Source organism: Rosa chinensis, chromosome 7, assembly GCF_002994745.2.
Source record: "Rosa chinensis cultivar Old Blush chromosome 7, RchiOBHm-V2, whole genome shotgun sequence".
Taxonomy (NCBI): Eukaryota; Viridiplantae; Streptophyta; class Magnoliopsida; order Rosales; family Rosaceae; genus Rosa; species Rosa chinensis.
In genome coordinates this window covers 5,718,760-5,788,524 of record NC_037094.1, presented here as the reverse complement: position 1 = coordinate 5,788,524, position 69,765 = coordinate 5,718,760, and the positions used below count along the sequence as shown (strand labels likewise).

Sequence of the window (69,765 nt, the reverse complement as noted above, 5' to 3'; positions counted from 1 at the left end):
TTTTTTTTTTTTTAAAACGATGTATTTTCGACTTTTTCTTTACAAATCCGAAGTATTTTGGATATAAGAGTCTCTCTATACTCCTGTATTGAAATTGGTGAGGCGGACCTCCCACGAGACACGACCACATCTCTAAAGACTCTCTCGCATTTCAAAAATAATACTACTCCGTATGCTAGTGGGTACAGTGAGGTAGGTATACATGCGGGATGTGCTGTTGTCACGACTCTAGCTAGCAATTGATCCTTTGCTTTGTGTTGGTGATCAATAAATGGTGTTTTGGTACATGCTTGTTTTGTGTGTTCTGGACCACAACTGTTACGAAAGTTACTTATATCTCAGCCTAACTAGCTATCAAAGTCTTCATTAAAGTACATGAAATTATCAAAGGGCCGGGACCGACACTCATATGGGTGGTGGTACCCATGCAGTCTAAGAGTTACGATGCTTTCTAAGGGAGCTGCGTGCTGCTTCATGAAAAAGAAAGAAGAGGAAGACGTGAGGAAGAGAAAGAGAGAGGGTTCTCTCTTTTTTTTTTATGGCAAAGATGACTGCTGGAAAAGAATGATGAAGTACATTGTAAGTTTCTATGGCTATGGCCAAACCGCCAAAGCATGAAAAAAGGTTCATCAAGATAGGGGTTGATGAAAAGCTGAAATAGATCCGGAACGGAGGCCCTGTTAAAAAGAAAACGCTGCGGCTCTTTTGTATTTTGTAGCATATATGTTACATATTACAAAATAAAAGGGAAGTTGTTCCCTTGCATGAAACTTGTTATCACTCGTTCCATCATAATTCGTAAAAAGAGAATGTGAGTCAACATAAGTCCTTTGTGTTTTTTTGTTTTTGTTTTTATTTTGTATTTTTTGTTTTTGTTTTTTGTATGAGAGGGGCACTCGTGGCATATCGAAACATATCAACCCTCTTTTTCTTGAAATTCTTTTATGCCATAATTTCACCAATAGTAAAACATGATTTTTTTTAAGAATTGCTCCAATTGACAGACCTAAAAAATCTTGACCTAATTTTAAAATGATTTTCTTTGGTTTCTAATTTTGAAAAATTGTAAAAAAAAAAAAATTGAATCGAGATTTTTCAGATCCATCAATTCTAAGATTTCTTATAAATCATGATTTGGGGGTTGGAAGGTTTTGGTGAGAAAATAAAAACATGTGATTTTGGCTAAAAAGTTGTGCAGTAGTCCACAGTTTTGGTATAGAAATCATGGTTTTTGGATTTTTTTTTTTTTTTTGTGGGGAGAAATTTTGTGGCTTGGTTCTTATGGAGTTGGGATAGCATACCAAGTCATGTGGTGTGCTTAGTCTCAGCGGACACCTTAGTCATGGTGATGGTCATAGGACATGATTTCACTAGTTAGCACTAGGTATCCTAGCTGTATTAGGAAAAGGAGTCCACCTATAGGAAAGCTTCCAGGTTAAACTTGGGAATCACGACCCTCCGTTCGTTTGCTTTTCCTACTATTAGGTGGAATTACTCCACTGCAATTAGGGAACTCCCAGTATGTGTGTGAATATATTTCATTCTTAGGCGCGCCTTAAACCAAGCACTCGATCATATTTCCTCTAATTCTCTCTTTACTAGTTAGCCTCTAGCTCCTACCTGCTACCATGGAATTTTGCGAGGTTGATCGGTTCCATTGTTGCCTGGAACCTAGCTACATTAATATTGGGTATAATGACGAGATAAAAGGACAAGAGATTCTTTCTGGGAATAAGCTGCATTAGACTCTAACCTCATAGTACCAGGCACTGATGTACGTGCACAATATAATTCAGACTGACATTTTCTTTGTCGCCCTGGCCGCCAAGTGTGACATGGTAGAGGAGGAGGAGGATCGTGAGGGTCCTCGAAGAAAAAGAAGAGGGACAAGCAGTGGAAGTGGTGGTGGTGGTTGTTGTGGTGTGTGTTTGGACTTTGGACGAGTTTATAGTCGGAGAGTATGTTACTCGAATGCCATGTTTCCATTCGTTTCATAGTCAGTGCATAACAGCGTGGCTGACACTGAATCACTACTGTCCGAATTCCAGTTTGAGATGCCGGTGACTGATGATGAGGCCGATGTTCAGTCTGTTGATGATCGATGATGATTATTGCTGAGACAGTCACTATTTTCCATTTCCACTCTTCAGAGAAATTTTACTGCGTAGTTAAAAGTGACATTGTTGTAGGAGAATAGAATTGTGTTTATTATTGATAATAGGAGCCCTTTATATAGGGAGTTTACAGAGTACTCAAAAGGTAACAGAATCGGAATACAATTAGTATACCTAGGGTACTTTCCTATTACAACTCTAACCCTAGTTTGTAGAGGCACACATTATGTCGATATATATCCTTCAACACTCCCCCTTGTGCCGCTCAAACTTGGTGATGACGCTTTGATTGTTGCCTCGTTAAAAACCTTGCCAGGTAACAAAAAACCCTGTGGGACAAAAATAACCCTGGTCGAAAGACAAAAAGAGCACAACACGTCCTTCACTCTTCGAGATCGAACATGTAGACATCATGCCTCCCCCTGATGTCAATATCTCCCCCTGATTGCTACAATCATGGGAGTTCGGATAACTTTCTCAATCCGATGCTCTTCACATGTTTCTCGAAGGTGGATTTTGGTAACGACTTAGTAAATAAGTCCACTACATTATCCTCTGATCGGATTTGGTTCACTTCAATATTTAGAAGTGCCTGTTGTTGCTGATTGTAAAAGAACTTTGGCGATATATGCTTGGTGTTGTCACCCTTGATGAAACCTAACTTCATTTGCTCAATGCAAGCTGCATTATCTTCATAAATGCATGTAGGTTTATCTATGGTAGACTTCAAACCACAAGTTCCTCGAATGTGTCTAACTACAGACCTTAGCCATATGCATTCTCGCACGGCTTCATGTAGAGCAATAATCTCTGCATGGTTTGAGGAAGTGGCAACAAGGGTCTGCTTTGTAGACCTCCAAGATATCGCAGTGCTTCCCATGGTAAAGACATAACCCGTTTGGGAGCGACCTTTGTGAGGGTCAGAGAGATACCCTGCATCAGCAAAACCCATCAAAACATCGTTGTCATTTTGATGGAGGGGAGGAGGAGCACGGAAGGTGGCATTTTGCCTTGTGGAGTCCGATCCAACACTTCCGTTGTTTCTCTTCTCTCTGTAGGGATAAAACAAGCCCATATCAATCGTACTTCTCAGGTATCGAAAGATTGTCTTTATGCCAATCCAATGGCGGCGTGTTGGCGCAGAACTATGTCGAGCTAACAAGTTCACTGCGAATGAGATATCTGGTCTTGTGCATTAGGCTAAGTACAATAATGCGCCTATTGCACTTAGATAGGGCACTTCAGCCTCTAATAGGTCTTCATCCTCATCCTTTGGACGAAACGGATCCTTTTCTGGCTCAAGACTACGACTGATCATGGGAGTACTCACAGGCTTTGCTTTATCTTCATTAAAGCGCGTTAATAACTTTTGAGTATATGCTGACTGATGGATCATAATCCCATCACTACGGTGCTCGAGTTCTAATCCGAGGCAAAACCGTGTTTTCCCAAGATCTTTCATCTCAAATTCGGATTTCAAATACTTAGCAGTTTCCTTTAACTCATCTAGAGTTCCAATTAGGTTCATGTCATCGACATAAACTGCTACAATTGCAAATCCGGAACTTGTCCTTTTTATGAACACGCACGAGCATATTTCATCATTGACATATCCCTTCCCAATCAAGTAGTCACTTAGACGGTTATACCACATCCGTCCGGATTGTTTCAATCCATATAGTGAGCGTCTCAATCTTATTGAAAACGCGCTCCGTGGTTTAGAGCCACTTGACTTGGGTAATTGAAGTCCATCTGGAACCTTTATATATATCTCTGAATCTAGATCCCCATAAAGATATGCTGTAACCACATCCATAAGCTGCATGTCAAGTTTTTCGGAAACTACCAAACTGACAAGGTAGCGGAACGTTATAACGTCCATTACGGGAGAGTATGTCTCCTCGTAGTCGATTCCAGGGCGTTGTGAGAAACCTTGCGCCACAAGGCGGGCTTTGTACCTAACAACCTCATTTTTCTCATTACGCTTTCTAACAAAGACCCATTTATGGCCAACAGGCTTTATACTTGGGGGTGTCAGCGTTATAGGCCCAAATACCTGTCTCTTTGTTAGTGAATCCAATTCAACGTGGATCGCATTTTTCCATTTAGGCCAGTCTGCTCTACGTTGACATTCTTCAACGGAGCGAGGTTCGATATCATCATGTTCTATAATTCCTTGAGCGATAGAATATGCAAACACATCATCAAGGATAATAGAGTCTCGACTCAACGTCTCATGTACACTAGTGTAATTCATGGAGATCTCTCTATTCTCTAGAATTGGTTCTGACATTGGAGCGTCCCCCAATGATGTCTCTTGGACATAACCGTAATCCGGAATATCTTCATGAGACGGGTTATTTATGTCGATGATTAATGGATCTTTTTGTGCCAAACTCGCTTTCTTTCTCGGGCGAGAATCCATCGAACCTTTGGGCCTCCCACGTTTCCTTGCTGGGAGCCCAGCCTGAGCCACATTGCCATCACCATTAGTGATGGTGACGCCATGCTCAATACCTCTAGAGGTGGCGCCATGTCCACTATTTTTAGGGACATCAATCCTTGCAGGCACGTTTGCAGCAGGTATATGTGATCTTGTCACTTTAGCGATATCAGAAAACGCGTCAGGCATAGATTCTGCTACGTTCTGAAGATCGAGAATTCTCCGCACTTCAATTTCGGACTGTGCGGTTCGGGGATCAAGATGAGACAAAGTGGGGACAGACCACGACAATTCCTGTCGTTCCTGTTGAACATTATTGTTCTTATCTCCCCCTAACGACGGGAAGACGGTCTCATCAAAGTGACAATCCGCAAATCTTGCGGTAAATTGATCGCCTGTCAAGGGTTCCAGATAGCGGATAATGGTTGGAGAGTCATATCCAACATAAATGCCCAATCGTCTTTGAGGACCCATTTTGGTGCGCTGTGGCGGCGCAATTGGCACATAAACTGCACACCCAAATATGTGTAAGTGTGAGACATTAGGCTCATACCCAGTAACCATCTAGGATGCAGAGAAGGGTTGAGTGGCAGTAGGCCTCAGACGAATAAGCACAGCTGCATGCAATATTGCATAGCCCCAAGCAGAAACAGGGAGATTGGTGCGCATAACCAATGCTCGAGCAACCATTTGAAGTCTTTTAATGGTGGCTTCTGCGAGACCATTTTGGGTGTGAATGTGAGGAATAGGGTGTTCAACCTCAATCCCAATGGACATGCAATAGTCATCAAAAATTTTTGACGTAAACTCTCCAGCATTGTCAAGACGAATTGACTTAATGGGATGATCAGGGTGGTGAGCCCTTAACTTAATGATTTGTGCTAGGAGTTTAGCAAATGCAGCATTTCTGGTGGACAAAAGCATGACATGTGACCAACGTGTCGATGCATCAACCAACACCATAAAATATCTAAATGGTCCGCAAGTTGGTTGGATAGGTCCACAAATATCACCTTGGATTCGTTGCAAGAATGGAATATTTTGTTTAGTGTCCTTTGCATAGGATGGTCTCGATCCTAATTTTGCTAAAGAGCAGGCTTTGCAAAACGAAAGATGGGCTTTAGAAGCAACCATGGAAGAATCCGGTTGAGCCACGAAGTCACAATTGACTTTAGAAGTAGAGAAAGGAACCAAGGAGGCATTATTGGTGTCAATACCACTATTGGGCCGCAGGGGGTAGGCGGCTCTGGCCCTACCTTGGACCGAAATTTCGTTCTGACTTCTTTTCATTTTGAAAAATGGATGTCCGTGTGAAGTCTTTAGTATACGGATCATCATATCACGACCTGGGTGTCCCAGAAGATCGTGTCAAAGCCTATATGTGTCAGAATCCCATAAGTCATCTCTCATGATATGGTTGGATTCAATGACTCGAATAGTGGTTGCATACAACCCACTAGAGCGACACATAAGTTTCTCTAATACTCGTTTATGCCCGTAGTCATTAGAGGTGATGCAAAGGAACTCTTGTCCATTCTCACAATGTGTTTCCACATGAAAACCATTGGCTCTTATATCTTTAAAACTCAATAGGGTCCTTCCAGCCCTAGGAGCATATAGAGCTTCGGTGACATTAATATTTGTGCCATTTGGCAACATAAATTGAGCTGGTCCTCGACCATGAATCAATTGTGATGGTCCAGCCATCGTAGTCACAGAAGATCGACTAGGCGTCATGCATAGAAATAGTTGCCTATGTCGCAATATAGTATGTGTGGTGCCACTATCAACAAGGCATTCCAACTCTCCAGGAAACATACTGAGAAAAAATAAAGTTCGAAATTAAAAACATGTCCATGACATTGAATAATACGATACTTTATTAATAAATATAGCCAATGATTACATCAATTGGTCCAAAAAGGTCTAATCCAAAGTAAAGAAAATCAAACTGAGACACATTGTAGTCACTCTATTCGTTTGGCAACTCCAATCGAATATGACCAGGAAAGTAGAGAGAGAGGTTGGTGGAGCGAGGCTCGCTTAAGTACCAATTATCTCAATGACCTTCCTAGACATCATATTTTATTGGGTATGCCACATAAGAAAGAGTTAATACAATTGTCATTTATTGACTATTACATGATTCTTGAAAAATAAAGAGGACTATTTCTAATCAAAGTCTGCAGCATCCTTGTGCACTTCATCTTCAGGTTTGAAGTCCTCCATGGTGAGATTCACATCTCCACCATTTTCTTCTTCTTCTGTAAGGTACACTTCTTGCTCCCTCAGGTCCCTGTATGCCCTGTATCTTGAAGCTAGTTGCTCGCTTGCCTTGCATCGCTTGAACCAATGCTCACTAGATCCATATCGATGACACATATCATTGTGGTTGCCTCCCTTCAATTGAGGTGCACGTTGTGCACGTTGTGGGCGTTCCCTAGGAGGATTTGCGCCTCCACCACGACCCATGGTGCCACCACCACGAGCCATGGCTCCATTACCACAGATAGTGTTGCCACGACCTCCTCTCCCACGTGTGGCATTGCCACTACGTGTATCCGCTCCAAACTTGCGGTTTCCTTCCTGATTAGGGCGGTTATATGGACCCATACGTCCCTCATGTCCCTTATTCCTAGGGTTCTGCTCCTTGCGCCCTCTTTTGGGTGCATTATAATTCGCCTCATGAACGCTCTTAGTTCCAATGGGCCTTGAATTATAATTCCTCACGAGAATGTTATCATGTTTCTCAGCTACAGATATGATATTGATAAGCTGATGAAACCTCGTGATCCGTCCAGCATTGACTACTGGAGGAGAGGCCGGACGGGCTTGGTTGCTGGAGGCTGAGGCTGGTGGTGGACGGCCGGTATGGAGTTATTTTTTTTTGTTTTTGCTTTGGGTTGGCGGTAGAGAAGAAAAAAGATTTTTCTTCTAGGGTTTTTTTTTCTGAAGCTAGGGTTAGAACTCGTGCTGATAACGTGTTGTAGGAGAATAGAATTGTGTTTATTATTGATAATAGGAGCCCTTTATATAGGGAGTTTACAGAGTACTCAAAAGGTAACAGAATCGGAATACAATTAGTATACCTAGGGTACTTTCCTATTACAACTCTAACCCTAGTTTGTAGAGGCACACATTATGTCGATATCCTTCAACAGACATGTAAATGTTAATAATAGTTCATTTGTTGTTCCTCAAGTGCGCCTAGATTGTTTATTTGTGCTTTTTAGTTGTTGATGCAGAACTTTGAACTTTCTCGACATGAATAAATTCATTCATTACTATTGTCATTTATAACATCTGGAGATGCCAGTGGCCGATGGATGATGATGATATTGACAGATGTTCAGCCCAATGATGTTAAGTCTGATGGGGTTAAGCAGCTAGCCTAGAACCTAAGTCGTCCATTGATCACCTGATCAGTAAATGATAAGATATTGTAGAAACTGATTTTTCAATGTATTGATGTTTACAAAGATACACATATAGCAGTAAATTGCTATCGTTATAATACAAGCATTAAACTATATTTACAGCTGATTATAACCATATCAAAACAGCCTATGACTAATTTAATACTGAAGAATTATGGCTTAATTTCAGGAGGAGATTTAGGTTCTCTAACACCCCCCCCCCTCTCAAACTTGAGGGTCCTGGACGAACAAGTTTGCTACAAAAGAGATGATGACGAGACCTGTGTAACGGCTTAGTGAGCAAATCAGCAGGCTGATCCATGGAAGGAAGGAAACAGACATGGTGACTGCCAAGAGCAACCTTTTCACACACATAATGGTAGTCAAGTTCAATAGGCTTGGTGCGAGAATGAAACACGGGATTAGATGCCATATAGGTAGCAGTAAGATTATCACAGTGTAAGAAAATAGGAAACTAGATGCATGCACCTAATTCATATAACAGGTAGGCCAACCAAGTAGTTTCAGCGTAAGCATAAGTAAGATAGCGATATTCCGATTCAGCACTGGAACGAGCAATTGTCGGTTGCTTCTTGGAGCACCAAGAGATCAAATTGGAACCAAGATAAACAAGATAACCTGATGTGGAACGACGGGAGGCAAGACAGCTGGCCCAATCTGTGTCAGAATAAGCAAAGAAATGAACTGGCGGCCGTTGAGGTGCAAAAAATAAACCATGACCAAGAGTGCCTTTGACATATCGAAGAATGCGCTTCACAACAACCATATGAGGGACACGAGGCTGACTCATAAACTGAGAAACCGAATTCACCGAAAAGGCAATATCCGGACAAGTAATCATGAGGTACTGTAATGATCCCACGAGTGTCCGAAATTCTGTGGGATTGTCAAGAAAGGCACCATCAGGAGCAGTGAGATCATGTTTAGAGGACATAGGTGTACTCACTGGCTTGCTGAGTAGCATATCATGCTTAGTAAGAAGATCATGAGCATATTTCACCTGATTGATATGCAGCCCATGAGATTTTGTGTGTACCTGCAGACCGAGAAAATAGTGGAGATGGCGCAAATCTTTGATATCAAACCCACGGCCAAGAGCATCAATGAAACTTTGGAGAAGTTGATCATTGCTTCCAGTGACCACGATATCATCAACATATAGCAAGAAGTGGATAGTGTGCTGGCCATGATGAAAGATAAACAAGGATGAATCTGCCAAACTTTGTAGAAACCAAACAGACAACAAAAAGGAAGTCATTCTTTGGAACCAAGCTCTAGGAGCCTGTTTAAGACCATAAATGGCCTTATTAAGCTTGCAGATATGTGATGGCTGAGATGGATCTATAAAACCAGGAGGTTGGGTCATGTACACATCCTCCGTAAGAAAACCATGGAGAAACGCATTTTTAACATCTAATTGGCGAAAAGACCAACCACGAGACACAACAAGACTAAGAACAGTACGAATGGTAGCAGGTTTAATCACAGGACTGAACGTTTCATGAAAATCAATACCGTGCTGCTGATGGAAACCCTTGGCAGACGTGCTTTGAAACGTTCGACTGAGCCATCTAGATTGCACTTCACACGAAAGACCTATTTACAGCCAACTGTATGCATGTTCGGAGAGAATGGAACCAGGGACCATGTGTTGTTCTTCAAGAGGGCATTAATCTCTCTTGAAGAGGAACCTAAACTGCTGATACCATGTAGAAACTGATTTTTTAATGTATTGCTGTTTACAAAGATACACGTATATAGCAAGGAATTGTTGCTGATACAATACAAACATTAAACTATATTTACCATATCAAAACAGCCTACGAGCAATTCAATAGAGAAGAATCATGGCTTGATTTCAGGAGAAGATTTAGGTTCTCTAACATATATTATATGTTCAATTCCATTGTTCTGGTTAGTTAGGATTGATCATGCTAATGTTGGTCGAACTTGAAGAGGTAAAATGTAGTTGCTAGTTGCCTAGTTCATTTGTTCTTACTTCTCAGATCAGTTCGATTCTTTTTCTATCCTTCAGTACTTGGTATAACTTTGTAGTTTCTTGACATGAATAAAGTATAAAGTTACTAGTCTCTCAAATCTCAAAACACCATACCAAACACTTTTAATTACTGAAAATAAATCATACCAGTAATCTCAGAAAACCAGTTTCTCATAATGGTCGGAAGCAGACCAAACTTTAGAATGCACACTGCTAGCATCACAATCACCATTTCTTAGCGTGAGTCATGACTTAACATTAGGAATGTAATATATATTGTAATTATATCATAGTTAGTACTTACCTATTCTATGTGTGGTAGAGAATAGAGACGTAAGTCAATTGTATTCATGTAATCCTCTTTATATACCTCCACTGTGGGATGAATAATATATTAGAAAAAATTATTCTCTCAACCATGTTCTTTTTAACTTGGTATCAGAGTAAAGGTCCGAGAGGACTTTGTCTCTTATCTTCTATATTTTGTTTTTCCTAGTTCGAGGAATTAATTCAAAAACCCCATTGTTAGGGTTTTGTTATCTTAACAGCGTTATTGTTCTCCCGTCGTTATCTTCCTCGCATCAACGTCCGTCCAAGAACGACCAGATCATATTCTTCCTGGACTTCGCCGTTATCAGGTCAGCTGCCTCCAATAGACGCCAGCCTTCATCTTTGCAGATCAACTTCGTCGTCTGTCCCTCTTTCAAGATCAACTTCATCTCGGCTTCATCTTTCCAGATCGCTGCCACCTTGATTCTCACTCTCCAGCGTCGTTGCCCGGATCAGTTTCTCCACTCCGGCGACGTTGCCCAGTTCCTTGGCGTCTATGCAAGGCACCCAAACCTCCAGCTCTGATTTAGACTCCGTCTTCTCAGGTCGCACACCACCATCGTCGCAGTTTCTTCATTTCTGCGACGTTGCCCAGTCCTCGCTGTCGATGCCCAGTTTCCCGGCATCGTTGCAAAGCACTTAGACCACCAGCTTCCTCTGATTCAAACCGCTGGCTTCCTCTGATTCAACCCGTGCAATAGGAAAAAAAAAGTAAAAGAAAAAAAAATTACTGCACGTTCTGTTACTATTATTGTTTGGAGTCTTCTATTCTTTTTATTTCGCTGCATATTTTGTGAATTTTCTACTATATCGTTGCGATGGGTGGTGATGAAAGTGAAGGTCAGAGTTCCAAGATTAATGAGGTTCAAAAAGTTGAGGTTTCTGTCCGAAGTTCAGACGGTGGTTCATTTGGGGGTACAAAACTCAATGGTACCAATTTTCGCACGTGGAAGAAGATTATGTCTATCCATCTTCGTGGCATACACAAGATGGGGCATGTGACTGGAACAACCAAAGCTCCTAGTGAGGAGGATGTGGATGCCTATACTAAGTGGGAGGATGATGATGGATCTGTGATGGCAATCTTATTCAAAGCCATGACTGAAGATGTCACGCCCCTGATTTTTAACAACAATAAAAATAGATATATATAATCCCATAATTATACATGCGTGAATGTTCAGTCATCAATACAAATACCTGAAACATCTTTCCCTTAAAACAAGTACTTACTGAGGAACTGATCCATCCAAATTAATATACACTCGCTCCACAGAGTTATATATTACACAAATTTACAAATTTAATTGTCATCACAAAATAAAACGTAAATGCTCCTCAGAGCTTACTACATAGCGGAAGTCATATACTGGCAAAGCCAATAAAATTTGCTTCCTACCCGTCCTGCTGCCAACAAGCTACCTCAGCTTCAGCCACAATTTTCCTGACCTGCAGGATTAGCCCCTACATCGTTTGAATGGTGCACCGGGGTTTCCAAACAACAAACCCGGTAAGCTTTTGCAAGCCCGTATGAGTAACTCATGAACATCAATCAACAACTCACATCAATCTACTTAAGGAAACATGCAGCCATGATTCCTTCTAACATTCCATATCCTTTCCACAGAAAGGACAACATGAGTCACCGCTGTGACAATGTTCTATTTGCTAACTTAACCATCAAGTAGCAATTCAAGTCTCATCTAGACAATTAAAGAAGAATACCATCAGAACTCTCCTTTAAACTACATACCTATGAGTCTCCAGCAACCTCGACCATTACTCCAATAATCTATAATGGCAGACAGACTACTGCTATATTGAAATCGTAACCACTCGTCCGACTACGGACGTGATTACCTATTTCCTGCCTTGGTCACCATCTGCGACCTGTCACCATCTGTGACATGTGGTTTCAGACCCCGTCTGGTCTCAAAATCAACATTAAGGTCACCATCTGTGACACCTGAAGGTCACCATTTGTGCCTTGTCACCATCTGTGACACATGATCTTCAGACCCCATCTGGTCATGAAATCAAACATCAAGGTCACCGTCTGCAACCTGTCACTATCTGTGATCTATCACCATCTGTGACATAAGATCTTCTTAGACCCTATCCGGTCTTAAGGTCAACGTTAAGTAAGTCGCATCCGACCTAAGAACGTTACAAATATCTAGTTTCGGCTTCCCTAATCCCTGCTCACCATCTGTGACCCATGGTACAAAGAACAATACATCTAAAATGAGTCACGCTTGACTCAAAATGTAACATCAAGTTCAATACTTTTCAAACAATAGAAAACATCTTTTTCCACAACATTGTTTCCTGAAAAGTCACATTCAACAATAATATGAACATCATCATGCATATTATTAGTCATCACAATTATCCACAAGGATATATATATTTCATCTAAATATATATATACGTAGTCATTCGCTCAGGAATGCCTACTAATACCAACTATAGTTTGCAGTTAATTAATTAACGCCAAAACGATAATGGTACTTCTGTTCATAAAGATCCTTGTGAGATTTACTCACCTCGAAACTCCTGCTGCGTCATCAATGCAGAATAAGTAGTCAAACTACAGAATAACCGTCCAAATACTTCGTCAAGTACCTAATCACAAACGGTTTCCACTTAGTAATGATTCACATTTAATTTAAGTCTGAAACCCCTGTTTTGAACTAAAATCCCCAAAGTGGCGCCAATCGAGGCAAAACCACATTCGAGACCTCCCAAAGTCTCCGGAATACGTCCACGATCGATGTGACCAAACCACAAGTCGATCGGACGCTCGAATCCTCACGGATCAAATCAATCTATCTGTATGAAACTGCAAAAATCATAACAAATCCATTCGAACTCCAAAATTTTCATATTATATATCGAAACGTTCGTATCGACGAGTAGAAAACATATAATACCAGAAACAGTCCCATACATGGCCGGAACACCGCCGGAACGCCGCCACAGGCAGTGGCGCACCGCCGCCGGCCAAAACTTAATATTTCACAAAACTCCCAACATTAAAAAGCTTCATCTAAGCATGCTTGTGAACTTTCATAACTGGATTGAAGTCAGAAAACAAGCCTAAGGGATCGAAAACTACCTCACAAACTGTGAATAGTAATCCCAACTGAGTTGAACCGAGTTCCACGTAAATCGATCGAAACAAACACCATAGATCGACTCAGACGACCGCCACGAAGCCAAAGAAGGAAACTTGAAGCCTTGACGTCGCCGGAACTGCGTTTTCCGGTCGGGTCTGAAAACGCCAAGCTGCACCTCCTTGCTGCGCCGTGCACGGTGGTTATCGCCACAAGAGGATGCCACAGAGACGACCAGAAGGAGGAGACGAGTAGTTCTGTGCATGTTTCACGGCTAGAGGTCGTCGGAGATCGCCCGAAAATCTGGGTCGGGTCAGTCTGAAAATTTCATTTCTGAAGGAGTCGACCGAGAGAGAAGAGAGAAAGAAGAAAGAGTTTCCGGAAAAGGAAAGGGAAAAATGAAAATAATTTCATATTTTCCCTATTTATACTAAAATGGAAACTTCTTAAAATAGCCATAACTTCCTCATACGAACTCCGATTTACGAGTTCCGCATGTCCACGAAGTCATATCGACTCGCTCTACAACTTTCGTGAAGGAAGTTTTCCGAGAATCTCAACGTATAAAAATTCAAACTTCACACGACCCCCTTAAACTGTGAAATTCAAATATTTATACGTACGAAAACCATTCCACTCCACATACAACCTACGAATAAAGCATACTAACAATTATTCGTACAACTGGTCCATTATTAATTACCAAAATTACATAACGAAAATCCAGGTCATCACAGAAGATGTGCTACAATTGGTGGAAGAGTGTGAGACTGCTAAAACAATATAGCAGACATTAGGGGATCTGTATACAAATGAGTCTGATTTTATACAGGTTCATGAATTGATGTGCAAAGCTGGCAGTATGCAACATAATGGGCAACTAGTAGTTGTGTATTTCACCAAGTTGAAGAATGTATGGGCTGTAATTGATCAGAAGCGTCCTTGCAAGATCAAGAATCAGGAAGATCTTGTGTGGTACCAGAAGGAGAAGGAACTTGAAAGGGTTCACGTATTCTTGAGAGGGCTTGATGAGAACATATCAATGCTAAGGGAGAATTACTTAGAATGATAGAACCTCCTAATCTAAACACAGCTTTTACATATATCCACAAGGATGAGTCTCAGCAGGAAAGTATCAAACATGCATAGGTTGAAATGTCTAGCCTAGCCATTCAGGCCAAGTCACCGGCACCTTTCCTTCAGCAGCAGAGTTTAGTCCCACTTCATCAGCAAGGTTTCCCACCAGGTTTCACCAACCGCCCTCGTCCTCAATGCTCTTATTGCAACGACCTTGGACATGTTCGAGAGACTTGTTGGAAATTAAATGGGTATCCTAAAAAGAAGGGTTATCGTCCTAAGGCGAAGGCAGCTACAGTTCAGTTGGTCCAAGAACCAGACTTCTATGGTGTGGCTGGACAAGATCATCATACAGTAGGTGGGGCTACTCCTACAGCCTCTATAGCTGGTCGTGGTAAGATTGGTATGGCTTTAAAGGTTTTTAACTTTGTTGGTTCTGACACATGGATTATTGATTTTGGTGCCTCCGATCATATGACTTATGATAAATCGTATTTTACTGAATTGTTTTCTCCACCAGTGTCCTATGTCACCAATGCCAATGGTGAGGCCTTTAAGGCATCCATCTTTTAGTCTTATGAGAAAAACCATGCCTACTCTGTTTATTGGTCTAGATGAGTCTGTTTTACATTGTGAAACATGTGTTTTGGCCAAGAGTCATCGTGCTGCTTATTCTCCTAGCTTTTCTAATAAAAGTGTTATTCCTTTTGAGTTGATTCATTTTGATGTTTAGGGACCTTCTAGAGAGCCTACTGTTTAAGTTGGATGCTCGGGCGCTTAAGTGTGTGTTTGTTGGCTACGGAGGCTATCAGAAAGGATACAAGTGCTATCATCCACCTACCAGGCTACCAGAAAGTATTATGTCACTATAGATGTTACTTTCTTTGAGGACTTGAGCTATTTTTCCTCTTCGGATATAACTCTTCAGGGGGAGAACTCATATTTTGAAGAGCTGTATCATGGAGAGGGGGAGGAATCAGAAGGAAGAGAAGAAGTCATGCAGGTAGGAGGAATTTTGACGGATCCAGTTGAGACCATCAACTCGTCACCTCTAGAAGCAGAAGCTTCAGACATCCAGGAGCCAGTTTCAATCACTAGAAATGAAATTGAAGACACAATTGCCCCTCCTATCATTGCTCCTACCCCTGACCCACAGCTCCCTGGTACTGAAGATCACTCATTTGAGGTATGTTGTAATAACCCGAAAATTAGTATCAACTATAGAACACTATATTATTAACTATATTTGAAAAATCTTACTTTGTTATTGAAGCTCAAGACTCTCATCTATATTATTTGTATGATGCATGTCATTTTAGTAATAGTTATTGCCAACACATATTTGAACCTTAAGAAAGCATATTAATCTTCGTATTAGTTTGAGTAGATGTGTATCTATATGTATATGTATACACAATTCAAATTCCAATACATCTAGAAGAGCTAATCTTATTTTTTTTCCAACCATAGCTAGCTTTATAGGAAATTTCCAAGCCCTTGTAAGTGCTTTGTGAACTTCCAACTCACTTTTGACTTACAAGTGTTAATTGATTTTTTTAATGCATTTTTCTAGCCTATATAAACATATGATCTGATCATATTTCCTACAAGCCTTAAGATCAAGTGCAAAACTGATTTGGAAGCCTTAGTTGTAGAGAAAACTCACCTCACTAATCCTTCATCATTTTTCTCTTAAGAAGCTCCCTTTGTTTTTCTCAAAGAAGTCCAAGCTTGAATCCAAGACCAAAACATTCACTCCATCTCTGAGTTTCTTAAGTAAGTACATGAATACATTCCTATATTCTTTTGCCTTTAAGATTTATCAAAGTGCATAACCAATGATAAAATGGAAAAGAATCTGTTTTGCTGCAATCATATATTTTCGTGTTTGATAAAAGTTAATCTTGTCAAAACTAATTATATTTTCAGTTTCTTCATGAAAAATCCTTCAGTTTAGGCTTTTGAATCACAAAAAAAGGTTAAGAAATGAAGAAGTTATGGCTAATCAAAGTTTTCAACTTTCAAACTCGCTGGAAATCTCATACAGCTATCACAACTTCAAAAATTCATATCTCTCTCATTTCTTAACCATTTTCTACAAACTTTATATCAATTTGAAGCTTAGGACCTCTACTTCTGATCTGGAGAGTTTGAGAAGTAATGGTAAAATACAAAGTACGTAATTACTTAGACATCAAAGGACAGTATCAAAAATATTGGTTTCTGCACTGTTATGGTTCTTCACCATTTATGGACTTTATCACTCTGATCTGGACTACATGACTTATTCCATTGAATTCCTTATGAAAAATCCTATGACTTGGTGTCCTCACTTGACTATTTCGGACATGAATTGAACAAGTTATAAAAACAGAAAGTTGACGGTACTTGGTATATTATTTTGATTGACGAATGGACACTTTGGACTAAGATTTCCAATACTATGGAAAAATGACTACTGACTCTTTGACTACTAACTAATATTCTCTTACTACTTTTAATTTGCAGTACCTTTATTTTATCGCACATTTACTTTCAAGTTTAATTTGCAGTACCTTTATTTTATTGCAAAATTACTTTCAAGTTTTGAGTATATATATATATATATATATATTAATTTGTCCACACAATTTCAGTTATATTTATGTAAGCTTGTTTATATGCTTTGTTATTATTTATGTAGCTGTTTTATTTACTACTTAAAGCTTACTATGCTTTATTGACGTAATTATATCTGGAGATGTGAAATTGGGTGATTAGTACTACCCCGTGCTTAAGTGAATTACTGGTAAAAGTGTGTTGTGTTATGAGAAGTTAGCCTTGGGCCCTAGTCCCTACAGATAGTGCACTATTATACTCTTAGGAAGGTTGCTTACTTTGAGTATACATACTTTGGTAGTGTCCTTGGTATGCTGATGGCTGTCCCATGCTTTGGTATAGTACGTTGGACCCTAGCATGTGGATTTATGATTTGTTACCAGTCAACCTGGTTTTCCCGTGTTTTGGGTATAGTACGTTGGACCCTAACACGTGGATTTATGATTTGTTACCAGTTAATCCGAAAATTCACTAAAAAGAGAAGTGTACTTATATTTATTTTGATCAAATATATGTTTGCAACATGTTATTAATATGTTATGGTGTTAAGTGAGAAGAAAATCGAGCATGCATTGTTTTGAGGTTATTTGCACCTATTATTGCTGCAGTATTTGTTGATTCGATAAAGAGATGTGACTATGTGATTTAATACCAGTTTTATAATCGTTTATATATATGTGTCTGTTGTGTGTATACAAATACATATTTAAGATTTGGTGTGAACATCTAAATGGTTCTCGGTACATTTTTACTTGGTTGTTCAGTTTTGATTTCTTATAAGACACACTAGTATAAGAATGTAAGCTGTACTTACTGGGTCTGTGTTACTCATGATGCTACACATTCATGTTTTCAGGTAACGAGTAGATGCATGGGGAAACATGGGATGAACCTACTAAATAAAAGAAAGTTTTTCCTACTGCTATTTCAAGAGTTTGAGTACTGTAATATGTTTTGCTAAACTTTGGTATTGTATAAATAATGATTTCTTTTCCTTATAAAAGTACTATTCAGATATATCTCTACATAGTCTTTTACTTTCTTTCAATTTATTCAAAAGGAAGTAGTTTTATTTATTCCGACTCGCGTCACAAATTCATGAGCCATATTTCAATACAATATTGGCCTTAAATTTGGGGGCGTGACATATGTCCACCCACTGGTACTAGTAGTAGTGAGTCTAATGTTGGGCAATATGTATTACCAAATAGGACTACTCGAGGTCAACCAGCCAAAAGATATGAACCTATTCTTGCTGCCAAATCAAATACCCAGTAGCCAATTGTATGTCCACTAGGAGGTTGTCTAAGTCATATGAATCATTTGTGAATCAAATATCTACTGTATCAGTACCTAACAAAGTGCAGGATGCATTGGGGGATCCAAAGTGGAGGAAGGCAATGGAGGAAGAGATGGAGGCATTGCAGAAGAACAATACTTGGTAACTTGTGCCTCCACCACAAGGCAAGAAGGTTATAGGTTGTCGTTGGGTGTTTACCATGAAGCATAACGCATATGGATCAGTGAATCAGTACAAAGCACGCCTTATAGCAAAGGGGTTTACTCAGACGTATGGTGTAGACTACGATGAAACGTTTGCTCCTGTTGCCAAGATGAACACTATTCGGGTTCTGCTCTCGTTTGTTGCTAGTTTAAACTGGCCACTCCGACAGTTTGATGTCAAGAATGTGTTTCCTCATGGAGAGTTAGCCGAGGAGGTGTACATGAGTCTTCCACCTAGGTGTGTAGTTGCTTATCCTGCTGATTTTGTATGCAAATTGAGAAAATCTCTGTACGGTCTGAAACAGTCACCTCGGGCGTGTTTGGAAGATTTTCACAGTTCATGCGGAAGATTGGGTACAGACAGAGCAACTCAGATCATACCTCGTTTCTCAAGCATCAACAAGGGAAGGTAACAGTTCTAATTATTTATGTGGATGATATGGTAATCACTGGCAATGATACTGTTGAGATGGATAGACTGCAGAGACAGCTAGCTTCTGAGTTTGAGATGAAGGACTTGGGTGAACTTAAGTACTTCTTAGGGATTGAGGTAGCTAGGGGAAGAGAAGGGATCTACTTGTGCCAGAGGAAGTACGTTCTTGACTTATTAACAGAGACAGGTTTGTTGGATTGCAGACCTATTGATACTCATATTGACCAAAACCAGTGTTTAGTTGAGTATCCGGACCAGGTACCTACTGATCGAGCTCGCTATCATAGGTTAGTTGGGCACTTGATTTATTTGGCTCATACTAGACTAGATGTTACATATACAGTGAGTATAGTGAGTCAGTTTATGCATAACCCGAGTGAGAGTCACATGGATGCTATTATGCGAATTTTGAAATACTTGAAGTCAACTCCAGGAAGAGGAGTGATGTTTTCTAAGCACAACAACATTCTTGAGGTTTGTGGCTTCACAGATGCAGATTGGGCTGGAAATATTACAGACAGGAGGTCGACGTCAGGTTACTTTACATTTGTGGGAGGTAATTTGGTTACATGAAAGAGTAAGAAACAGAAAAATGTGGCACAATCTAGTATTGAGGTCGAGGATTAGAGGTATGGCTCATGGTGTGTGTGAATTGTTGTGGCTGAGAAATCTGTTATGTGACCTGGGTTTCAAACTCAAAAGTACCATGCAGTTGTATTATGACAACAAGGCAGCCATTGATATATCACAGAATCCAGTACAGCATGATCGTACTAAACATGTGGAGGTTGATCGTTACTTTATAAAGGAGAAGCTAGATACCAAAATTATTAGCTTTCCTTTTGTTCATACTGAAGAGCAACTTGCATATATACTCACTAAAAGAATTTCCAGAAAGGCGTTTTATGACTCACTAAGCAAGTTGGGTATGGTTGATGTGTATGCACCAACTTGAGGGGGAGTGTTAGCGTGAGTCTTGACTTAACAGTAGGAATGTGATATATATTGTAATTATATCGTAGTTAGTACTTACCTATTCTATGTGTGGTAGAGAATAGAGATGTAAGTCAATTGTATTTCTGTAATCCTCTTTATATACCTCCACTGTGAGATGAATAATATATTAAAAAAAATAATTCTCTCAACCTTGTTCTTTTTAACTCCATTTTCACATAACACTGAGAACAACACAATGTCAATAATGGCATCTCATTCCCCTTATCCCCTGGTTCTTATCAACTACCATACATAAATGCTGATTCCACCATTCCGGCATAAAAGATGTTCCACTTCATACAAAATCAAGGAGAGATCATTCCTTTTCAACAATAATCAGTGTTATATATTCATAGCAAACTGATGATGTTCAACGCTAAAATAGTTCTACAACTCCAGACAACACAAATTTCATTCTGGGGCAAAAAGCAAGAGCAGCAATGGTACGGTTCGACACGAACAGAACTTCAATCTCTTTCATTTTTTTTTTAAGCTTCAAATTGCAGAGACTGCCATAGCTCCAACATCAGTGATTCCTCCAACAAGGTCGGCGAGAGTCAGATGCTTGACCCCCCATCAACACTGATTTCACACTACACATCTTAAGAACCAATTTCGTGAGGCCCAATCCCCGCATCGATAATGTAGAAACAGCTTCTGAGCTTGATCTTGCCGTAGTAAATGTGCCCAACCATAGCTTCTTTTGGGCTTCAAATTGTCTGGGCTTCTTCACATTAGCTGAGTTCAACTTTGTGTATGGGCTTCATCCCATGCTCAAGCGTGATGCTGGAATCCCAATGAAAAGTTGTCACAACCCCATGGAAATTGACCACAGAATTTTCTCCCGAAAAAAAAAAAAAAAACTTCTCCAAGACTACAATTTCTGTAATCATTCATTATAGTACACGTTTTTTCAGTCATATCTCACCAAAAAATTTTCACCCTACTACATCAATTTAAAAAAAATTCTCAGGAACTCAAAAATCTCAATCGTTTTTTAATAAACACAAACACACTATGAGCGCGCGCTTTGGGGCTTAAGCACTAAACATTCTACAAAAAACTTTATACCAACAATTTAGAGGTTTAGGTGGGAAAACTAATTTTTGAGATGAACTTGTCCACTAGAAGCAGATATTTGTAGCTCCAACAGAACATACTTGAAAGGCCCTCCTCCAATCACAATAAATCCAGTAATGCAAGAACGCTTCTTCACTCATTGAAGCCATTCTAGTTTTAACTGAATGGCTACAGATTGGTACATATGCAATCAAATGTACAGCCAACTAGCAAACATTTCATTCTTTACAGACACTTCTACATATGAAGGGCCAAGTCTGATTATAAATCCAATATTGCACTGGTGTGTGTATATGAACAATTGCATCAATTAATGTTTAACCATCTGAATATCATGTGTATCATTAATTCATTATCGAAGATCGATGACGTCAAATTTAAGATTTGGGCTCATATAAACATCTGTACAGGTGTTGTAAATTGGCCCACCATCTGGTGGCTGATCATGTGAATGAAAACCACGCTGCGGGCACTTTCTAATGACTGACATGCCACCCGGGGTTGTCAATCGGAAAATGCCATGGGTTCTGTAAACATGAAAACACAGAAGATGATCTACCAAAAATAAATATGTGGTAAGCAAAAAGACTCTTCTATTCTACTACAAAGGCAGTCACTGGCGACAATATCATAAATTGATGGAAATGTTATCTATACCTTGCACTATCTCTTGGTGCCATGACAATTGCAACAGCTTCGGGCAACATAATCTGAGTAAGGCATGAGCATTGTGTCACTAGGTAGAAATAATGTTTTGAATTGAGTGAAGACAAATTGGAATAATGTTTTGAATTGAGTGAAGACAATTTGGGTGCAGGTCCTACATTGCAGAACTACTGCCAATAGACTTGAATGAATTTCAATCATACAGTGAATGAACGAAAGATGTTCTTTTACCGACCCTCATTTCTTACTTAACATTTGTAATAAAAGAAAAAGGCAAAACTTCATTGGAACACAGGATCAATTGTAGAATGAATTATCTCTGAACAAACATTTTTGATACCAATAAAAGGCACAGACCTGATAAGAATAATGCGTGTGAACATCAATCGACGACATGAAACAAGACTGTGTAGGATGAGTCTGAAAGTTGCACGACACATGGAACGATCAGCATAATGAATTTAACTAAAAGAATGTGTCAGTAATAAGCATAATATAAACTAGGCACTAAAACAGATGCAATTACATCATGCTATAAATCTTAAAGGAAACAAGTAGAGAAAGACGTGTTACTCTTGTAGCTATTGCACAAACATTTCTAGTAGGAACACATGAAGATATAGCTCATCCATCAAGTATATATTATAACCACTGCGTTACCAAAAGGCATGACCATTTTATGTTGGTTTGCTACTAAATCTTGGTTCATGTGGACATGTTCTTAAGTACACCATCTTTTGAAGCACTTACCCAAATCTCCTTGAACATTTCCTTTGTGACAACAAATATTCTGCCTAAAAGCAAAGCCTGAACTTCACACAAGGGTCTTGGAGATTGTATTACGCAGCAATAAAAACATATATAGCCTCTGGCTTGGAGATTGTATTATGCAGCAATAAAAGCATATATAGCCTCTAGTAAGGTTCTTTTCTTGGGGCAGTCAGAGCTAGAAGCTTTAGAAAAGTTAATGAGCAGCATATTACCAAATTGCTATCATAATATCTCAGTCATGTTCTATCAATACGCTTCCTATCTTATTAACGAAAGAAGTGCACCCTTAGAATAGATCCCACCCCCCCCCCCCCAAAAAAAAATGATACTAGTTGTACATTTATAGTGAATGCAACAAATAAGAATTGCTCACTGATTGAAACCCAAGATACTCACATGTATCCAGCCAAGAGGGAAGAGAGATCGTTTGTCCTGAACTTCAAATATCTCCTCTTCATGCGTGGCCTGGCACTGACAAGAAAATGTACATTCAATATGAGTCACATGTAGAAGCAAAATATAATGTAATATATATATATATATATATATAGCCGTTCCAAAGAGGATGTCCACACTGTTGTTAAAGTGCGGACGTCGACGCTGCAGCTCGGCTCGGGGAGCGACGGGGCTTGCCAGACAGACGCCAAGGATCGGACGGAGTGGTCTGCAGTTGGTGGAGTCGCCGGCGACGGGGTTGCTGCCCACAACCTGCAACCCCAACCTCGAACCGTCCGAGATGCCTCCGGCCTCCCTCCTGCAAGACGCCGTTGCCGCCTGGAACGCCTCAGCTGCGTCGACATCCGCACTTTAGCAAAGTGCAGCTAAAGTGCGGACGTCCGCTTCAGAACAGGCTCGTATATATATATATATATATATCCTATCCAGAGCGAGACCTCACTCTGAAATTAAAGTGCGAGGTTGGAGTTTATGGTCACTTTTCGGTCGCATATCCACATCTCGACCGTTCAGTTTTTAGGTACTAATATATAGATCATCTCTGCAAAATTTCAGCCAAATTGATAGTCGTTAAGATATCTAACTCGCTTAAACCAATGGACGAACTGAATCTATCAAACCTAAACCGTATTAGCTTTAAGGCAGTTATCAATGCCTTAACGGCTATCAATTTAGCTGAAATTTTGCAGAGATGATTTATACATTAATACCTAAAAACTGAACGGTCAAGATGTGGATATGCGACCGAAAAGTGACCATAAACTCCAACCTCGCATTTTAATTTCAAAGCGAGGCATCGCTCTGGATAGGATCTTTATATATATATATATATATATATATATATATCATTCAGGAAAGAAATAACTAAATAAAACTGACATACAGAATTTGCCGTTGACTCTTGCTTTGGTATGATGAGAGCTGTAACATAAAACTTTCTGTTTTTCTGGAGAATAAAAGAATTAAACCATTAGATATTTAGATACCTCAGGAGTTAAATACAAAAAATAGTGACCAAGTTCTGCAGACTTACAAGTGAACCAGCTAGAATGCCACAAGTTTCTAAGTCCTTTTTAGTATTTGACTTTGCTAACTTCAAGAAATGATCCATCATCGTTGTTGACTGCAAAGAGCAACAAATGATTCAGCAAGGAGTATTATAGACCCCACCATCAGAGAAATCTTACATATTCCAATACACCATTTCTAACAAACAAAGCTAAATACCCAAAAAGAAGAATCTCACAATGTGCAATTGCAGGGGAGATTCAGCGCGAAGAAATTCATCTGATGACAGAGTCTCCAATTCACTTTCTACCGCAGAGACTTGGGGTGAAATTGCTGGGATCAAATCTTGCACTTCAGCAAGTACAGGTGGAGGAGAAGGCTGTCTGATAAGTTGTGCATGTTCAGGAGGTTCTATTGATTCGAAGGAAATAAGGGAAGGTTCCTCAGTACGAGGTATCTGACCATCGTTACTACTCTGGGTAGGAATCGGTTCTAAACTTGGTCTTTCATGTTCCGAATTGCTTAAAGTCGCATTTTTGCCTTCTATGGACTGTTCCAGACTGTTTGCCCAGAAAAACAACCAGATGCATAAATATAGCTATAACTCTTCACAAACAAAGATAAAATTTATATATCATGGACTGTAAATAGCCTGGAATGTTTTACTTTGGAAAACCCATTTCAATACTAACAATCACATAAGAATGAATCTCCCATTACTCAGACCCAAACTAACCAAGGTACTGAACTATGGGGAAAAAGCTTTACTAAGTGAAGCAGGAGACAGACCTTGGGATTTCAAGAGGAGTCAAGTCTACAATGCTTGGATATTGAACCTACAATTTAAGAGAAAAGTTAACATATTTTTCTTCCTCGAACCAAAACAAATATAGCCAGAAACCAACATACCCCTATATCAATTTTAGGTGGCTGCCACTGCCCATAAAGCCCATTTGGGCCCAAAATTGAATGTTTGGAAAGAGTATCCACCTTTGGAGGCCGAAGATTTATGGATCTGTAAGAGGCCAACAAGCCAGGATGGTCAAACCTGGTCCATGCGAGGTAAATATGGAACGAGATGGCAAATACAAAACAGCAAAATTTAAGATTCAAATGCATGACATATTAGATCACATGCAGCATATCTTTACTTCAGATAAGTTGGCTCGCAAACTATATTTGAGTTCACACAAATTGCCCAGGTGGATATCCATTTAAAATCCATTCTGTATACATAAACTCAGGAAAGCAGTATTATATGCACAAAGTAGACCGATCAGAGTTCAGATATTGAGGGAGATTCTTTGGCATATACTGATGACTTATCTAACAGTACATCTCAGACTTATATACAACACAATAAAAGTTCTAACCACATACCAAGCACATAAATGAAAACGTTTTTGCAGCATGGAAAACAAAAATATTACGTTATCATATCAATAAGTTTATCAACTTAACCTTCCAAGAAATTAAACTGAAATTGTGAGTCAAGCATATACGATTCTTGGTTTTGGTGGAACAAATATAATGAATACTCGTTTCTACCTACGTAAATACTCACAGTTTGCGAAATTGCTCCTCCATGGGCCTGGCATATGAAAACTGAGTCCCTGGATTTTGATAGAACTGTGCTTTTGAAGCTGGATTTGCTGCCTATCAGATTTAGACCAGCAGTAATTGTGTCAGTGAGAAACATATTGCAGCAGCGGGAAACAGAAATAAGGAGGAAATAACACTGGCTCGCAACAGAGTGGCACAATTTGACTAAAATTTTGAGGTTGCAGTTCCAAAAAGCAATCAATAAAGCACATAAACATTGGTATAAGTAGATTTAATATGATGAAGTACCAACAGTACCTTGTTTATGTCATAACTAATCAAATTTTGCTTCTTCGGAGGAGCTTGAATTTGATGATTATGGCCCCACCCGTTGTTTTGATATGCATTTCTCCTGTTAAACTCATCATTCTTCTGTTTCACTGCTGGCTTTAATTTCTCCAGTTCACAGAGAGCATTCAACAATTTCTAGAGCATGAAACAAAAATCATACTGTGAACAGTAACCATAAAAAATAAAAACTAATATATATTGAATAAGAGATGACAACATTACCATTTTCAAAATATCCTTTTCACTTTGAACAGATGTTCTATAGTCTCGATGACACGGTATCGTCTCGGAGGCCAAACTGAAGCAGAAAAACACAAAATAATTTCAGTGTTATATTTAGTTAAATTTTACATGTCCAAACACGTAGACACACATTTGCTATATTCTTTCCCTAATTAGTAGAACCTCACAGCCTTGTATAATTAATTGGTTGGCTCTTGTTCCTTACCTCGAAAATCTTAGGAGCATGACATAAAGGTCTATAATATTCCTCTCTTGTCGAAATATATCAGCCTACAATGCAACATCATTTTCAGGAGTTCAGCAAAACAAACTAAAAGCGGAGGATAAGAAAATATAACACAGCAAGAATGTTAAGAAACAACAAAACCTCAATATCTCAATCAAAGAACAAAGCACAAGCTGTAACATTCAGAGACCAAAAAAAAGCATTTCTGGTCTACATTTTAGCTTCACCACGGGATGGCAAGCATTTCCACTGTAAACCACGCAGTAGATAATCGACTAGGAACTATCGTTCTGAAGTTTCTGACCAGCAATTTAGCTATAATTCAGTAAACAACTGATACAGGTCCTCATTATTGTAGTGTGTAAAATATGGAAAATTCCGAGAACATTGAATATCACTCTCCTTTCTGACCTTATTTCCTAGTGTCAAGTTTTAGCTCTACAAAGCTAGAAACTACTCGGCTCTAGTTCGGAAGCAAGATCCCCTAGAACTGATCAAATGTGCTCTGTGTTCATATCTCACATTTTTCAGTTACTTCCCTCAATCAAATTCCAAAACAAGATGATCAAGCAATCCACAACAAATCAAATTCCGCTAAACTTACTTAACAAGATTGCAACAAGCTGATCAACAAAGCTTTAGAACAATCAAAATTCCGCGAAATTACTCAAAACAAAATTGCCTAAGAAACTAGAGAGAGTGAAGCGAAACCTGTTTGAGAAGAGTGTTAGCGATCCGAAAGTAGATACGCAGCGAAATCCGATGGTCGACATCGAGCCTCTGAGCGTTGGCGGCAATGTCTATTCTATCCGAGCAAGACGACGACGACGACCTCATCTTTGTCGTTTCTAGACGAACACCATTCTTCTCCGGGATCGAGAGAAATTCAGGTACGCTCGGCCGGAGAACTAGCTTAGGTGAGGTCGGTCCTCAACGGCGGCTTGTGATCAGAGAAAAAGAGGGGGGTGGGGGATGGTGCGGTGAGAACAAGGAGGTAGTTCTGGATATCTGACGTGGGCAAAAATGGAAGAAAAGAAAATTTTGAAGGGTCGTGACATATTTATATATATATATATTCATTATTATGTCTTGGACTTGGATGGCAGAAGAGAACAGGCTCATGGGCTCCTGAGCTCATGGGAGAAGAATTGGGCCTCTGTTCACATTGAACCAAGTTGAACTAGAAATGTGGACCGAAATAAATCTGTGGGCTGTGGCTGGGCTTACCCATTGTTTTTTTTTTTTTTTTTTAAATAGCGGCTTTACCCATCGCTTAATACTTAATAGAAAACAAGACGTCAATTTATTGGTGGCTTGAATATCGAGAAATAGGTCATAAGTTTGAAGGATGAGATTTTAAGAGAAATAGGTCAATTGACTATATAGATCCAACGGTACATCACTTTACTATCAACGATCAAAATATTATATTATTCTTTGTATAATATTACAACTGTAAATAATCCGATGAATCTCATATGGTATGTTGTGGGCACCCATTTTCGTCTACAATTATATTATAAAGCCAACATACTTTTTATCAAACTCAATAAAATCGCATGCTATACGTTGTCTCCCACTTAATTTGTTCAATATGACAACAAACTACTACTAAATAGGGTCCTTGCCTAAAAATACTAAAATGAACCAAACTTTTCTCACTTACCCCAGCAACGGATTTTTATTCTCACTAACCCAATTCATAGTACAATGACAAATATACCCTCAGTCTAATTAAACAACTTCATTTTATGTCATTCTCGCATATCTCTCTCTCTAGTACAGCACCATATTCTCTCTCTCTCCCTCTCTCTCTCTCTCTCTCTCTTCCTTTTCCCGTTGTCCAGCGAGTTTTCGATCAAATCCGATATCAGAACTCAATCAAATCCAGAAATCACAGTCCGTCAGAAAGTGAGCTTGGAGAGTTATGGTTTGCCGTCGCTGTCGACCTTGAAGAAGACCTCCGCGAGTTCTCTATCAAATCAGATATCAGAACTCGATAAAATCCAAAAATCACAGTCCGCCAGAATGTGAGCTCGGAGAGTTATGGTTTGCCATCACTGTCGACCTCGAAGAAGACCTCCGAAGCACCGCCGCCACGCAAAGAAGACCTCCAAAGCTTCGCCGCCACATGAGGAAGATCTCTGATTCCAGGCTCCGTCGCCAAGCGACATGCACTCCGATTCCAAGCAGTGGCGACCCGACCTTGCTATCAAGTTGCCCCAGCAAAGGAAGCCATATGATTTGAATTCAAAAATGGGTTTGGTTAGGTAGCAGATGACGGTGGGTTTGCTCTGATTTGGTGCCCATGGGTGCCCAAGTCAGATTTTTTTTTTTTTTTTTTTTTTTATTTTGTAAGTAACGGGACAGAAGGAAAGGAGAAAAAGTTTTGAATGTCTATTGGGGGGTAATAGATGTCTATTGGAGGGCAATAGATGTTTTTAAATTGATATAATCTCTTCGTTTTTTTTTTAATCAAAGTTTTATTTGTCTAATTTTAGAGAGATTAGTTCCCATTCCAGCTACCGAAAGTTCTATTGGAGAGTAATAGACGTTTATTGAGGGGCAATACATGGCCAATAGTCGTCTGGGGGCAATAGACGTCTATTAGAGGGTAATACATGGCTGATAGTCGTCTATTAGGGGCAATAGACGTGTATTGCCCCTCTATTAGGGGGTAATAGATGTCTATTGGGGACAAACAAATATTTCCAGTGAGATTTTCAGCAAATTCCTGTTGGCGGCAGCTAGTGACCGGAATCCGGCTACTTGTGAAGGGAATTCCGGGACCGTTGACCGGAATACTGCGAAAGTTGACCGGATTCCTGTGAAAGTTGACCTGATTCCAGCAACAGGTGACTGGACTCCGGCGGCTAGTTACCAGGCTCCGGCGAAGCCTCCCATGGTTTCTCTCTCTTCCATTTTCTCTCTCTCTCTCTCTCTCCCATTTTCTCTCTCTCTCTCTCTCTCTCTCTCTCTCTAAGTAACAAAGGGGTGAGGGTAAAATGGTATTAAAAAAATTAAAAAAAAAAAAAAATCTTAAAGGAGTATTAGGGAAGACCTCATTAGAGTGTTTTGAGTAAGAGAGAATTAAAAAAACTTAATGGAGTAAGTGGGAAAAAAAAATATTTAAAAATGGTGTAAATGGACAAAAACCCTACTAAATATGAGGAAAGAATTTAGAGCACCGACATCCATTTGTATCAATAGAAATAAACCATTAAAAAACATCAAGTGTACTTTTTGGTTGTTACAAAAAAAAAATTAATTAATTACAAATATCAATGACTGAAAATCACTTGATAGGTGCTAAATAACTTGCATTATCTGTACATTAAAAAAAATTAATTAATTACAAATATCAAGGACTGAAAATCACTTGACAGGTGCTAAATAACTTGCATTATCTGTACATTAAAAAAAATTCCTTTTTAGTTTGCATCAAGATATTCGAATTATTGACTGGTAGCCCTAAGTCGTGATCATACTAATAAATCCAAATCCAGCACTACACTTTGAAATTTGAATTATTGACCATAGCCCTAAGTCGTGATCATACTAATAAAAACACTACACATTAATCACTTGTCAAAATAACATAAAATAAAATAAACGATTAATGTGAATCAAGGTAGAATGTGAAGAAAAATTCATGAAGCAAAACAAAGAACGGAAGATAATGTAGAAAAGTAACGAAGCAGCAATTAATAAGAAGGAGGCGATTAGACAGAAGTTGACCATCTCAAACCAAAAAACGAGTTGAATTCCTAATCCCAAATAAAATACGTATCTGACTTGGGTTATCAAAATGACCCGCCAATAAAAAATAATAATAAATGCAGCCAACAAATATGAAGGAAGTTCCATCACGAACAATACAAAGACCACATGGAAAAGACAGACGAGTCAAGCAGTACTTATTTAGTTGTGAGGAAAAAGTCACCACCGAAATCCATCTCCTCCTCTCCCCACAACGGCGTCGTCTTGTGACGAGAGTACAATCCAGTGAGGCAGCTCTCATGGATTGTTGCTCTGGTTTGTGTGCCTGCTTTGCCCGAAAAGGCGCGCAGAGCCAAGACGACGACGCTGCTTCGGAATCGTCTGACCTGTTTTTTGAGTTACAAGCTCTGCAAATCGCCACCGGTTTCTTCTCCGAGGTCAACAAACTCGGACACGGTGGCTTCGGCCCGGTTTACAAGGTACGTAATTTCCCAACCAGGGTCAATCTCGAACTCGAAATTATTATTATGTGAGGTAAAGTTGTGAGCTTTTGTGGTTAAATATTCAGGGTCTGTTGCCAAATGGGGTAGAAGTAGCTATAAAGAAACTCTCTTTAGATTCGAGGCAAGGAGTGAGGGAATTTACCAATGAGGTAAAACTGTTACTTAGAGTTCAGCACAAGAATTTGGTAATGTTAATGGGGTGTTGTGTACAAGGACCTGAGAAGATGTTGGTTTATGAGTACCTCCCAAACAAGAGCCTTGATTACTTTATTTTTGGTATGTAAAAAAAAAATAATAATAATGTTGTGGAATTTTTGTTTGGTGGTTCAAAACTGGGGTTATGAGGAAGGACTAATTAGTGGTGAATTGTTGTTGTTGTTGTTCAGATCAAATCAAATCTGCATCTCTGGATTGGATGACGAGGTTTCGGATTATAACAGGAGTGGCTAGAGGTCTTCTTTACCTTCATGAAGAGGCGCCGGTGAGGATCATTCATAGGGATATTAAAGCAAGTAATATATTGTTGGATGAGAAGCTTGACCCGAAAATCGCGGATTTTGGATTGGCAAGGCTGTTTCCTGGGGAAGACACTCATGTAAATACATTTAGGATTTCTGGTACTCAGTGAGTAGTTTCTATTCGTCAGTCGTCTTTTGCCTTGATGCTATGCAAAGTTTTCAACATTTAGTCACATTGTTCCATGTATTGTTTGGCAACTTGTTTTGGAGTGAAACTTGACTCAATTATTTTGTTGAATGTAGTGGTTATATGGCCCCTGAATATGCAATGCATGGATATTTGTCAGTGAAGACGGATGTTTTCAGTTATGGAGTATTGGTGTTAGAGATTGTCAGTGGGAGAAAGAACCATGATCGACAGCTTGATAGAGAAAAGGCAGACCTCTTGAGCTATGTAAGTTGCATTAATTTTGTGTACAGATTGTACTGTTGATGCAACTTTTGCAGAAATTAACTTAAAGTGTGAGCCCTCGATAGTCTAAATGGATGATCATCTATTATATGATAGATTAAAGCCTTCATTATCATCTTTGATGAGTCTAATTTTTAAGAATTTAATCTTGAATTTTGATCAATTGTCGAAAGGCCAACTTGTTTCACAAGACTAGGCTGTCTGAACCTGCATTTCATGCAACACAACTTGAAATGCAGTTCATTTCTGTAGTTTTATAATATGAGTACTTGATGAAGTACTACCTAATTCAGCAGTCTTGGTGTTTAAGTAAAATTAGTTTGCAATGTTGGTTAGCAATTTAGCATACAAGGAGTGTTTTTATGTTGCTTCTGTTGGACGAATAGATGAGCTTTGTTCTTTGCTTTCTTCTGCAGACATGGAAGTTGTATGAAGCAGGAAAGGCATTGGAATTAGTTGACCCAGCCCTAGCCAGGTGCAATCGTGATGAGGCAGCAATGTGCATTCAGCTAGGGCTTTTATGTTGTCAGGCAAATCTTGCAGATAGGCCTGACATGAACTCTGTTCATCTCATGTTCTCAAGCGATTCATTTACTCTTCCCAGACCAGGTAAACCTGGACTTCAAGGCCGTGGAGTACGGTGGACTACTACCTCTACTTCGGCCTTTACCAACAATACTAATGCTAGTAGTGGATTCACTGGTGGTACTAAGGTTTCTGGGGGCAGTAGTTTTGTTGAGGAGTATTCTAGAAATTCAATTTCTTATTCTTCTATTGATGAAGGTAGGTAGATCACTCATTTGTAATTTAGAAGTGTTGTGATAGCTCCATTTATGTGATGTAAAGTAATTCTCTCAGCTATGACTCTTATGCTAACATAATATAATTGATTTTATTCTTTTAATGTGATCATTTCCTGCACTAGGAAATAGGGATGACATAGTTGCTCTTTTTAGTCAAATTATTAGAAACAAAATACTATCATGAGGTCCAGCCTCAAATTAAGGCCATCCACGTAAAACAAAAACTCAAAATGTATCGCAGGTAACAAACAGAAATCATGAATGAGAAACAATTAAGAATCTGAAATCAACCGATCCCAGAAGCCAAATATTTGTTCAGATTCAGAACCAGAGAGGGTGGGTTGGAGGTTGGAGAACCTCCTGCCCTAAACGTAATAGACCGGCCACCACCCTCTTTTTGGTTTTTCGTGCTACAGCTTCTGCTAATAGCTTCAATTCAACTGCTGAAATCCAACTTGCAGGTGTCAAATCTCATTCATCTCATAAAATTTCAATGGTTCAATTTCCAGTTTCTTCCTCATAAGCTTTCTGTAACCATTTGATCACATTACCTAGGAGAAACTTGCTGGCTTAGCAAAAAATAAACCAGAAAGGACAAAAATTCTATATATTACAATAAATGTGATAAATAATTAAGTAAAGAACGAATTGCACACATTGTTCTTGCACCACAAAATGTCAAACTATAAAACTGCAGTTCCTTTTTCACTGTTCTGAACTGAAATGAATGGAATAGAATCGCTGCAATGCTTTCAACTTTAATTAACAAAAGAAAAAAAACCGTTCTTGCAGTACTGGCTTTTAAAAGAGCAGAGAAGATATGGACATTTTGGACTTGAGGATAAATTGGGAACTCAGAAGATGCTGCAACCATGATCAAGTGATATTTCTGATCACTACTGCTATCTCCATTGTCATTATACTTGTGGTAATCTCTTTCTCTCTATCGATTATGGAGACTGCTTTATGAAAAGCACTACGGAACTGTGGTCAAATTTTAGCACAGTAGTTTCCTGGAAAATGGGCATAGCCAATTACACCTGTTCTTGTTTTACTTTTTAAGTAAATATGCAAGACACTAGTGTTTTATCAACATTGTTCTAAACTAGAGTCTAGTCCCTTGGTGCAGAAGCATCATAGGTCATACACTGCTTTGAAGAATTTCATTAACTTTGAATAGAGAATACTTAAATCTGATGTGCGAGTCATGTAAATGAAATCAATCTTCACTTTCTTGTAGCTGTGGAGGACAGTAGTGATGACACCATTTAAGCTTATAACTGTGTTTCTCCACGAGGTGAGCCATGCTTTGGCTTGTTGGTTTACATGTGGGAAGGTAAGAAATTCTTTCATACTTTTTATGTAAAACTTTCATAGCTCTCTCCCTTGATGAAATGCAACAGAATGGTTGGCTTGCTCTAGCCTATATATTTTGCTGAACTTAAGACAGGCAGTGATACATATTAGTTTGCAGGTGGAAGGGATTAAAGTTCATGCAGATGAAGGTGGAGTCACACAAACCCGTGGCGGTGTATACTGGTTAATTTTGCCAGCAGGATGTACTTCATTTTATCCCTGTCCCTGTTTTAATTACTTTTCAGTTACTTGCATCTGTAGCTCTTCTCCACTTAGGGAATACAATGTGACCAGAAATGCTTTTAGCATTCTACTCGTTGATTTCTTCTCTCAAATCGATCTGAACAACTACTGGTATATATAATTGTAAGCTTTCTCATGTATCCATTTTGTGTCACACCAGATCTTGGTTCATCCTTTTGGGGGATGGTATTGATTCTTGCATCTACGAAAGGAATTACTGCACAAATAGCTGCCGGGTGTTTTACTGTTGCTCTAGTTGTTGTGCTCTTTTTAGCTAAAAATGTAAGTACTAAACTTTATTTATCAGTTACATTTTGAGGCTAGGATGGACTCTTGAAAGTATTTCGGACATAGAACACCTTTTAGCATTGGAAGCTCTCGCATTCTTGACAAACCTAAACTGATTCTTTATCCTTTTGTGTTTGTGCTGCTTGATAATTTACAGTGGACACTTCGAGGCCTTTGTCTAGGTATGCATTCCACAATTCCAACCCTGACATATGACTACTACAGAATGCAATATGTAATTTGAATGCTTTTGACGCTTACATATTGTGCCACCAGGTTTCCTCTTTTTCTTTGGTCTAATTTGGTATCTCCAAGTATACACACCTGTTCGTATGCTACGTGAAGTGATTCTATTTACTGGTAATTGCAACTCAGCTGTTATTGATTACCAAAGTAGCTTATGATGTATTATTGGTTACAGCAATCTTTTGTCTTTATCAATTACAGGTGTAATGAACAGCTTGTTTTCAGTTTATGGTATGGGTTCAAACACTATCTGATCCTCAATTTTACTGCCTGCTTTGGTGCTCTATCATACTAGTATTGTAATGTATACGATGCAGATATCTACGACGATCTCATATCCCGTAGAATCAATTCCAGTGATGCTGAGAAATTTGCAGAAGAGTGTCCTTGCTGTACTGGTTGTGGTTGGGGTGTCATTTGGTGAGCTTCTTATCACATGCAAGAAGAAATGATCTGATTAGTGTTCTACATCTAATGTGTGTTTCCTTTTTGTAGGGGTTTCTTTTCTTTTGTGTATCTTTGTGTAGCTCTGTACCTTGCTCTTGTGATTTTGGCTAATAAGCGTTGAGCTACACGTTATGCTTATTGTCAATGTGCATCCAGCTTCAACATTTTTGTGTCGTGTCAAACAAGCGTCGCATTGCAGATATCCCGACATGAATTCTGTTCATCACATACACCATGTAAACCTCGACATCAAGGCCGTGGAGGGTGTTGGCTTTCACCAATACTATTGCTGGTAGGGGATACATTGGTCTCACTTAGGCTTCTGGGAGAAGTAGTTTTATTGAGGACTGTATAAATACCAATGTCTTATTCTTCTATACTTCTATTCATGAAAGTAGTGTTGTGTAGTAAAACAATTTTTTCGTAATTATAAGCCAACTGAAAGAAAATATAATTTGTTGTTCTTTTCAGAGTAGTAGATTAAAGAACTACAGTTATCCTAGTTAAAAACATGAATCTGATAATAAGTCTGATTATCCTAATGTGACAAACAAATAAACAGATTCACTACTTGATACTTCCGAGCATTCCAATCCTTAAATCCAAGAGCTTTTTCTGAAAGCAATCCCAGTTACATTCACTGTAATTAAACTTCAGGACAAAAGAAAAACGATTGAAAATTAACCGACCCTGTTCAACTGGAACACTCAATTTTAAAATGACCGGATCTAAAAGTACTATGGGAAACCGTGTATCCCGCATAGACAGAAGTCTTTGAAGTCAATAGGGTATGGAGCAATGTCCTGATTGGTTCAACAAAGTTCCGGAATTTAATTATTTATGTGGTAGATACAAAAGTTAAAGGTTCTTTCTTTTGGTGCTAATAAAAAAAGGTTTCTTTCTTTTGGTTCTGACCTCCCAAGTTCAAATCTTTTCTGGACGGACTCTCAAAGTTTTAAATTCAAACTCATTAAAACTACCCAAAATTTCCTTTCTGAATACTTTGTTCTGTGTAAAGTGGGTCTCTGATGGAGCCGAATTGGGGACTGAAGAATTGCTGTAACCATGACCAAGTGGTGTTTCTCATTACTGTTTCTGTCTGCACTGTTGTTATACTTGCGGTAAATGCTTATCAATCTCTCTGTTATCTCTATAAGATAGGAATGGTGTTTCTGTTAGATTGGTTTTGGGTAGAGATATAGTTGAGTGTTTTGCTTTTCCTTTGATGTGTTTGAGAAGTTGGGTTGTTGGCTTGTTCTGGGTTCATCTTTGTTTTTCAAGAGCTTTCCAAAGTTTCAAAATTTATGAGCAAGAGCACTTTGAAATTATGGAGGCTAATTTCTTGTTGTTGGTGAATTTTGGGACTTGGGATCTTTGGCATTGCTTCTCATTTACTCATAAGTTTGAAAGCATAAATAGTTAGACGGATACTTTGTGCTGTTTAGTAATGGAGTTGGTTGTTTTGTTGATTCTTGTAGCTTTGGAGGACAATACTGCTGAGACCGTTTAAGCTTGTCACTGTCTTTCTTCATGAGGCTAGCCATGCTATCGCTTGTAAACTAACATGTGGTCATGTAAGAAACTCTGTTCTTTCACATTTTGATTTACAGGTTTTATAGTATTCATATTGAAATTTCGCAACTGAATTCATGTAAATGCTTAAGGAGCCCTAGACCCAGAAATTGTATCACTGTAATGAAGGGAGAGTCATCTTGACTCAAACAATCTTGGTGAGGTGGAATTCTAAGCTATTAGTAGCTTCCTAATTGGTTAAAGTTAGAATAACTTACATTTATTGAAGGCAGGTAATGATATAGTTTAGTTTGCAGGTGGAAGGAATGCAAGTTCATGCAGATGAAGGTGGAGCTACACAAACCCGTGGTGGTGTATACTGGTTAATTCTGCCAGCTGGATGTAATTTCACTTTCTCCTTTCCGATATTTGTTTCTTAGTTAATGGCATCTATAGTACTTCTATTTTGGATTTGGCAAGCATAATGCCTGACTTTTGTTTATGGTTTAGAAATTTTGGGTTAAATTTGATCCGTCTCTCAGTCTGGATCAATAAGTCTCATCAACTGTAATCTTTCTCATCTCTTTGTTCATGTGGCATACCAGATCTAGGTTCATCCTTTTGGGGGATGCTCTTGATTCTTGCATCTACAAATCTTCTTACAGCACGGATAGCCGCTGGATGTTTTCTGGCTGCTCTATTTATTACTCTCTTTATAGCTAAAAATGTAAGTACACTGATTACTGAACGTCTTTTACTTGATTTTGATTGTTGCATGTTCAATCTAAATTGCGCCTATGAAGCATTTGGGACTATCAATACTTTTACACTGGATTCGTGCAAAATGAATGCATAAGTATGTCATGTAAACTGATTGATGACAGCATGGAATCTCTGCATTCGTGAAATTCCTGAGCTGATAACTTTATTTGCCTTTAAATGTAAAGCTTGCTTCTATTGCTATTTAAACTCCTTCTCCTTTTGTGTTTGTGTTCCCCACTTGATGATTTACAGTGGACACTTCGAGGACTTTGTATAGGTATGCATACCACATTGCAATAAAACATTTTCATTATGACATTTAGCACTGAATGCAATATGACATTTATATTGTTTATGTGTACATATTTACCACCAGGATTCATTCTTTTCCTTGGTGTAATTTGGGCTCTGCAAGAAACAACAAAAGTTCGTATACTTCGGTATATTATTCTGTTTATAGGTAACTGCAACACTTCTTGTATACCCTACTTGCCTATAATTACTATTCTTTCTTTTGAAATATATTGATCACTTGTCCTTTATTTTCTCTGATTGCAGGTGTGATGAACAGCTTATTTTCAGTATATGGTATGAATCCACAAAAAAAATGAATTAGATGATCCTCAAGTTGACTGTATGCTTTTGTATTCACATATGCCTTATAATTTTCATGTAATGTTACAGATATCTATGATGATCTAATATCCCGTAGAGTTCATTCTAGTGATGCTGAGAAGTTTTCAGAAGAGTGTCCTTGCTGTACTGGTTGTGGATGGGGTGTCATATGGTGAGCTTCTTATTGTTAATGAGATTGCTGCGTGAGGAATTCCTATCTTCTTCTGTAATTACTTTTAGTTGCACTAACAAGTGGCATTACATCTGTTGTGATATTCTAACTTTGAAAGCTTGCTCATAGGGGCTTAATATCTTTCTTGCTTCTCTGTGGAGCCATGTACCTTGGTCTTGTGATTTTGGCATGAGGTATGTTTTGCTTCATAGTTCTTCCCTACTTTCCTTCTGTGGTGAGAATATTTTGATTGTCATTCTAAACGGCTAATGTACACTTCTCTTATGTGACCGTCACGGGAACACATAAATACTCTGTGTAGTTCCAAATGGGAATTTGTAATCTCATAAATTTTCGAATTTTCCATTCATCTGGTAGTTGCCAGTTGGTTGTGTGTGATTAGCTTAGTAATCAACCACTTAATATTGATCCCTTATCTGTGTTTATAGCTTTTGAATCTTAATGTGATTATGATATTATGCCTATATTTTCATGAAAATTCCTACAGCGGATTAGTCAATAATGACTGCTGTATCTGTGCAGTGTACAAAATGTGGTGAAAAAGATTCAATTGCTGGAATGCCCTGATACCAATTTGTATGTGGCTTTGACAGACAATATTTGGAGTACCTTCTCATTTTTATCAAGGAGATTTTCTGATCATGCCAACTCCTGTAAAATCATTCTTTTCAACATTGTGGAGCTCGCATATCTCATTTATGACAACAAATTTTGTTTATTGGACGTGCTCGAGTATCCCATAATCTTTTGTGTAGTAACCAAGTCCAAATGAAATTCTTCTAATTTCTTTCGTTTCTGTTTTTTTTTTCAAATTTGAACTTCAACAAGCATGAGTCTATTACTATTAGAAATATACCAATTCAAGGGTGTACTCCATCCTGATTGGAGTAGGCTGCAATGAACCAACGCATTTGTAGACCAACAGATGCCGTCAGGTTTTCTGTTAGATTGACCCCGTCAACTCGCATAGGACAGGAAAGATGAAACAGTTATTCCTGTTGTTACCAGAGGGGCTTTTAAGGAAGAAGGATTAAGGCATGTGCATTGAGGAAGAGAGCGGGTTTTCATCGGACTTGGCTACTATAGCCGAGCGCTTCGCTTCTTCCTCTACCTATCCAACAATAATTCAATTCAATTCAAATGCAAATGGGTTGTACCTTGTTGGGTGCTAATCACTCTCTCAATCCAAAACCCAGTCAAGTCTGCCTCTCTCTCGATCAAAACTTTCTCTTCTTTTTAGTCTGGGTTGTTACAAAATCCGACAACATTAGAATTACGTATACGTGGTGCCTGAGTTCTGCGACGACGATAATCAAATAACTGTCTGGTTCTTTTCTCAAACAATCCCTACCCACTTTTTTTCATCCTGCAAACTGCAACACTCTGCACAAGGTATATATCTCTCTCTCTCCCTCTCCTATGATCACCTGTTTTTGTAATATTTTGTTTGTGAAAGCCCCTTGCTTCAGTTCCATTGAATTCTAATTTCGCTGGGCAATGTATATAAAACTCATGATCACTCAAGTACCCAATTTCAATTTACTTGTATTTCATCCACTTGCTCATAGTTTTATTGAGAATTGAGGTTTGGATTGCTGTGGGTTGTAGTTAGTTATTCCGGTAGTAGATTGATAAGAGCTTGTGCTTTTATACTATGGTGTGCAATTCTGCTCTCAACTATTCTTGATTATGATGAAATTTCCATTCTAGAGAAACTTTCAGGTTTGCTCATATGCTTGATTTTGCAAAGAGGATATCTTGGTTTCATATTATTTATATTGGGATACTGGTAATGATTTTTGATACTTCTGCTCACATTCGAATTTTAGTGTTCTAAGCTGAAGTGTTAGGATTATATTTGTTTTGTTGAGAGGTCATGATTTGGACTCCAAATCAGTTCAAACTTGAAAAAAATGATGGATGGTACTGAATGTTTTTCATTTGTTGGCAGGATGGTAGTTTTAGGTTAATCTAGAACTTTGATTGCATGGACTTCTTGGACTTCTTATAATAAGTTTCAAGTTATTCAGTAGCAAGCAGCTTTGGAGGACAGTAAAAATAAGGTCAACTTACGTTTTACAGGCTTGGATTGGAGCATTAGAATTTGAGATTGTAAGATATAGTTGAAAGCTCCTTTTAGTTGTATCTTGTATCTTCATATATCGGGGGTGGTTAATTTTCTGAAACTGGTTTAGGGGAAGTTTTTTCCCAATTTTTTTAGTCAGGTTGTTAGATTCTCTGGTTATGCATGTTAAGTTTTCAGGTCGATTGGCAAAGTTTTCAGGTTGCTACTTCACCTCAGATACCTGCAATTCCTCAAAACAACCTGCAAAAAAACAAAAAGGGGGGTTTTAATTTCCTCATTGTTGTTAAACAGAAGATGTGTCCCTATACACTCGTGTATTTTCTTATTATAGATTAAAAAATAGAGTAACTTACGCAGCGATGGTATCAAATTACCTTATTCTTCTTCTTCTTTTTTTTTTTTCAACTTACTACTGAGATGCCATTTTGGTCATACACTTATTTATTTTTTGGTTTTGAATGGAAAAACCTGAAATCATGAGTCCTGCTTTTTAGTTACTCAATTGTACTTTCATTTTGTTCATAGTTTAACATTTACTAACTATTACTATATGGGTTGTTTCTCAGAATTTGTTAGGGTTGTGTTGTCACTAACAGTGTAATCTGATTTCAGGTTGATAAAGCTTTTCTGAAGCAGCTCAAACTGTTCCAGAGTTAATTTTTTCAACTTAGCTTTCATTTTGTTATTAAGATTTGGTTGTATTCAATTTAATTGTGATTTGTATTCTTATGGATTTTGTGGCAATTTTGGTTGAAAGAACAGGGAATGGTAAGAGACTTGGAAAGGGAGGATTTCATACATGAAAGCTTTGGAAATGTTATCCCCTCAAGGTATGAAATCCTGGATCCATCATTTTTTGTTTTGTTTTCCCATATAGGTAGGAACATAGGCGATAATGAAAGCAAAGAAGTCTACAATAGTTTCTTACTGAAAAACTGTCCTAGTTATATAACAGTAGATAGGCACAGATTGTGGTAGCTGTCAGAAAGTCATATATTTTCTCAGTGGAACCAAATTGTTTATATCAGTGATATCGAACAAAATTAGACTGACATGAGATAGAAAATTTGGTAAGATTTATGTGTCCTACAGAGGTTGTGCTAATGGTTTCTTGGTTTGCCTTTTTCTCTGTTTAGCTATTATGTTCTTCAGTATGGAATATATTGTATATCAATAACTTTGTTTGGATATACTCTATTTGACCTCATTTTAATGAATGCTTGACATTTCCAGCTACATGTTTTGATTCTTAAACGGTCTGCATTGATATTTGAGTGCGGTATATGCTCTGGTCAACCTTTCGCCTAATCTTTTGCTCGTGGTTTTATGACCTTATGCCCTCAGAATAGATGCTGAAGCCTGCAGCATAAGGGAGGAACTTGATAAACTGATGACACTGCAGCAGCCTTTAAGTGGAAGTTGTAACAATTCATCGGAGACCGCAAAAGATGCAACTGTAGAGGTATACTTGATTTTCCTGCATAGGCAAATGAGCTTAAAATCCATATAAACAGATCCGTACTGCACAAATGTTGTTTAAGATAATTTTATACATGATCCAACTGAATTTCCATTTTAGTAAGGCACCCGATTTCTGTGTGCATGCTTGTTCTAATTTGTCTTCCGATTTTTCTATGCCTCTGTAATAACCATTTAATATTAGGTGCTCCCATTTATCACATCAAAAGGCACAACATATATTTTTGCTTGCTGTATTTTATCTCTTTATTCACAACTAAGCACTTCTGTTGGTCCTTATTTTTTGAATAGTGGACCATGTTCAATCAGTTTTCTCAAACATGGTCTCAATTAATTTTTCAAGGAAGGAAAAAAATGTGAATGGAGTCTTTGGGTTCAGTATGTTTCAGTTGTGCTAAACTACCTGTACGGTTCAGGCAGTTGAACTTGACCATTAGTGATACTTGTACCTGATACAGTTGTGTTGATATAAATTTATTTCTTTATTTAACTAAAGAAGTTGTGACTCATCAAAACTGAAAGCTCTAATTTCCTTGCAGCATTTAAAAGCAGCACTCGTAGAAATTCAACTATGTTCCAGGTTGGAGTCTCTGTTACTAAAGAAGAAATCCTTGAACAATGGGGACTCACCTGAGCTGCACACTGAAAAGGTCCCAGTTTGATGTCATTTCAGCTATCCAGTAAAAGGGCGTTAGAACAAGCATTTCTTGGTTGCAATGGATAAAAATAGTCCCGAATAGGCAAATATTATGATACAAAATTGAAATTATACTATAAAAGTTCATCTAAATTCCGTACTTTATTCATTTATCTGAAAAACTGAGTGATTCCTTTGAGTACTGCATGTGCTTAGTTAATAATGAACAATCTTCTTTTTCCATATTACTATTGAACTCTCCTCTTTTAAATTGCAGGTCGAAAAATTGAAAGTATTATCAGAATCTCTTGCTAATTCCACCTCACAAGCAGAAAAGCGCATTTTGGACCACAGTTTTGAACTTCGCTTTCATTTTGTTATTAAGATTTGGTTGCATTCAATTTAATTGTGATTTGTAGTCTTATGGATTTTGTGGCAATTTTGGTTGAAAGAACAGGGAATGGTAAGAGACTTGGAAAGGGAGGATTTCATACATGAAAGCTTTGGAAATGTTATCCCCTCAAGGTATGAAATCCTGGATCCATCATTTTTTTTTTCCCATATAGGTAGGAACATAGGCGATAATGAAAGCAAAGAAGTCTACAATAGTTTCTTACTGAAAAACTGTCCGAGTTGTATAACAGTAGATAGGCACAGATTGTGGTAGCTGTCAGAAAGTCATATATTTTCTCAGTGGAACCAAATTGTTTATATCAGTGATATCGAACAAAATTAGACTGACAGGAGATAGAAAATTTGGTAAGATTTATGTGTCCTACAGAGGTTGTGCTAATGGTATCATCTATTCAAGATGTGTACAAGTGTAAGCTACACTATATTTGGCTTCATTTTATTGACTGTTTCTATACTTCCTTGTGGGTGCTTCTTTGTTTAATCCTTCTTACAATTTGTTCTAATTTTTCTTTTCAATTAGTGTAATTGTAAATTTTCCCATCTTTCTCTTGAGTGGGTGAGTAAATCCCCTATTCAATATTTGCATTCAGCATCATCTCATCAAGCTCTGCATGTAGCCTTGTGGGTTCTTTACTTTCTGTTTTACCAATTTGGAGTTAGCTCTATACTGCTGCTGCTAATAAAATGAAATTGAAAAACGAAACTTTTGCACCGGAGCTCTTAAAAGTTTACATTTTGACTCGTTAGATAATATTAGAGTATGTAGCGCGTACACAGTACACACATATTGTAGCTACTGCTCTCTCATTCTATTGCTTAATCTACTTAATGAGGTCATGGAAAGGGATTCTCTTAGGATTGCAATATTTCCTAAAAATTTGTGGTACCATTTGTCTGTTTTCAGTTTTTTGCTTTATGTTCAGCGCACTTCTATGTTGGTTTTGATAAGACCACCTTTTAAATAGATTAAGAGATTAGTGCAGAAAAAAATACGCTAGAAAAGACCACCTCTTGTTCGAGCCACTTAGAAAAGTGATGATCATCTCCATTTAGATATGCAGCTAGAAACATCGATGCATATTTTCTCTTCATTACAGAATTTCATTGTAGGTTAATTGTTAGCTAGGTGGATGGGAATACTCATAAAATAACACAAGAAAAGTACTAAGAATAGGTATTCCACCTAAGAAGCTAGTCAATACATGCAATTTTTTTCTAGGTTAAATGCATACTGGACGCTGCTTGCTCAAAGTTCATTTCATGGAGCAATGGTAGGGTTCACATGCTTTTTAGTTAGGTTTGTAGTTATCCTTTCTCTTACAAGTTTGTTTATTGTCACACTTGAATGGTGGAAGCTTCTACTTTAACTTCATCGTCTTAGTATGTATCTCATTCAAAAAGTTGCTCTTAGAGTTTGAAGTTAAGACTCACATATTGATCTTTTTTTACTTTGATATACATCATATTACTGAGAGCCAGAACCAGGTTGTGATTACCGATAGGATCTGGGCCACAACTCCTTTCTTCAACCAACCAACCGAGCTTCTTAAACCCCAAAGATGTTGATGAAGTCCAAAAAGAGGAAGAGCCTCCAACTCAACTGCTAGACAGGGAAAATTGTAAAGCTAGCAAGTACTGAAGACATTCCTGGCATGATATGAAAACACAAGACTGTTTTATTCGAAACCTTCTGTTAGAATCGATCACTAGTATTCAGATCTTTGGTTGATGCCCTACTGATCCAGAATGTTGATGGCAATTCACATTTTTGACTGCTAGTATCATCTGTGGAGCATAATTGTTTGTTGTTGTATCAGATGAATTCAATTCACCATGCCCTACCGAAGAGATTTCCGCTTAAAATGTTCATTTGATATACGCAATACTAGCATATCTGGAATGGGATTAGCAGTCTAATTAAGCTCCATCCTGTACGAGTTTGTAATTACTTAGGTCATTGCATATTTTTGACAAGTGCTGCTACTGGCCATTTGTTCTGTTGGATAGTTTTGGGTGCTTAGCAGTAGATAGTAGTTTGGATGTTTAACAGGAGCTGCTATATATGCCATCTGTTCTATTTCATTTTTATGCTTTCGTCTTAAAATTGAGTCAAGTATATTCATCCTTTACACGTTTCCTGCAATGCGGTAACGCAATTATTTCATTGAATCTGCACGCCATACCAAACAGTCATAGTGACATGGTCATTCATTGTTTTGCGATATATCATGTGTAGGGCTTGTTTTTGAGTTTCTAACCGTATTTGTTCATTTCAAGGTCTCTAATATATCCATGTACCTTGCGGACTAACTACTTCGTATGTATTATGAGTTAGATGTCATGAATGATTCATTCTACTGTGCGCTAGTTTTTCAATCTTCATACTGCTTGCACTGATAGATTTTTCTTGGTTGAAAAGAAATTTGAAATCATTATTCTAGTTTTGCAATTGAAATTTAATGCTCACGTCCAAATAGTAGGTATGGGCAGAACCAAGTTTCATCAACTTGTCAGTCATATAGCTCATGTGGGGCAATAATATGGAGCTCAAGGAGGTGATGAGATTGAGCAGTGTAATTGAATGGTTGGCTGAAGCTGAATTTCAAATGAATAAAGACTGATATACTTAGAAAATTTCCATAGCATTCAAAATTGGTAAAAATCATAAAATCCCACAAACAAAGTCTACTGGTAGCATCTTGATCAGAGCCGAGTCTTCTAGCCGTCTCGGTCAGGCATAATTTTAGGTACAGATCATAAAATCCCAAGAACAAAGTAGACTGGTAGAATCTTGTTGGTTAATCAAAGGTACACTAAACAAAGCACACTAATATCAGATTATCAGTAAACAAAAAAAATGACATAGTTGAAAGTTTCTTGTTCTACATGTCCTCTTCAATAGTGTCCATGTGCTCGTTCAAAAGCTCCTCTTCAATAATAGGCTCCAAGTGCTGCTTGCTCAAAAGCTGGCTGATAAAAGACAACAAATTAAACACACAACTCCTAAAAATTGGGTGAACGAATAGTACTTTATTGGAGATAGAAAATCAAGACGAAGTGATTACCTGGGATGGCTAGAAGACTCAGCTCTGATCACCATCCAATAGGATAAGGAGGCCAAAGCCTTATTTGACAAATTTATGCAAGTTCAGGCCGTCTTTAAATACGTCATATATCAATCTCTTGCCTATCAACATCTCAAATAGCAGGATTTCATAGCTATAGATGTCACCACTTGTTGACACCTCCATTCCTATGCTGTACTCTGAACTTCATTTCCAAATGTACAAACGAATACGACTTGGCCAAATCTAGGACCTATGAACTATCATGTTTGTGTGCATCCCCACCTAAGGTCCTCGACTCTTAATGATTAGACTGGGCCAAATCTAGGACCTAGATGCATTCTTTGACAACTCAAAGATCACATTGTAGATCAGTAGATCACCTTGTAGCATATTTATGTATACAACATGAAAAAGATAAAAAAGAACAGCAAGCTTTGACAACAGAACAATATAGTTGGATGTCAAATAGGGACATTCATAAACACATTGGGCTTCTCCCAACCTACTATAAAATCCCTCTATAATTTCTTATACTCTTCAAATAGCTTCTGTAATAATCAGACCCTCAAAATCCATAATCACAACTGAAATAAACCATTTCAGGTTATTAGAAGAAAAAGAAGCTCAAACCTTACTCTTTGATACTTTCAGCTACACTCTTGCCAAGTGCAATGACTACTTTCTTTAAGATAACTTCAGTTTTCCACGGCCTTAGATCACAAAAAGAAAAAAGAAATAAAATATAAATTAGTAAAAAGAACTATATATTTAAAAACCACCCACCTAGATTGAACAAGACCAATTATACAAAACAGCAAAAAAAAAAAAAAAAAACAAATTCAATTCGAGTTCAACAAAAACTGATAATCAAATTGAAAACCGAAAATCCTTGAACTTTTACCGGTATCGAATCAAGCACGAGAAGAGGATGTTTGTGGTGCATGCAGGAATCGAGGGCCATTGCGCATAAGCAAATAAGAGAAAGAAGAATATGCAAAGACCAGCAGTAGCACATCAGATAGAATAAAATAACCCACTTAAAGTCCAGATTTTTAGGTCATGTTAATTCTTCCAGCATATAATGTGATCCACTTACACATTCTGCTTGATTATGTGCGCAAGTGTAGGTGGACAGGTGTGATTATATATATTTGTCTTTTTATATTAACAACACTTTTCTCAGTAATCATTTGTCATTGACAAATTTAAAGCTTACTTACAGAATAGTTGACATCAAGCTTAGGATCGCTATTGCAAACCAAACAAGTCTGAGCAATGCAGTACCAATGCGAGTGCGCTGTGATGTTTTGGACCTCCTATAAATATCTCAAATATAGACATACAAGAAAACAGTGATATGAGAATTCATTGATCGCTTGATAAAAGTGATAGCATTGAAATATTAAAAATCAAATGCAAAATGTTCAAGAAATCATTATAACCATTCATCTCTTTCTATAACCAAACTTGTACCAAATTATACAAAAAAATCTATATTTCCAATTGAATAACAAACCTGCTTCTGGGGAGCGAAGTTGGGAATCCACTTGCACAAATTCTTCAAACTGGTATTCCTCTCCTGTCAATTCCTAAACTCATCAGCACGGCAGTCTGAAAGTCCTATAGCACTACCAACTCAATAATCAAACTAATAATCTTCAAGCAACATAAGAAATAACAGTAAAGCCAATAGACTTGCATAATAAACTGAAACTAACAATCAAAAAGGGTTCACTGCATTTTCTTCTCTCTTCTTGTCCTGCTTCAATTTCCCAGCAACCAAACATGAGATTTCAAGAAGAGCATCAAAACCTAATAATAATCAAACATAACCAAACCCCGAATCCCATAAATACCCAACATAATTCACCAAAACTAATACTTGTTGAAGAAAACAACCCATAAAAAGCAACAGGCAAAAGCTAACCAAAACGACGCCAATTTCCAAATCAATCGAAATTCATATTGATGCGACAGTAATATGCAAAGGCAGCTCTGACAATTTATAACAAAATGTAGATTTTCATTAAGCAAAAGCCTGAGATGAAAAATACATACCGCGTAGTAATGGACATTGAAGGATCGGGTCTAAATTGGTCTGAGATCAAGGGCTTCTTCTGATTCACCGGCTTCCGCTACAATTGCAACAAAACAGCCTTGATCGATGATCAAGATTTAGAAGGTGGAGATGTTCGACGGGGACGGTGGATTTAAGGAATTGGAGTTGCAGATTGGAGGTAGATGAGAATTAAGCCCGAAACGGTGAAGTGAGAAAAGGAAAGGTATCCTTGTATTTTATTGCTAAAATTTGTTTATAATCAGAGTACCAATTGCCCAAAATTTTTCGCGCAAAATTTGGCGAAATATTAAAATTTGAGCTTACCGCCCAAATAAAATTTGAAAGGTAAATCTTGGTATTTACAGCCTCATGTATATAATTTCTATGGACGGTTCAGACGCAGAGCAGACGGTCCAGATCACATCTTTTGAAAATTATTTTTTAATAAATAATTTATTGTTCAAGGAAAACCTAATTTGTGTTTAGCCCAAACTCTAGGTTACTTGACCTAGTGGTAATATGATTTAATTAGAAGGATCTAGAATTCTAATCAATGTAGAATTACTTTCCTTGTATGATTGAGATTCTATGCATTGTAATCCTCTGTATAAAGAGGCCCCTATTATCAATGAGAATACACAGCAAATTCCTCTCAAATTCAGTTTCTCTACAACACGTTATCAGTACGAGCCCTAACCCTGAAACAAATTGCCAAACCCTGATTCAAGAAGCTAAAAACCTTGAATCCGAATACAAATCGTTGAAGCCTTTTCTGCCTCCACCTCACACCTTAAAGGAATCGATCTCAGGAGTCCAGAATCGGCGGCCCCACCCCAAGAACTTGCCGGAAACTTACCGAACCGGCCACCGGAAGCTCCATACAACTCGCAGCAAATATTCCACCGGTTCACCATCTTCCAGACCTTCAAATTTCACCAAATTTTGATACCAGAAGCCCATTGATATGAAGTTTCAGGAACCGGAAGAAAATTTGCAAAAACCGGCCTCAAAAGGAGTGAACCGGCCACTTGAGCTGCTGCATCTTGAACCGGCAGAAAAGAAAAGAAAAGAAAAAAAAAAAAAGCAAAAGAAGCCCAAGCCCAAGCCCACTGACGCAGACCCCACGGCCACGTCAGCATTGGTCAACGGTCGACGGTCAACGGTCAACCCTTTTCCGGCCACTTTCCGGTGACTTTTTCCTGGCAGCTACAGTAACTTTCCGGGCGACATTTTCCCGGCCATCTTTTAAGGTAAACTTTTCTAAAAGTTCCCGTTTTTTTTATTTCTTCTTCTTTTCTCGGGGACTTCCAACATCCCTTCTTCTACCCCCCCCTTTCTCTACATAGGGGAGACCAAAAGCCGAACTGTGGGGGTTCACGCTCATTCCAAGCTTGGAGCTTGTAGAGTCCTCCAAACTTAGAGTTTGTTGAGAAGAAAACGATCGACCACATACATCGTTGTTTCGATCTAATCCAAAACCTCTCTTGGAATTAGATTTTCTTGGAAGCGACTACGCTCAGAAAATTCCTAATTTCTTGGAAGCGACTATGCTCAGAAATTTAATAGTTTTTCGTGGTTGCATTTTCGCTCTGAAACTAACCCTAATCTTGTGTTGTTTTTCAGGATGAGTTACCTGAACAAGTTGAACTTTGTTCCACTCGAGACAACTGGCGCAGGATACCATAGGTGGGTCCGAGATGTGCGCCAACATCTTAAGGCTGATGGAATTCTGGAAACCATCCAAGAGCCTAGTCAGAACGTGCTCTCCATTGAGCAAGCTACTGCTTTTGAAGCAAAACAAGCTAAAGCCATAATTCTCATGACAAGGCACATGAATGACGCGCTCCAAAATGAATACCTCAATGAGGAAGACCCAAGAAAACTATGGGTAGAACTTGAGCAACGATTTGGCAACGTTCGTGACTCCCTGCTTCCTGATTTAGAAGTGCGATGGCATAGCCTCCGCTTTTGTGATTTCAAGTATGTGCTTGATTATAACTCGGAAGCTCTTCGTATCAAGTCTCTGATGGAGTATTGTGGCCAAGCCATAACTGATACGATGTTGATCGAGAAGACTCTCTCTACCTTCCCCGTCTCTGCACTGATGATTTCAAAGAATTATCGGATTGATGTAAATGCAGGATGTATCACAAGGTTTCATGAGCTCATTGGCGCCATGAACGTAGCTGAAAAGCACGATAATATCCTTGTGAAGAACTATAATGCTAGACCAGTGGGAACTAAGCCTATTCCGGAGTCTAACTATAGTCGCGCCCCAATGGAGGACGCAAGGAGCGAAACCCTAAGGATAGGGACAATTCTGGACGTTCTGGTCCATATGTTCGCCCTAAAGAGGAAGGAAATCGCCAAGAGAGACGTGCACGGAACCGTGGAGGTCAATGTGTGAAGAGAGAGAGAGGCGGAGCCTCCGACCATGGTGGTAACGCCACCAAGAGGATAGGTCGCCCAAATCGCGCCCAATGGCGCCTCTATCAAGGGAGCCTGACCATAATGATGTTTGTTTTCGATGTGGATCAACTGAACATTGGGCCAAAACATGTACCGCACCCCACAATGTTGCAAACGCATACAAGACGTATCGTGAAGCAAGGGAAGCAAATTACATGGCACAAGAAGATCAAGATGGTGATCTAGATCTAAGGGTGGAAGACTACAAGGATCAAGACCCAGAAATTGGCGATTTTGATTAAGTCTTTTTATTTTCCAAGAGATGTAGGCGATTGCCATATTACTTTTTATTGGATTAGATTTTCTTTGATCATAGAAATAATGATGTATTCCGTTGGCTTATGAATAAAATTTCGAGTTCTTTTCATTATGACTCCATTTTGATTCTGAGCATATGACTTTGTGACTACGATGGCTAGACCATCGGTATTAATTCAAGGACATGGAATAGCCCAAGTTCCACTTGCCAAATGGCACCTTGATTACAGTTATCACAGAAACTCTCTACGCTCTTAGGGCAAATAGTACGCTATGAATAGCCAACAAATTCCATGCGAAAATGCATGTAGAGAACGAAAATGAGTTCCTTTGCATTACCTCTAATGATTGCGAACAAAGACGCATCTTAGAGACGTTTATGTGTCTCTCTAGTGGACTTTATGTCACTATTCGAGCTATTAAATCCAATAAAGTTTTGAGAGAAGATCTATTGGATTTAGACACATATTGGCTCTATCACGACAGGATAGGTCATCCTAGTCATGATATGATGATCCGTCTACAAAAAGACTTTACACGTACATCTTTTCTCTCGAGCGAAACGAAGCATGAATCAAAAGTTGATTCTTAGACTAAGTGTGACCGACGTTGCTGCCTAGGGAACCGCCTCCGTCCACCACCAGCCTAGGGCTGACGTAGTCCCTATCCATGACTCCATGGATGGCGTCCATCATGGTGATGGCGCCCTAGGTGATGCTGCAATCACCAACTTGCTTCAAAATAGTGTTTCAGACGCTCAGGCCTAACCAAAATTCTCATTGGTTGCTTCTAAAGCCTCTCGCTCGTTTTACTAAGCCTATTCCTTAGGGAAATTAGGACTGAGACCGTCCTATGCAAAGGATATGACATTACTCATTCTGTTCTTACAAAGAATCCATAGGGATTTTGTGGATTGATTCAACCAACTTGCGGACGCTTAAATATTTTATGATGTTGGTTGACACGCAAACACGCTGGTCACGTGTTGTGCCATTATCCACATGTAAATTCTACTTACGCTACACTCCTAGCACATATCATATGACAATGGGCTCACTCCCCAAATTATCATATTCAGTCAATTGGATTTGACTATGCTAGTGAGCTTACATCGAAGACTTTCGATGGTTATTGCATTTGGGACTGATGTTGGACATCATATTCCCATGAGCACACCCAATTGGTCTCCCGGAAATGACTACGATGGTAGTCCGAACATTGGTAATGCGCACCAATCTTCTTACATCCGCTTGGGGTGATGCAATATCGCATGCAGCTATGCTAATTCGTCTACGACCTACCGCCACTCAATGTACCTCTGCGTTACAGCTAGTGACTGGGTACATGTCTTTTGTACTTACGCACATTTGAGTGAGCCATTTATGTGCCAATTGGGCAGCCACAGCGCTCTATGATGGGTCCTTACAAGACGAATGAGCAAATACGTTGGATTTGAGCTTCCAACAATCGTCCGCCACTTAAATGCCCTTACTAGGCGATCTCCTTACCTCTAGATTTGCAGATGTCACTTTGATGAGACAGTCTTCCCATCGTTAGGGGGAGATAAGAACACAAATGTTCAACAGGAACGACAGGAATTGTCATGGTCTGTCCCCACTATGTCTCATCTTGATCCCTATTAAAGTGACGAGATCACACAAATATGCTGCAAACATGCCTGCAAGGAAGGACGTCCCTACGAGAGGACGTAAGCGCCACCCTACACGGAGGTAGGCATGGCGCCAATGCCAAAGAGAGTGGTACTCTGGCGTTACAGGCCATGGCCCCAGCTAGGATGCGTGGGAGGCCCGTGGGTTCGAAGGATACTTTGGCACATTCCAATCCTTTAATCATCAAGACTCAAAATCCGTCTCATGAGTATCTTCCGGGTTATGGTTATCGTTGGGGGACGCCTCAGCGTCAAAACTTATTCTTGAGAATATAGAGCTCTATGAAACTTACACTAGTGTACATGAGACATGGGATAGAAACTCCATCATAATTGATGATGTAGTTACGCATTTTGTTGCGCATGAGTTTGCTGAGTCCAATGATATCGAACCACGCTCCGTTGATGAATGAATGCCAACGTAGAGAGTTTTTGGCCTAAATGGAAAGATGCGATCCAGGTTAAGATGGATTCTCTAACGAAGAGGAAGGTTTTCGAGCTAGAGATGCCAACACCTCCTAACATAAAACCTGTTGACTAATGGGTCTTCGTTAGAAAGTGTAGTGAGAAAAAGAGATGGTAATCTCGCCTTATGGCGCAAGGCTTCTCACAAAACGCCTTGGAATTTACTACAATGAGACATATTCTCTCGTAATGGATGTCATTGCACTCCACTACCCTGTCAGTTTGGTAGTTTCCGAATAACTGAACATGCAGCTTACAAATGTGGTCACTACGTATCTCTATAGGGATCTAGATACGGAATATACATGAAGGTTCATGGTGAACTTCATTTACCCAAGTCAAGTGGCTCTAGACCATGGAGCGCGTTTACAAAGAGGTTGAAATGCTCACTAAAATGACTACTTGATTGGGAAGGGATATGCCCACGCGTTTCTATGACAAGTTTCAGATTCTATCGCGGTTCATGTTGGACATGATCTTCATTAGAAGCCCTTAAAGAGTTAAGGGAAACCGCTGAACACTTGAAATCTGAGTTTGAGATGAATGATTTTAGGAGAACACGATTATGTCTCGGTTTGGAACTTGAGCATCATGTCGATAGATGCTTAGGCATTTTGACAAGGTCAAGCCTTCAAGCACCCCCATGATCGTCCGTAGTCTTGATCCTGAAAATGATCCTCTTCGTCGAAAGGATGATGACGAAGATGTGCTAGAGGCAAAAGTGCCTTACTTAGTACAATAGGCGCATTATTGTACTTATCTCAATGCACAAGACCGGACATCTCATATGTTGCGAACTTGTTAGCTAGATATAGCTCTGCGCCAACGCGACGCCATTGGATTGGTGTAAAAGATATCTTTCGATATTTGAGATGTACGATTGATATGGGCTTGTTCTATCCCTACGAAGAGATGATGGATTCGGACCCATCACACACCAGAAACACCGTCAACGCTGGCCTGCGTTCTCTATCCCCATTCCAAAACGACATGTGTTTTGGAAGGTTTTGCTGATGTTGGGTATCTGTCTGACCCACACAATGGTCATTCCCAATCTGGTTAAGTGTTCACCATGGGAAAAAACCGTGACATCTTGGAGGTCTACATAATAGATCCTAGTCGCTATATCTTCGAACAATGCAGAGATCATTGCTCTTCACGAAGTGGTTCGTGAATGTATATGGATTGGATCCATAATTACGCATGTTCGAACAATTGTGGTTTGAAGTCTACCACAGTTGAGCCTACGAGCGTTTAAGATAATGCTACTTGTTTTGGACAAATGAAGCAAGGCTACATCAAAAGTGACAACACCAAGTATAATCAGCAACAACAGACACTCCTCGAGATCAAAGTGAACTAGATTCAATCTGAGGACAGTGAGGCAGACTTGTTTACTAAGTCATTGCCCAATTCCACGTTCGAGAAACATGTGGCAAGAATTGGCTTGCGGAAATTATCTGAACTCCCATGATCGTAGTTGATTATACGCATTTATATGCGTGTAATTATATCTAAAACACTATAAATAAGCAAATCCCCATGTCAATTAATATGTAATTAATCCATTTTTATTTACTTTGTAGAAAATAAGCGGAATTGCGAAAACGAGAGAAAATTGTGTGAAATTGGAGCAAATTGGAGTTTCCGACAAAATGACTAAATAGTCAATGCGGGTCAACCGTGGTCAACACCATTAAAGGAGCGGAATCCAATTATCTCTGTTAATATATGTGGAAGTGTATTGAGAAGAGAGAAGAAAGAAATAATGGGGAAACCGGAAAAGAAATAAAGAAGAAAGGTGAAGAAAAGAAGAAAGAAAAATAATAATAATAAATAAATAAATAAAAATTATGTTGTGCTGACGTCATAATGACATCAGTGTTGGCATCATATCTCCATCTCTTTTCTTCTCCCCCACGTGCTACCTCTTCTTCTTTCTTTGTTTTTTCTTTTTCTTTTCTTTTTCCTCCCTCCTATCCCATGCTGCCACATGTCCCTCTCTCTTCTTCCTTCCTCTCACACCAGCCACACACTCAATTAAACCTAATCATCCACTCACCCATATATACGAGCAGCTTCCCCCCACAATTGGGGGATACCCTTTTTTTTCTACAGCGCCGCTGAGCCAAACGGGGAGGGCTGCTGCCCTCTCCCATCAATCACATTCCCATCATATTTTCTTTATTATTTTCTTAGTAATTTTTTGGGAATTTAGAAGGTCTCACTCAAAGCTTCAAAGGAATCATCACCAAAAGCACCACACCTCCATTTTGGGTAGTTGGGTGAAGAAATTACTTGGTTCATACTAGCCCATAGCTAGAAGTGAGCCAAGCTAACTCTCCCCTCTCTTCCTTTTTATCTATTCCATAATTTTATTTGCTATTGATGATGTATTTGACTATGGATAGTGAGTAGTTCAATTTTGAGAGTTAGGGTTGTGAAGCCCTAACTCATCTTGTATAAATATTGATGCTTTAATTTTAATAAATGCAATTTCCATTGTGTATGCTTTAAATCCGAATTTATTGGTCCTTAGAAGCATGTTTCTAGGCTTTGTCACCCTTTGAAATTATGTTGTGTCACCCTTTGAAATTATGTTGTGGGCAATTGTGATGAATAGATTGATAAATTGACAACTTATTAGTCTTGTGGCATCTAGGATTTAAGTGTGGTGACCATTAGCTAGCTTAATTGTAGCTAAGCTTGCTTGGGTCTCTATTATCTTGCTCTCTAGGCCTCTAATTTTAGATATTGCGGCCTTAACCGGCGTAATGCCCAAATTAGAGAGTTGATTGTGGCCTTAACCGGCATAATCGATACACTGAAAGGATAATTGGTTTAGTAGCCTTAACCGGTACTAAATACGGGACTCGACACATATAGGAAATGCATGCATTTGTGAAATTGGCATCGATATTTGCAAGATAGTTAGTGTGAATCATCCAACACTCTCATGTTCCCATTAATTTGAAAACCCAAATTTAATTTTCTAGTTCATTAATTAGTTGTTTAGTTTACTTTTCGGTTGCGTTTAATTTAGTTAATTCACAATTCAAATCTTCCTACAATTTTCGACTCATTTGTGCATATTCACCACTAGGTTCTTAGTTTTGATTAGGCTTTGGTGAAAACCAAAGCCGAGCATTACTAAGGCTTGGTGCCTTAGATTAGCCTTTTTATTCACTTTATTTTTATTTTGTTTACTTAGTGACTTTAGTTCCGACCACCCAAGGATTGTGGGTTAGCCACTAATCCCCGTGGTACGATAATCTTTGGGCTCAATATTTCCCTTACTTGACAACGATTCGTACGCTTGCGAAAGTTTATGAGTCAAGTCAGTAGTCATCAGGGGGAGGTGCAGACATCAGGGGGAGATGTCTACATGTTCGTCTCGAATCGTGAATGGTGTGTTGTGCTCTTTTTCCCATTCAACCGAGGTTATTTTTGTCCCACTAGGTTTTGTTACTCGGCAAGGTTTTTAACGAGGCAACGTGAGAAGCACCGCGTTTGGGCAACACAAGGGGGAGTGTTCAAGGAAAACCTAATTTGTGTTTAGCCCAAACTCTAGGTTACTTGACCTAGTGGTAATAGGATTTAATTAGAAGGATCTAGAATCCTAATCAATGTAGAATTACTTTCCTTGTATGATTGAGATTCTATGCATTGTAATCCTCTATATAAAGAGGCCCCTATTATCAATGAGAATACACAGCAAATTCCTCTCAAATTCAGTGTCTCTACAACATTTATATATTTTTTTGAGAATATTATACATAAATAATTTTTAAAATTCTGAAACTTCGAAAAATCGTAATAAATAGCTCGGGTGTCGGCAAAATCCTCATATATGCCTAGTAATGTAATATAACTTGTTTATTAGGTGTATTACAAAATTATACCTTCCATGAGCAACTTGATGAAGGACATATAATTTATCAAAATTGGCCGTTGGATGTTATCATGCGAAAATGTTCACCTGGTCAGTTATTGACCAAGAAAATAATGTTCAACCACCCTTGGATGTAAATCCAATGGCAGAGAGAATTATTATTAAGTTGAAGTGTTTTATTTTCCACCATTGGATGTAAATCTAAGGGTTATTGAGCATAAATTCTTTGGTCAGCAACTGACCAGGTGAACACTACTGTGTTATCATGATAAGAAAATATGGTTATGGTCAAAATTTCAGCTATTTCCATCACCATTTGGGTCTACTAGGTCAACTCTAAATCCTAAAGACCACATAAAACTATTATACCCATAACCTGTCCTTCGCAATTTATTTTTTCAATATGTCAGCTCTCTCACTCTCGTGGGTATGGGCTATATAAACTAATGTAAAACTTTATAAAAGTTTATCTCCTCCTGCTATAGCTCCCCTTAGGGAAGTATAAGTATATAAAGAGTTGACCGCTTTGTTTGATGTCGAAATTACGGCGGATCTGGTTAATTTTTTTATATAGTACCTATTAATACGCTATAAATAGATGGGTAATCTCAAATTTACCGATTTTCAATTACGAATTTTTAGATTGCACAAAATCCTTATACGCCTAGTAATATGGTCTAATCCTTATACGCCTAGTAATATGGTCTAACTAGTTTATTTGGTGTATTACAAAATTATACCTTCCAAGAGCAACTTGGTGGAGGAAACATAATTTATCAAAATTGGCCATTGGATGTTTTCATGATAAGAAGATAAGTTTATGGTCAAAATTTAAGCTATTTTCATCGTCGTTTGGGTCTCGATCTACTAGATCAACTCTAAACCATAAATACCACATAAAACTAATATGCTCATAACCTGTCATTCACAATTTATTTTTTCGATATGTCAGCTCTTACACTCTCGTGGGTATGGGCTATATAAACTAATGTAAAAATTTCTAGAAGTTTATCTCCTACTGGTATAGCTCCCCTTAGGGAAGTATAAGTATATAAAGTGTTGCCTGCTTTGTCTGATGTTGAAATGATGGCGAATCTGGTTAATTTTTTAACATAGTACATATTCATACGCTATAAATAGATGGTTAATCTCAAATTTACCGATTTTCAATTACCAATTTTTGGATCGCACAAAATCCTTATATACCTAGTAATGGGGTCTAACTTGTTTATTAATTAGGTGTATTACAAAATTATACCTTCCAACAGCAACATGGTGGAGAAAATATAATTTATCAAAATTGGTCATTGGATGTTATCATGATAAGAAGATATGGATATGGTCAAAATTTCAGCTATTTTCATTGTCGTTTGAGTCTCGATCTACTGAGTCAACTCTACACTCTAAATACCACATAAAACAAATATGCTCATAACCGGTCATTCGCAATTTATTTTTTCGATCTGTCAACTCTCACACTCTTGTTGATATGGGATATATAAACTAATGTAAAAATTTCTAGAAGCTTATCTCATCCTGGTATAGCTCCCCTTAGGGAAGTGTAAGTATATAAAGAGCTGGTCGCTTTGATTGATGTCGAACTGACGGCGGATCAGGTTAATTTTTTTACATAGTACCTATTAATATGTTATAAATAGATGGGTAATCTCGAATTTACCGATTTCCAGTTACAAATTTTTAGATCGCACAAAATCCTTATATGCATAGTAATGTGGTCCAACTTGTTTATTAGATGTATTACAAAATTATACCTTCCAACAGCAACACGGTGGAGTAAATATAATTTACCAAAATTGACCATTGGATGTTATCATGATAAGAAGATATGGTTATGGTCAAAATTTCAGCTATTTTCGTCGTCGTTTGAGTCTTGATCTAGTGGGTCAACTCTAAACCCTAAATACCACATAAAACTAATATGCTCATAACCAGACCTTCGCAATTTATTTTTTCGATCTGTCAGCTCTCACACTCTCGTCAGTATAGGATATATAAACTAATGTAAAAATTCTAGAAGCTTATCTCGCCATCATATAGCTCCCCTTAGAGAAGTGTAAGTGTATAAAGAGTTGACCGCTTTGTTTGATGTCGAATTAATTGACGGCGGATCGGGTTAATTTTTTTACACAGTACCAATTGACATGCTCTAAATAGATGGGTAATCTCAAATTTACCGATTTCCAGTTACAGATTTTTAGATCGCACAAAATCCTTATATGTCTAGTAATGTGGTCTAACTTGTTTATTAGGTGTATTACAAAATTATACCTTCCAAGAGCAACATGGTGAAGGTAATATAATTTATCAAAATTGGCCGTTGATACAGTTATGGTCAAAATTTAAGCTATTTTCGTCATCGTTTGGGTCTCGATCTACGTGGTCAACCTTAAACCTTAAATACATATAAAACTAATATGCGCGTAACCCCTCATACACAACTTATTTTTTCAATTTGTCAGCTTTCACACACTCGTGGGTATGAGCTACATAAAATAATGTAAAAATTTCAGGAAATTTATGTCCTCGTGATTCAGCTGTCCTTAGGGATGTATAGGCATATAGAGGGTTGACCGCTTTATTCAATGCCGAAATGAAGGCGGATCGGGTTAACTTTTTTACACAGTATCTATTAATACGCTTTAAGTACATGAGAAGTCTCAAATTTATCGATTTCTAAGTTTGATTATATGGATCGCACAAAATCTTCATATGCCTACTAATATGGTCTTTAACTTATATTAGTTATATGGAAAAGTATATCTTCCATAACCAACAAGGTGGAGGAATTAGAATTTATCAAATTCGACCGTTGGATGTTATCATGACAAGAAGAAGTAGTTATGATCAAAATTTCAACTATTTTCGTCGTCGTTTGGGTTTCGATTTACGTGATCAACCATGAACCCTAAATACATATAAAACTAATATGCGTGTAACCACTCATACACAACTTATTTTTTTGATCTGTCAGCTCTCACACCCTCGTGGGTATGAGCTACATAAGCTAATGTAAAAATTTCAAAAATTTTATCTCCTCATCATTTAGCTCTCCTTAGGAATGTATAGGTATGTATATGATTGACCGTTTTGTTCGATGTCGAAATAACGACGAATCAAGTTAATTTTTTTATGTATAGTACCTAATAATACGCTATAAGTACACGGAAAGTTTTAAATTTATCGATTTCTAAGTTCGATTATATGGATCGCACAAAATCCTTATATGCCTATTAATATGGGTCAACTTGCCTAAGCTCATCAAGGTATCTAAGATGGGTCAACTTGCCTAAGCTCATCAATTCTTAGGTTATGCAGATCTAAAATATGCAAGCACCTCAAGTTTGAAATGATTGTATTGTGACGATGCTTGATCCTGAAGTGGTAATGCTGATTTCAATTTCACATTGGTTAACTTTTTGTCAAATCAATTTTATGGACCATTTGATTGTTCTTTTTCTTCAAGCAGTGAACAACATTTCCCAAGAATAGAATCATTGTATGCATTTACCCTTAGCTCTGTATCATACAATAGTTTTCTGCATGCTAACAGGCATTATGGCCAGTCTCTTGATCTTGACGAGTGACTACATTCAACTTATTGTTATGTTTCAATTGATTGTATGAACTCATCCAGAGCCGTACATACAAAAATGTTAACAACAATTCCGCAGCAATAGCGTGGGCGCTTTTGCTAGTCAAATCTAAGAGTGCTTTGCCTACTCTCAAATGCCCAAGTTGCGCTATTTTTCTTTTATTTTGAGCTAATTTCACAAATGGCTCATCCAACAACCCATACCCAAAGATCAACTGATTTCCTAAACAGCAATTTGACACCCACGGTATACTTGTCTTCAAAGTTGGCTACAGTTGTTGGAATGCAGGTCAAGTTCTGTGAAATTCCTTTTTCCCCAGTTTAACTCTGTCAATTTTTCTGTCGAAGACGAAGATATAGAGGCAAAATCTTGAATGCCGTATTGCTTAAATATATCTAGTCTCTTATTCTGGGTAAAAACCTGAAGGGAGTGACATGAATACAATCATTGTAACTACACATCCAAACTAGAGCAACCGCCACGTAAGTAAAGCAAAAATGGCGTCACAAAAACCTAACACTGCCTTTTTTCATGCACAACAAAAACCACAGTAACTCCAATTGGCATCACCATGCAATTTATAACAGCAACTAGAACCATCTAGAAAATGTCCAAGTCCAATCATCGAGTTACATCCTCAAATAGTCAAGTAATCGTGTAGCTGCTTAAATTTTGCCACAAGAGCTTGTTTGCCTTCAGCAGGTTCCTCAAATTTTTTGACCTGTGTATCACCAGTAAGGGATTAAAGACATGCTTACCATAAAATATTAAAATGTTCAGCATTATGATGTCACTTACATTAGACGGTAAAAGAGATCCCCCATACGGTGCTCAATTATACTATAATTGATCTTTTGATCATCCATATCAGCTGCTCTCTCTACAGCCTGTAGACATTGATACCTTCACTTATCTAATTAAACATCTAATAAAGTTGACATGGCCAAGGCTTATGATAGGGTTGAGTGGTGTTTCTTGGAGGCTATAATGTTCAGACTTGGATTTCATCCGCACTCGGTCTTCAGAATGATAAATTGTGTCACAACAGCCACCTTTTCGGTATTATGGCAAGGAAATCCTTTGGGTCACATCTAATGAAGTTGCACCTTTCTGGGATTGGTTCCCAGAAAGAAGACCGGGAAAGACAATATTATCTGTTTTCCTTGCCCTAAAATGCTTCAGCCTAAATAGACATGAATTCTTCAAACATAATGGTAGGTCATATAAGAAAGGATTTGAACAGAATAGTTCACCTGATTTGCTAAATTAAAGAAATGGATGATATTCTGCATCATCCAAACAGACCTGTAGAAAGGGCAGAATTTATCATATCTGTCCACCCTTACAACAGGTAAATGATCATTAGTGACTAATAGTCCCAACCAAAATGAAAAGTAGATATGGATCAAAGAAAAGATTAAATGAGGAACTTACGGAGTAAATGCATCTTGCGCGAGAGAATTCTCTCTCAACAGCTTTGCAGTTTCTAAGGTGATCTTGTCTCCTTCAGCTAAAGCACCCTTTCCTACAAGCTACAAGATTACAAATATGCCAGGCTTTTAGCTATGGGCAGATAAAGGAAACCACATTTAATTTTTAACTTCTCCCCCTTCATTAATCACACAAAGAGAAGAACTGTAGGCGTCCTTCAGTTTGATAGGACGAAGCCAAAATCTCACTTATGACCGGTCCTACCAGGAAGAAATTGTACAAATGATCATCAAGGTGATTAATTCTAGGCATCCACTCAAAATCAGAGAATCAGTAAGCTAGACTAGAGCCCCTCAACATCTTCAATTAGAAATGCACATAAAGCCTAAATTAGAGACACCCAACCCAACAATCCTCCTAATTAAGAGATCACCAACGTATTACACATAAAAATTGGACACAGCTTAGCAATTTTTATTTCAATTAATCACCACTACTATAATGGTCTTCTCTCTTCCTATCATATACCAATTCTGTTGCACACCATATTACTATTAGTTTGATTGGTTCAACAATTGGTACAGAACTCAGGTGAAACAGAAAAACTAATTAACATATTCTCACATTTGCTTCTCTATATTCCTGAGAAGGGAGAGTATAGGAGAGCAGATTCCGTAATCACATTCCTTACTATTCAGAAGTGCATGATGAAATACATAAGTGCATTGCTAGAAGCAATTGAAAGAATTAAGAACTAACAACTTGATTTCCAGTACAACATAATATGATATCAAAACCAGATCAAAAAGTATTAAGCTAAAAGACATGTTGACCTCAACCCCCTAAATAACATGTATGGTCGTCTGAACAAATGAGTTTCTAATTGCATTTTAACATTCTTTCCTATGAAGTCAATTAAATTATTTGATGAGAAAGGTATTTAAGACAATAGCATGATATTGTCTACATATATAATTCAGATTGGAGCAAGCTTAGAATTTGAGAAATTTGCATCTATGCTAGCACAGCAGCAACAATTGTAATTACAAGAAGTAATAATTTCCCATATTAAACGAAAATCCCAGTTCAAAGCAAACTGACCTTAGCAACACATTCTAACACGTGCAAGAATTTTCCCAATTGCTTCCCTGCATTAGAAAAAAATTATTTTAATGTCTTAAGCCCTGATTAAAAATAAGACATATGCATTTATACCACTCTTATAAAGTCTTTTCCCTATAAAGCAGAAGAGAAAGACACATCTAAACTGCTACCATATGAACATAACAATTCCTTCTCATTTCTTAACTTTCTACTATACTCTGCTCAATAAAAAGCAGATATAGCAAAAAGTGAGGATCAAGAAATGTCCTTATTAGTGGAAGGAAGAAAACTAGCTAGATCATTTCCAGCATATATTAAAACCAAACAAGCCCAACGAAAGACGTACCAGTCTAAATTTGAATCAACATCCAAGCACAATCTTGATTCAATAGGTGTCATAGCCTCCTTGGCAGTCTGTAAATTGAAAGATGCTTTATTATTAGGAACACTTCACAGATTAAAGAGAGTTTATCTCAATGCTTAAAATTGCATGAAGATAACTGAAACATGTAAGTAAAACTAAAATAACTTGGAAACTAGCATTAAAATATGTTCAAAGCAATATCAGAAACAAACAAAGTACACCGTGAATGCACTTGACCATGAAAGGAACCAAAAGGTTGATAGTATAATACTAAGGACCACTGGCATGAACAACCCAATATAGATATGGGAGATGCAATAAAGAATTTATAATCACTCAAGTATAGAACACTTGTTTGAAATTATTAGGCACCTCTTCAGTTAAATCTACCGCTCCACTGTAATGGTTGTCATGTGTTAGTTCACCTCCCTTTCCAGCCTACAATGGACAGAAATAGTATGTCAAGGAAGAATAGGAAACCACGAGAACCAGCATATATGTTCCGGCATTTTCAGCAGCCACTCACTAATCAGAAGTCACATTCAACCCGAACAACTGGTCGTAGACTATTTACATAAACATTTTTTTTCACCAAAAGAAATTAGAAATATGAACAAAATATGAGAAATTGCAAGTGGTAGCATGCCATCCAAACTGTCAATTTAAATTGCTCACCTCAAGGTCGTGAATAGAGACAAGGGCTTTCTACTGTGCTCGCCTGAACAAATCATCTCCATGTCCAAGTACAAGATCAAGAACCTGTAACCATGAATTTAAAGAAATAGTATTATAATCTGAAACCCTAGAGCCTAGATGAATACACTGCTTACTCTGATATTTTTTTTTTTTGGGTACAATAGCTTACTCTGATTTTAGTGATAAAGAAACATAATTATGAGTGCAAATACAGAATTATCACCCGATATAGAATGAAAAAGAAAAAAAAAGATCATTGACTTGTAACAAGTAATTTGAGGGGGGTGTATTCAATTAAGAGTCTACAAGATTTTTTAGTATTTTAGAAGTCTATGGGTATTCAATTAAGATTTTAAACAGTCCTTTAAAATCTTGATGTATTCAATTAAGATTTAAAATTACCCATTCAAATATGCTGATATTCAAAAGTATACGGATTTTTAAGGATTTTATAGTGCTTTTTATACATATCAAAACTCAAAAACAATCCAACCACTTCCCAAAAGATTTTGATGGATTCTTTCTTACTCAAAAAATAAAAAACCTCTTCACCCCAAAAAAAAAAAAAAAAGCAGGACTCAACAGATGACACTTATCCATTTTGTCTTAGACTTATTTTCCCACTATCTTCCTCTGCCTCTGCCTCTGCTCTCATCTAATCATTTTTTATTTTATTTTTATCACTATAGCTCTAGAAGCCTTAATCCTTCTAGCTAATGAAGCTCACTTTCAATGGTATTATTAAGATGATACATACACACATGATTCTTTTGTAAATTAGATATGAAATAAATTATGTCATTAGTTTACTACTTTATTTTTTGTGTAACATTTTGGCTTGTTAATTTTCTCTTATTGTTCATATATCATTATACACAACATAAAGAATGGTAGATTGCCATACTTTCTTGTCATTGATATAGCATTATAGTTGGATCCATACATCCATTGCTTAATTAAAGAAGAAGAAGAACAACAAAAAATGTTAACCTACCAAAACATCATAAGCTAGGATTTGTAAAATCTAAATAAATACTAGTAAATCAATCCATTAAAATCAATCAGATTCCATATAGAATTTAAACAATCTGTGGATTAAGTAAATCCATGGATTATAAAAACTCAAACAAAGTCTTTTAAAATCTGAATTGAATACACCCCCTGAGTGTAGGTGACTAGGTGCAATACTTAAATGTCCAATAACCAAAATCAATTAATAAAGCAGAAACTGAGGTCTAGCTAGTGCAAGGCTATGAGCATTAATTTTCCAATTGGGTAGGCGATACTGGATAACAGATGATCATCAGAATGCGAACAAGCCAACAGAAAGCCCATACATATTTTGAGCATATAGCTTGTGAATGGCAAGTCACAAGTCAATCGCAATCCCAATATCCCATTGCATCTCAATGAGCTTAAGACAAATCGAGTAGGCAACATACCTCTCTGAAGATTAGAACAAATGTTATAGACATCAAAACGGCAACAACAGGGTGAAAGATTTCATCAAGGTACAAAGGAAGGGCCTGAAAAATAAAAATAAAATCCAATGTAATTCATGAACAGGTATTCAAAGATCCTAATTTTACAGCAGAAGGATCCAATTCAGATCGAATTGATGCTTGGTTTCGAAGAAGATGACATTGACATGCATCCACAAATGGCAGCAAAGCAAACTCAAAACTTTCTCAGTGTCTGTCTGGGTGATTCTTCTTCTTTTTCTTCTTCTTCTTCTTCTTCAGAGTAAGATCAAGGAATCAAAATCGATCAAACCGACGGGACGATTGGGTTTCATCGAATGGGCTCGAAGCGGTGCGATAGCCAGTAGCAGTAGCACAACAGTAATAAAAAATAAAAATAAAAAAAGACCAGAGAGAAGGAGCCCAAACCAGATATTTTTCATCGTTTTGATGCCAACCCATACAAGTTATTAGCTGTAAGCCTCATCCCAGATGCCAAAATACCAGATTGATGCCGGGATTGGTTTGCTCTCTCTGCTTTTAATCAGCTGTAAGGAGAAAGAGATATCGAGAGGTAGATGACTTCAATGAAGCTGGGTTATGGAGATATTTTCACAGCGAAAATACCATTAGACCCGGCTTGTTTCACCATCACGGCAAAACAATTACAGTTAACGTTCAATTCACGGTCAACAAAAAGTAAGCAATTCCTAAGGATGTTAATTGGCCACGTCGGTGGGGCCCATTTGGTTTACAATTTTGTTGGTTCATTGCATACTCTTCCTTAAGTTCAAAGTTCAAAATTCTAATTGATCACCTCTTTTCCCATAGCAGATTAACAAATAATGAAGAAATAATTCCCCTTTTTCTTTTCTCCTTTTCTGGTCATGACTATTACTCGATTGGGGGTACACACATTTCTTCCATTTAGGTATGTACATCGTGAAAGAATAGTGTAGTTCAATTCATTTGGACATTGGAGGGACACAGACTTGACTCTCATAAATTATGATTGTACAACTTTCTGTCTTTTGCATAAAAAGTAGAAACAAGGTCTTTAATTTGTCTCTGTGTTATACACACGAAGACATCAGTAGGAGAAGAAAGAGAAAATATCACAAATGGTCACTCAACTTTTATGTATTCGACATTTTGGCCACTCACATTTTAAATATATCACTTTGGTCACTTAACTTTAACTCTGTTATTCACTTTAGTCACTTCTTTAATTTTTTTTCATTAAAAATAAAATATTTGCCACAATATTAATGATATTTTCGTCCAACCAATTGTGAAAAATTGATAAATATATTCTAGAATGAATGGGAGGAGTGATCAAAGTGAGATAAAATGTCTCTTTGGGTGACTAAAGTGATTGACAGTGTAATAGTTGAGTGACCAAAGTGATATATTTGAAACTTGAGTGACCAAAGTATCAAATGAGTCATAGTTGAGTGACCATTTGTAAAATTCTCCCGAGAAGAAAAACATGAGCAAGCAATTTTGACTCGAGTCTTGGCCTCTGTCTTTTGCGCCCTTTTAGCATAAAAATCTATAAAAAAAAACGAAAATCTTCAATACACGAAGGGTGGACGTGCACGGCGTACGTGGTGAAATCTGGGCCATAATCAAAACATGTGCAAAACATGTGGACTCACGTAGTGCAGCCAATCAGAGTTGCTGCACATGGGCCGTGTACTGAAGAGTCTCCGATAGAAAAGAATGAAGATGAACAATTTTCTGTACCTTTATTGGTTTCCATTTCAAACGGTTGCTGCAAAAAATCCATTTCAAACGGTTGCTGAAGTAAGTACTTATTTGTTTCTTAAATGTTTGATATGGGTATGCTTTGGAAGCATAAAGATTGTTTGTAAATTGCTTTCTTAAATTTTTTTAGGACTATCAAGTAATTTCTTTTAGTTAATAAATTCCATGGCATTGCAACTTGTTGCAAAATTTTCAGGAAAAAATTATATTCGAATCATAGTCATGGCAAACGGTATAGAGAGCAGTTGTACAGATATTGTTAAAGAAGATCATGGGTTCAGAGTCATTCTTGAAGGATTGGAGAACACCATGACAGCAAAGTTTCGCAAGAACTCACTCTGGTCTGGTAAGAGCTGCATTTTCAGAGTTCCCGAAGTGCTTCGGAGGCATAAACCAGAGGCATATAGACCTGATGTTGTGTCAATCGGTCCCTTTCACCGAGGCGGTAAAAAATTTCGACCCATAGAAGATGTGAAACGATGGTACTTACAGAACCTTCTCTCTCGCATGAATATAAGCTTGAAAACCTTAATGGAAGGCATTGATAATATTATTGAGTTTGAGAAACGCGCCCGTGAATTTTATTCAGAACCCCCTCATCTTAGCCGGGATGACTTCATAGAAATGCTGATACTTGATGGTTGCTTTATAGTAGAACTATTTTGGAAGTATTTTTGTTGGTCGTTTATGCATTTCTTGAAGACAGATCTAGTTCCAGCTGAAGAACTCAATATTGATAATGACCCTATAATCAACAAGGACTGCATGATCCAATATATTTACCATGACCTTTTGCTACTAGAAAATCAGGTACCTTGGTTTGTTCTCGAGTGTTTATATAACCTTACTCTGGACAAATACTTCCCCTTTCCTCTTAAGAGAATTGTGCTTGCTTCCTTTTGCAAGCAAGAATCATTGTCTTGTATGTTGCAGTTCTATCTTAGTCACCGTCAGGATGATGATGATCACGATTATGATGCTGTTAGTGGTGATGCTGACGACTTTGATGGTGAGATTTTGCACATACTTGATCTAGTAAGAACTGCCACAACTTTCCGATTTAAGAATAAACCAATTCCCGGCTCAAAGGTAAAACTGTCTCCTGCAACAACTCTCTCAGAATCGGGTATTAAATTTAGAAAGAGCACTGATTCTGGCATAATTCCTTCATTCCTCCACGATTTTCTTTCTTGGCTTGGAGGATTCTCTTAGATCGCTTGCCCACTGATGATCGGCTGAAAAGAGGTGGGATTCCGATTGTGTCCATCTGCCAATTATGCAACAGTTCGGCAGAGTCAGCTTTACATTTATTTTTACACTGCCCTTTCTCCCAATATCTTTGGGGATGGCTGGCAACTCAGTTTGGAACCTCATTTCCTGCTTATGACTCTCTGTTGGATTTTTGGGTTGGCTTTTGTCACAAGAGTTTTTCCCCTCAGCTTTATAATTTGTGGTTGGCAGCTGGTTTGCTTACTTTCATGGAAATTTGGAAGGCGCGAAATAGACTCAGGTTTGATAATCGTTCCCCTATTTTTTCTACACTGTGTTGTTCAATTATGGCATGGATTCGGCAATTTGGTTCTCTTGTTCCTGGTTACTATAAAGGCGTCCTGGATTCCCGACTTCTTTCTTCCCTTGGGGTGTGCCCCAAGCCTCGTAAAGCGCCCAAGATTCAACGTGTCCTATGGCATCCCCCCCTCCCTCCTTGGGTTAAAGTTAACACTGATGGTCTGGCGAAAGGTAATCCTGGTCCTGCAGCTTGTGGAGGAGTTTTTCGCGATGCTTCTGGGGTCTATTTAGGGAGTTTTTGCCAACCTCTGGGTTGCAATTCTTCCTTTTATGCTGAACTTTATGCTGTTATTGTGTCTATTGAAGTTGCTTTCACTAGAGGTTGGACTACTCTGTGGTTGGAAAGTGATTCTATTAGTGTTTTAGCATCTCTCTCCTCCGATTCTTTCTCTCCTCCATGGGACTTGAGAGTTAGATGGCAAAACTGCTTGAAGAACATTCAACAAATGCAATTTCGTAGTACTCACATTTTTAGGGAAGGGAATGCAGCTGCAGATAAGATGGCAAACTTAGGTGTTTCAAAACACTCATTTACCTGGTATCCTAGACCTCCTGCAGAGCTTCACAGGTACTTGCAGGCGGATTTTTTGGGACTCCCAAATTATCGCTTCACAGGTTGCTGAGATGATTATGTTCGTCTGCCTTTCTTGCCCGCTCCTTCTCAGAGGCTTTCATTCCCAGGAGGTCGTGCGCAATGTTAGCTTCATATGCATCTACATGCAGGCGCAACCAAAATTCTGGCATAGTTCGTGTGTCCAGTTTTCACTTATGTGGCTGATTTTTTCTTCTTGTAGATTTGTTCATGAGGGGGAAGTTTCCCTCTCTTCTATTTCGCTGTTAATTTTGTTTTCTCCCTTGAACGATGTATTTTTCTTCTTTTTTATTAATAAATTGAGTTGGGGGACGGGCGGTGGGTTCCCAGAGTGGGGCAGACCCTTCACCTTCGGGTTTGAGGGTGGGACTTGTGCCCTGCATTGTCTGTCTCCGAGGAACTAATATCGCCTAATCCCTTTCTCCTTAAAAAAAAAATAAAAAAAAAAAAAAAAAAAAAAAAAAAAAGAGATAAATTTCGAAGATGGGGTTCTCACTATTCCACATCTGTCCATTGAAGAGCTGACTGAACCATTGTTGAGGAACCTCATTGCCTTTGAGCAATGTTGTCCCGGTCGGTCCCATAAAGTAACTGCGTATGCTATTTTGATCAATAGCCTCATCGCATCCAGCAAGGATATGGATTTTCTTGGTACGAAAGACATA

At 38.2% G+C, this 69,765-nt stretch overlaps 7 protein-coding genes and 2 long non-coding RNA genes across 19 annotated transcripts; 5 read left to right on the top strand and 4 right to left on the bottom strand.

Moving 5' to 3' along the window:
• Positions 1–8,448: 8,448 nt before the first annotated feature.
• Positions 8,449–9,360, bottom strand: LOC112177304 (uncharacterized mitochondrial protein AtMg00810-like). The gene has a single exon (XM_024315606.1). It carries the CDS (start codon positions 9,358–9,360, stop codon positions 8,449–8,451), a length of 912 nt encoding a protein of 303 aa, XP_024171374.1.
• An 11,875-nt stretch (positions 9,361–21,235) lies between these two features.
• Positions 21,236–27,422, bottom strand: LOC112178711 (AMSH-like ubiquitin thioesterase 1). Its single transcript, XM_024316904.2, has 14 exons — positions 27,101–27,422; positions 26,369–26,433; positions 26,143–26,218; positions 25,888–26,055; positions 25,592–25,683; positions 24,937–25,042; positions 24,817–24,863; positions 24,266–24,587; positions 24,053–24,142; positions 23,903–23,965; positions 22,960–23,034; positions 22,150–22,212; positions 21,784–21,836; positions 21,236–21,653 (listed from the first exon to the last, which is right to left on the bottom strand). The coding sequence occupies exons 1-14, from the start codon at positions 27,224–27,226 to the stop codon at positions 21,479–21,481; spliced, it is 1,521 nt and encodes a 506-aa protein (XP_024172672.1). The 5' UTR covers positions 27,227–27,422; the 3' UTR covers positions 21,236–21,478.
• Positions 27,423–30,274: 2,852 nt separating this feature from the next.
• On the top strand, positions 30,275–32,403 carry LOC112179871 (cysteine-rich receptor-like protein kinase 10). Its single transcript, XM_024318361.2, has 5 exons — positions 30,275–30,588; positions 30,678–30,888; positions 30,999–31,236; positions 31,374–31,524; positions 31,959–32,403. Exons 1-5 carry the CDS (start codon positions 30,409–30,411, stop codon positions 32,331–32,333), a joined length of 1,155 nt encoding a protein of 384 aa, XP_024174129.2. The 5' UTR covers positions 30,275–30,408; the 3' UTR covers positions 32,334–32,403.
• Positions 32,188–35,383, top strand: LOC112179872. 2 transcript variants are annotated; one of them, XM_024318362.2, is made up of 10 exons: positions 32,188–32,325; positions 33,138–33,273; positions 33,586–33,681; positions 33,820–33,904; positions 34,105–34,226; positions 34,390–34,414; positions 34,509–34,592; positions 34,680–34,709; positions 34,796–34,898; positions 34,974–35,383. In XM_024318362.2, exons 2-10 carry the CDS (start codon positions 33,166–33,168, stop codon positions 35,044–35,046), a joined length of 726 nt encoding a protein of 241 aa, XP_024174130.1. In that variant the 5' UTR covers positions 32,188–32,325; positions 33,138–33,165; the 3' UTR covers positions 35,047–35,383. The 2 variants fall into 2 exon arrangements, with proteins under 2 accessions (XP_024174130.1, XP_024174131.1); XM_024318363.2 differs by lacking the exon at positions 32,188–32,325 and adding an exon at positions 32,618–32,806.
• A 361-nt stretch (positions 35,384–35,744) lies between these two features.
• On the top strand, positions 35,745–38,732 carry LOC112179331. 2 transcript variants are annotated; one of them, XM_024317726.2, is made up of 10 exons: positions 35,745–36,046; positions 36,404–36,499; positions 36,755–36,839; positions 37,043–37,164; positions 37,452–37,476; positions 37,576–37,659; positions 37,758–37,787; positions 37,884–37,986; positions 38,116–38,180; positions 38,530–38,732. In XM_024317726.2, the coding sequence occupies exons 1-9, from the start codon at positions 35,954–35,956 to the stop codon at positions 38,177–38,179; spliced, it is 702 nt and encodes a 233-aa protein (XP_024173494.1). In that variant the 5' UTR covers positions 35,745–35,953; the 3' UTR covers position 38,180; positions 38,530–38,732. The 2 variants fall into 2 exon arrangements, with proteins under 2 accessions (XP_024173494.1, XP_040367713.1); XM_040511779.1 differs by lacking the exons at positions 35,745–36,046; positions 36,404–36,499 and adding an exon at positions 36,543–36,655.
• A 168-nt stretch (positions 38,733–38,900) lies between these two features.
• LOC112180214 lies at positions 38,901–44,630 on the top strand. 6 transcript variants are annotated; one of them, XM_040511958.1, is made up of 8 exons: positions 38,902–39,399; positions 40,706–40,745; positions 40,856–40,923; positions 41,438–41,555; positions 42,112–42,222; positions 42,487–42,563; positions 42,662–42,734; positions 44,085–44,630. In XM_040511958.1, the coding sequence occupies exons 3-7, from the start codon at positions 40,859–40,861 to the stop codon at positions 42,705–42,707; spliced, it is 417 nt and encodes a 138-aa protein (XP_040367892.1). In that variant the 5' UTR covers positions 38,902–39,399; positions 40,706–40,745; positions 40,856–40,858; the 3' UTR covers positions 42,708–42,734; positions 44,085–44,630. The 6 variants fall into 6 exon arrangements, 4 of the variants coding, with proteins under 4 accessions (XP_040367893.1, XP_040367892.1, XP_040367894.1 ...); XM_040511960.1 differs by having other exon boundaries at positions 40,706–40,746; positions 40,851–40,923; positions 42,667–42,734; XM_040511957.1 differs by having other exon boundaries at positions 40,706–40,746; positions 40,851–40,923.
• Positions 44,631–45,404: 774 nt separating this feature from the next.
• LOC112175865 lies at positions 45,405–47,982 on the bottom strand. 3 transcript variants are annotated; one of them, XR_002926681.2, is made up of 5 exons: positions 47,750–47,982; positions 47,208–47,270; positions 46,593–47,007; positions 45,689–46,401; positions 45,405–45,593 (listed from the first exon to the last, which is right to left on the bottom strand). It is a non-coding gene; the product is annotated as an uncharacterized LOC112175865 (long non-coding RNA). The 3 variants fall into 3 exon arrangements; XR_005802807.1 differs by having other exon boundaries at positions 45,405–45,589; XR_002926682.2 differs by having other exon boundaries at positions 46,912–47,007.
• Positions 47,983–60,640: 12,658 nt separating this feature from the next.
• On the bottom strand, positions 60,641–63,715 carry LOC112175867. Its single transcript, XR_005802808.1, has 6 exons — positions 63,692–63,715; positions 63,389–63,454; positions 62,999–63,066; positions 62,650–62,696; positions 60,916–61,649; positions 60,641–60,838 (listed from the first exon to the last, which is right to left on the bottom strand). It is a non-coding gene; the product is annotated as an uncharacterized LOC112175867 (long non-coding RNA).
• A 3,126-nt stretch (positions 63,716–66,841) lies between these two features.
• On the top strand, positions 66,842–69,537 carry LOC112176012. Of its 2 annotated transcripts, XM_024313814.2 has the most exons (3): positions 66,842–66,978; positions 67,136–67,749; positions 67,873–69,537. In XM_024313814.2, exons 2-3 carry the CDS (start codon positions 67,162–67,164, stop codon positions 68,149–68,151), a joined length of 867 nt encoding a protein of 288 aa, XP_024169582.1. In that variant the 5' UTR covers positions 66,842–66,978; positions 67,136–67,161; the 3' UTR covers positions 68,152–69,537. The 2 variants fall into 2 exon arrangements, with proteins under 2 accessions (XP_024169582.1, XP_024169581.1); XM_024313813.2 differs by having other exon boundaries at positions 67,136–69,537.
• The last annotated feature ends 228 nt before the right edge of the window (positions 69,538–69,765 follow it).

Excerpts from the sequence above, each read along its gene's own strand:
- LOC112176012 (XM_024313813.2), top strand. The coding sequence starts at position 67,162 with ATGGCAAACGGTATAGAGAGCAGTTGTACAGATATTGTTAAAGAAGAT.
- LOC112180214 (XM_040511958.1), top strand. The coding sequence starts at position 40,859 with ATGGTAAGAGACTTGGAAAGGGAGGATTTCATACATGAAAGCTTTGGA. Across the intron at positions 42,223-42,486 it reads CTGAGCTGCACACTGAAAAG|GTCGAAAAATTGAAAGTATT; the intron begins GTCCCAGTTTGA and ends TTTAAATTGCAG. Across the intron at positions 42,564-42,661 it reads AAGCGCATTTTGGACCACAG|AACAGGGAATGGTAAGAGAC; the intron begins TTTTGAACTTCG and ends TTTGGTTGAAAG.
- LOC112179871 (XM_024318361.2), top strand. The coding sequence starts at position 30,409 with ATGGATTGTTGCTCTGGTTTGTGTGCCTGCTTTGCCCGAAAAGGCGCG. Across the intron at positions 30,589-30,677 it reads GCTTCGGCCCGGTTTACAAG|GGTCTGTTGCCAAATGGGGT; the intron begins GTACGTAATTTC and ends TTAAATATTCAG. Across the intron at positions 31,237-31,373 it reads TTTAGGATTTCTGGTACTCA|TGGTTATATGGCCCCTGAAT; the intron begins GTGAGTAGTTTC and ends TGTTGAATGTAG.
- LOC112179872 (XM_024318362.2), top strand. The coding sequence starts at position 33,166 with ATGGACATTTTGGACTTGAGGATAAATTGGGAACTCAGAAGATGCTGC. Across the intron at positions 34,227-34,389 it reads TGCTCTTTTTAGCTAAAAAT|TGGACACTTCGAGGCCTTTG; the intron begins GTAAGTACTAAA and ends GATAATTTACAG. Across the intron at positions 34,593-34,679 it reads TGAAGTGATTCTATTTACTG|GTGTAATGAACAGCTTGTTT; the intron begins GTAATTGCAACT and ends TATCAATTACAG.
- LOC112177304 (XM_024315606.1), bottom strand. The coding sequence starts at position 9,360 with ATGACCCAACCTCCTGGTTTTATAGATCCATCTCAGCCATCACATATC.
- LOC112178711 (XM_024316904.2), bottom strand. The coding sequence starts at position 27,226 with ATGAGGTCGTCGTCGTCGTCTTGCTCGGATAGAATAGACATTGCCGCC. Across the intron at positions 24,143-24,265 it reads CTCCCCTGCAATTGCACATT|TCAACAACGATGATGGATCA; the intron begins GTGAGATTCTTC and ends TGCTCTTTGCAG. Across the intron at positions 21,837-22,149 it reads ACACGCATTATTCTTATCAG|ATTATGTTGCCCGAAGCTGT; the intron begins GTCTGTGCCTTT and ends TGCCTTACTCAG.
- LOC112179331 (XM_024317726.2), top strand. The coding sequence starts at position 35,954 with ATGGAGCCGAATTGGGGACTGAAGAATTGCTGTAACCATGACCAAGTG. Across the intron at positions 36,047-36,403 it reads GCACTGTTGTTATACTTGCG|CTTTGGAGGACAATACTGCT; the intron begins GTAAATGCTTAT and ends TGATTCTTGTAG. Across the intron at positions 36,840-37,042 it reads GTTAATTCTGCCAGCTGGAT|ATCTAGGTTCATCCTTTTGG; the intron begins GTAATTTCACTT and ends GTGGCATACCAG.